The sequence below is a fragment of the Leucoraja erinacea genome, unplaced genomic scaffold (genome assembly GCF_028641065.1).
Source record: "Leucoraja erinacea ecotype New England unplaced genomic scaffold, Leri_hhj_1 Leri_1036S, whole genome shotgun sequence".
In the NCBI taxonomy this organism is placed as follows: Eukaryota; Metazoa; Chordata; class Chondrichthyes; order Rajiformes; family Rajidae; genus Leucoraja; species Leucoraja erinaceus.
The window spans coordinates 1-57,583 of NW_026575271.1; the positions used below are offsets into that span (position 1 = coordinate 1).

General features: G+C 47.5%; 1 protein-coding gene across 1 annotated transcript; it reads right to left on the reverse strand.

Annotated features, from left to right (window-relative positions):
- Window positions 1-10,688: 10,688 nt before the first annotated feature.
- Window positions 10,689-34,608, reverse strand: LOC129715153 (E3 ubiquitin/ISG15 ligase TRIM25-like). The gene is made up of 7 exons (XM_055665019.1): window positions 33,722-34,608; window positions 28,020-28,115; window positions 22,093-22,323; window positions 20,883-20,905; window positions 17,590-17,712; window positions 16,057-16,128; window positions 10,689-11,030 (listed from the first exon to the last, which is right to left on the reverse strand). Exons 1-7 carry the CDS (start codon window positions 34,289-34,291, stop codon window positions 10,859-10,861), a joined length of 1,287 nt encoding a protein of 428 aa, XP_055520994.1. The 5' UTR covers window positions 34,292-34,608; the 3' UTR covers window positions 10,689-10,858.
- Window positions 34,609-57,583: the final 22,975 nt, after the last annotated feature.

Consider the following 57,583-nt stretch of genomic DNA (forward strand, 5'->3'; position numbering starts at 1 on the left):
ACCCCCATTCCAAGACACCCCCTCCCCCCAACCACTAGCCTAGGACAAACCCCCATCCCCAGGACCAGACCACCCCCTCCCACCCTTCCCCCACACCAGACAACCACCCCGTCCCGACACTCAGACATCCTCTCCCCCCAGACCAGAAACCCCCCACCCCCCCCCGCCGCCAGACCCCCCTCCCCCCCACAGACCAAGGAACACCTCCCCCCACCTCCCCCCACAACCTAAACACCACCACACCCCCTCCACCCACACTGACATCCCCACCCGGGCCACCCCACCCGGCCAGACACCCCCCTCCCCCCCAGACTAGACACCCACTTTCCCCCCTCCCCCCAGACTAGACAACACACATCCCCCAGCCCCCAGACTAGACATCCCCTCCCCCCAGACTAGACATCCCCTCTCCCCCCAGACTAGACATCCCCCTCCCCCCAGACTAGACATCCCCCCCCCCCCAGACCAGACATCCCCCTCCCCCCAGACTAGACATCCCCTCCCCCCAGACTAGACATCCCCCTCCCCCCAGACAGACATCCCCTCCCCCCAGACTATCCATCCCCCTCCCCCAGACTAGACATCCCCTCCCCCCCCAGAGACTAGACATCCCCTCCCCCCAGACTAGACACCCCCTCCCCCTCCCATCCCCTCCCCCCAGACTAGACATCCCCCTCCCCCCCCAGACTAGACATCCCCCTCCCCCCAGACTAGACATCCCCTCCCCCCAGACTAGACATCCCCCCCCCCAGACTAGACATCCCCCTCCCCCCCCCAGACCACACATCCCCTCCCCCCAGACTAGACATCCCCCTCCCCCCAGAACCACACACCCCCCTCCCCCCAGACTAGACCCCTCCCCCGATACCCTCCCCCCCCCCCAGACTAGACATCCCCCTCCCCCCAGACTAGACAGCCAGCTCCCCCCAGACTAGACATCCCCCTCCCCCCAGACTAGACATCCCCCTCCCCCCCAGACCAGACACCCCCCTTCCCATCAGACCAGACACCACCCCTCCCCAGATCAGACACCCCCCTTCCCCAGACCAGACACCCCCCCCTTCCCCCATTCCAGACACCCTCCTTCCCCCCATTCCAGACACCCCCTCCCCCCATTCCAGACACCCCCCCCTTCCCCAGATTCCAGACACCCCCCCATTCCCCCATTCCAGACACCCCCCTTCCCCAGACCAGACACCCACCTCCTCCCGGACCAGACACCACCTCTCCCCCCAGACCAGACATCCCCCTCTCGCCAGACTACACATCCCCTCCCCCAGACAAGACAGCCCCTCCCCCAGACCAGACACCTCCCCAAACCAGACACCAGATCTTGGCCAAAATAGCATTGTTTTTTCTCTCTCTCATCACAACTTTCTTGTAGCCTACGACTGTAAGTTAATACCAATCATAAAAGTAATGCTTGCTAGGCAATTTTGTTCATAAGAAACAAAATTTGTAAAGTGAAACACTTTGTAGTTATAGCAGAGACAGACACATGAGAGCAGGTTGAAAAAACAAAGGCAACGAAAGCTGTGGGAGCACGAGTGCGTATGTTCGCTTGTGCACAACTGATCCAGCCCGCATGAAGTCGCATTTTGCCTAATCCGGCCCGTGACCTAAAATGCGTTTGACACCCCTGGTTTAGATGGATATGGGGCATCACAGCCAAATTGGACTAGTTTAGATGGGCTCTTGATTCTCGCACTGTAGGTAGAAGATTCTATGCATTCACCTTATCTATTCCCCCCATTAATTGATAAACCTCTCTAATACAATACAATACAATTTATTTGTTGTCATTTGAACCCAGAGGTTCAAACGAAATTTGGTTTCTGCAGTCATACACGCAAAAACCAAGACACGACACAATTTACACTAACATCCATCACAGTGAATCTCCTCCTCACTGTGATGGAAGGCAAAGTCTTATCTCTCCCCTGCATTCCTCGTTCTCCTCCCGATGTCAGAGTCAAAGCCCCCGGCGGTCGATGGTAATTAAGTCCCGCGGCAATTATAAAGCCGCGCCGGGCGATGCAAGGCCCCATTCCAGGTCATCCTCAACCCCGCAAATCGTGCGAGAGAAGTCGCCGTTGCAGAAGCCCCGAACAGCGGTCTCCCAGCATGGACACGCGGGCTCCTGGTGTCACCGTCCATCAGGCCGGCGGTTGGAGCCTCCGAATCTCCAGGGTCGGGCCGCAGCAGCTCGCCACCACAGCTCCTCCCGCTCCGAACTCGGCCAGTGGGTAAGTCTGCAGCTCCGCGACTGGAGCCCCAGGTCGTTCCGGTTGGAGGCCGCTCCACAGTGCTAGGCCCCAACGATAACGGAGACCCGACAGAGAAAAGGTCGGGTTCTCCGTGCAGGGGAAAGATTTTAAAAGTTTCCCCAGCCCCCGCCCCCCACACACAACCCAACAAAAAAAAAACTACATTCAAACGAGACAAAAAATTAAAAAAAGACAGACGGACTGCAGAGGCCGCTGCGACGTGAGTCGCGCCTCCCCACCCTGTAAGATCACCCCTCAGCCTCTTGCTTTATTTTAGCGAAGGGATCAAATTTAAGAAGGTTCAGCTTTGAAGTTCCTGTATTACATGCTCATTTTGGAAAAGATAGAGCTTCAATCAATATTTAACATTGCTGGCAGGGTTATATTTCATCAGCAGTGGACAGGAATGTCAGCTTACATACTCTTGCACAAACCTCCATAACTTAATGGTGGAGTCATACAGCACAGAAACAGGCCCCACAGCCCAATTAGTCCCTGCCGACCAAGGCGCCCCATCTAAAAGGGTCCCAGTTGTCCACAGCACAAAGGTTAATTAGTTAGCTAGTTTAGTTTATTGTCACGTCATAAGGTCATAAAGAAAAAGAGTAGAATTAGGCCATTCGGCCCATCAAGTGATGGCCTGGGCTGTGTCCACAATTCGCTGCAATTTATTGCGATTTTGGATGGAGCTGTTCCCAAACCAAGCTGTGATGCATCCTGATAAAATGCTTTCTATGGTGCATCTTTAGAAATTGGTGAGAGTGGTAGGGACGAGGGAACTGTATATGCTGGTGAAAGCGTTAAACATCAAATCTAATATAGTTTACAAAATGGAGTTGTTCTTCTAATTCAGAAATTTGGTCCAGTAGAACAAAAGGGTCAAGTTTGAATAATAGACAATAGGTGCAGGGGTTGGCCATTCAGCCCTTTGAGCCAGCACCACCACTCAATGTGATCATGGCTGATCATCCCCAATCAGTATCCCGTTCCTGCCTTCTCCCCACATCCCCTGACTCCGCTATCTTTAAGAGCTCTATTTAGCTCTCTCTTGAAAGTATCCAGAGAACCGATCTCCACCGCCCTCTGAGGCAGAGAATTTCAGACTCACAACTCTGAGAAAAAGTGTTTCCTCGTCTCCATTCTAAATGGCTTACCACTTATTCTTAAACTGTGGCCCATGGTTCTGGACTCCCCCAACATCGGGAACATGTTTCCTGCCGCTAGCGTGTCCAAACGCTTAACAATGTTATATGTTTATAAGATACCCTCTCATCCTTCTGAAATCCAGAGTGTACAAGCAATCTCTCAGCATGGAGCGGCTGACCTTACAGATAATATATTAGAATTACTCTGTGCAAGTCTGAATGACTTTGCAAATTATATGGAACACAATATGGAGGACAGGTCTTTTAAAAAAAATAATTAAGATGGAATCCTGCAGAACTAACGTGCTTCTTTCTAGGCCATAAAAAAGCCAAGATTGAAAAAGTATAGCTGACGCTGCAGAGATAAGCAATAACTTGTTATTGGAGGAGCCTGCTATAGAATATTGACATATTCAGACGGAGTGTTTTACTGATAAGAAAAATGTATCACTGCACTAATTCCTCTTTGTTCGAGTGAGTGGAACCTGGAGACAGACTGAGCAACGTTTGTGCTTTTTGTAATTCCCGCCACTCGTGACGATCGATTAAAGATTGGCTTGATATGCCTTTAACCCTTTTGGTGTTGTCTGCTTTAAGATTTCGAACTTTAACACTGGTATACAGAAAAATACACAAAGTAACTCAGAGGATTTGCCCATGTTTGGTCCATATCTTTCTAAACATTTCCTATCCATGTACCTGCCCGAATGACTTTAACATTTTCCAAAATGAGCACCATTGCTTTTGTATCCCTTCAACCCGTCTCCAGGTGTCTTTTTGTAATGAGTCGAGTCGAACACACATCAAGATACAACACATGTTTATTAAAGTTCACTTACAGCATTGGTCTGCAGGACATTACAGTTTCTAACAGCTACTAATACTGAATGGCGTAGGTAATATGAATCGCATATTAGGCAGAGCAACTACTACCAAGCACTACATCTTTCCTTGTGGAAACAAAATAAAGCTTAGATACGTGGGAACATGGTGGCTACACAAAAACTACTGGATGGCCTGCTAACCTGTCCAGCACATGTGGGGTACAAATCCGCTTCTTCCTTCACCGGAGAAGTTACCAGTGAGGGAACTGGGGATGTGACCGGTGAGCGAAGGTGTTGAGATAGATGAGCTAGGCCCCAAACGCCGCGGGGAGGCCGGGGGGGAAACGGTCTCTGATAGTGGAACAGCAGGTCCGGTAGTGGAAGGGTATACAAACGCGAAACATCTGGATGTGGAGTCGCAGGACAAGGTTCCTTCACTGGAAAGAGATGTTGACAGTTGCTTCTGTAAATGGCTCCGTCGTGTCAACCAGGTAGGAGCGTGTTACTTGTCTCGGAGGACAGCTGGGACAACTGCCATGTGGCCCTTGACTATAATCCCGTCCTGTAACACCAATTCGTCGTGAACCAGGAAGTATGGGCGGATTACGAGCAGGGTGTTGGGTTGTTTATCACGCTGCAATTGTAAAGTCTCATCAGCAGCCGTGTGCTCTGCCAGGCTGCTTAAGCAATCAGTAGAAACATACGATATGATTGTTACACCCAAGGTACTGGAAGAGAGAAGGTGGGTGATGGTGAGAAAGGGAGGGAAGCATGGAATGCAAACATCCCCGGGTGTTGTACCTCTTGTGAACAGGTTCACCCACTTAGAAGCTGTCGGGACAGAAGACGTTAACGCACTGAGCGGCAGACTGGCTTGAGAAGCAAAAAGGGCTGTTGAGCCAAAACCAAAGAGGCCAACGTCAGGCAACCACATTGTAGTTGGAGACTCCATTGTGAGAGGTACGGACAGGGGTTTCTGTGGCAACAGGCGGGATTCGAGGATGGTGTGCTGCCTTCCCGGTGCCAGGATCCAGGATGTCACGGACAGAGTGCAGAAAATCCTCAAGGGCGAAGGTGAACAGCCGGAAGTGGTAGTGCATGTCGGCACAAACGATGTCGGAAAGAAGGGGATGAATATTCTGAAGCGTGACTTTAGAGAGCTTGGAAAACATGCTGAAAATCAGGACATCCAGGGTGGTTATCTCCGGTTTGCTTCCAGTTCCTCGTGCTGGCGAGAGCAGGAACAGGAAGATACGGGACCTGAACGTGTGGCTGAGGAACTAGTGCACGGAGCAGGGATTTAGATTCTTAGACCACTGGGATCTATTTTGGAGTAAGGAGGAACTGTACAAAAGTGATGGATTGCACCTTAACAGGTGGGGGACTGGCATTCTGGCAGGCAGGTTTGCCACTGCTACACAGGTGGTTTTAAACTGAATAAGGGGGGTGGGGTGTCAAATGGGATAGTCGAGGATGGAGTTAAAGGGGAAGATAGTAAAGGGATGGTTAATGACCCCAGAATTAGCGGGAAAGAAAGCTCACAAAGGGATAGGAGAGTATGGCCATGTGTAATAGGGATCTATGTGAAAGGTGAGATGCGTAAGGAATTAAAAGTATTGTATATAAATGCGTGAAGTATAAGAAGTAAAGTAGATGAGCTTGAGGCTTAGTTAGAGGTTGTTAGATATGACATTGTGGGGATTACTGAGACGTGGCTGCAGGAGGATCGGGCCTGGGAACTTAATATTCAGGGTTATACATCCTATAGAAAGGACAGGCAGGTGGGCAGAGCAGGGGAGGTAGCTCTGCTGATGAGAGAGGGAATTCAGACCCTTGCAAGGGGAGACAGGGACTGACGAGGTAGAGTCACTGTGAATTGAGTTGAGGAATTGCTAAGGCAAGAAGACACTAATTGGTGTTATCTACAGACCCCCAAATAGTAGCCCGGATGTAGGGTGTAAGTTGCAGCAGGAGTTAAAACTGGCATGTAACAAAGGTAATGCCACTGTGGTGATGGGGGATTTCAATATGCAGGTAGACTGGGAAAATCAGGTTGGTTCAGGACCCCAAGAAAGAAAGTTTGTAGAGCGCCTCCGATATGGATTCTTAGAGCAGCTTGTAATGGAGCCGACCAGAGAAAAGGCAATTCTGGATTTAGTGTTGTCCAATGAACCAGATATGATAAGGGAACTCGAGGTAAAGAAACCGTTTGGAGGTAGTGATCATAATATGATTAGTTTTAATCTGCAATTTGAGAAGGAGAAGGTTAAATCGGAAGTGTCAGTGATGCAGTTGAACAAAGAGGACTATGAAGGCATGAGAGAGGAGCTGGCCAAGCTAGACTGGAAAGGGGTCCTAGCAGGTATGATGGTGGAACAGCAAAGGCAGGAATTTCTGGGCATAATCCGGAAAACGCAGGATCATTTCATTCCAAATAGGAAGAAAGATTCTAAGGGGAGTAGGAGGCAACCGTGGCTGATAAGAGAAGTTAGGGATAGAGTAAAACTAAAAGAAAAGATGTATAGAGTAGCCAGAAGCCAGAGGATTGGGAAACTTTCATAGGACAACAGAAGGAAACAAAACGGGCAATGCAGGCTGAAAAGATGAAGTACGAGGGGAAGCTGGCCAGGAATATAAAGGACAGTAAAAACTTCTTTAGATATGTTAAGGGAAAAAGAATAGCAAAGTCAAATGTGGGTCCCTAGAAGGCAGACACAGGTGAAATTATTATGGGCAACCAGGAAATGGCATGAGTTGAACAGGTACTTCAGATCTGTCTTCCCTAAGGAAGACACAAACGATCTTCCAGAAGTACTGGAGGACAGAGGATCTAAGGGGGTAGAGGAACTGAAATAAATTTTCATTAAGCGAGAAATAGTATTGGGTAGGCTAACGGGACTGAAGGATGATAAATCCCCTGGGCCTGATGGTTTGCATCCCAGGGTCCTCAGGGAAGTGGCTCTAGAAATAGTGGATGCATTGGTGATCATTTTCCAATGTTCAATAGATTCAGGATCAGTTCCTGTGGATTGGAGGATAGCTAATGTTATCCCACTTTTCAAGAAAGGAGCGAGAGAGAAAACGGAATTACAGACCAGTTAGCCTGACTTCGGTGGTGGGAAGGATGCTGGAGTCAATTATTAAAGAGGTAATAATGGGGGCATTTGGATAGCAGTAAAAGGATTAGTCCAAGTCAACATGGATTTATGAAAAACACTTTTCAGAATGGCAGGCAGTGGCGAGTGGAGTGCTGCAAGGCTCGGTGTTGGGGCCGCAACTGTTTACCATATATATTAATGATTTGGAAGAGGGAATTAGGAGCAACTCTAGCAAGTTTGCAGATGACAAAGTTGGGTGGCAGTGTGAACCGTGAAGAGGATGTTAGGAGGTTGTAGGGTGACCTGGACAGGTTGAGTGAGCGGGCAGATGTGTGGCAGATGCAGTATAATATAGATAAATGTGAGGTTATCCACTTTGGCTGCAAAAACAAGGGGGCAGATTATTATCTCAATGGGGTTGGGTTAGGTAAGGGGGAGGTACAGCTAGACCTGGGTGTCCTTGTACACCGGTCACTGAAAGTTGGCGTGCAGGTACAGCAGGCAGCGAAGAAAGCTAATGGAATGTTGGCCTTCATAACAAGAGGATTTCAGTATAGGAGTAAAGAGGTTCTTTGCAGTTGTATAGGGCTCTGGTGAGACCACATCTAGAGTATCGTGTACAGTTTTGATCTCCTAATTTGAGGAAGGACATCTTGTGATTGAGGCAGTGCAGCGTAGGTTCACGAGATTGATCCCTGGGATGGCGGGACTGTCATATGAGGAAAGATTGAAAAGACTAGGCTTATATTCACTGGAGTTTAGAAGGACGAGGAAGGATCTTAACCATATAACCATATAACAATTACAGCACGGAAACAGGCCATCTCGGCCCTACAAGTCCATGCCGAACAAATTTTTTTCCCCTTAGTCCCACCTGCCTGCACTCGTACCATAACCCTCCATTCCCTTCTCATCCATATGCCTATCCAATTTATTTTTAAATGATACTAATGAACCTGCCTCCACCACTTCCACTGGGAGCTCATTCCACACCGCCACCACTCTCTGCGTAAAGAAGTTCCCCCTCATATTACCCCTAAACTTCTGTCCCTTAATTCTGAAGTCATGTCCTCTTGTTTGAATCTTCCTTATTCTCAAAGGGAAAAGCTTGTCCACATCAACTCTGTCTATCCCTCTCATCATTTTAAAGACCTCTATCAGGTCCCCCCTTAACCTTCTGCGCTCCAGAGAATAAAGACCTAACTTATTCAACCTATCTCTGTAGGTTGAATAAGTTAGGTCTTTATTCTCTGGAGCGCAGAAGGTTAAGGGGGGACCTGATAGAGGTCTTTAAAATGATGAGAGGGATAGACAGAGTTAAACTAGATGGAGGAAAAATGTTCCCAATGTTGGGTGAGTCCAGACACAGTCTTAGAATAAAGGGGAGGCCATTTAAGACCGAGGTGAGAAAAAACTTTTTCATCCAGAGAGTTGTGAATTTGTGGAACTCCCTGCCACAGAGGGCAGTGGAGGCCAAGTCATTGGATGGATTTAAGAGAGTTCGATAGAGCTCTCGGGGCTAGTGGAGTCGAGGGATATGGGGAGAAGGCAGGCACGGGTTATTGATTGGGGACGATCAACCATGATCACAATGAATGGCGGTGCTGGATCGAAGGGCCAAATGGCCTCCACCTGCATCTATTTCTATGTTTCTATGAGCGGAGCCATTGGGTAAACTGGAAAAAGAAGAGGAAAAAATGAATTAAAATCTCTAAAAGATTGCACCAAACATATTTTTGACATAGTACAGATGTTCATCTTTGTGAAACAACATGTTTCTGTGTTTTGTTTATATAAACCGTGTTGTAGACATCTCTCGCAGCATTTGGCGTAAATCAATTGTGACAGATATATGACCTTTGTAACTCTGTATCATACCCTAGCTGTAAGAGATAAGGGGGCCCAAGAAAGGAGAAGTCATGTGGTTTAAATAAGGATTACGGAATGCAAAATAACTGGGGAAGGAGGGGAAAAACTGGATGCAAGTGATTGGTTATAGATAAGTTCAAGTTCAAGTTTAGTGTCATGTGTCCCTGATAGGACAATGAAATTCTTGCTTTGCTTCAGCACAACGGAACATAATAGGCATTGACTACAAAACACATGAATAAATAAACTGATAAAGTGCAAATAACAAATAATGGGTTATTAATGTTCAGAGTTTTGGCCGAACCAGGTTTAATAGCCTGATGGCTGTGGGGAAGTAGCTATTCCTGAACCTGGTTGTTGCAGTCTTCAGGCTCCTGTACCTTCTACCTGAAGGTAGCAGGGAAATAAGTGTGTGGCCAGGATGGTGTGGGTCTTTGATGATACTGCCAGCCTTTTTGAGGCAGCGACTTTGATAAATCCCCTCGATGGAAGGGAGATCAGAGCCGATGATGGACTGGGCAGTGTTTACTACTTTTTGTAGTCTTTTCCTCGCCAGGGCGCTCAAGTTGCCGAACCAAGCCACGATGCAACCGGTCAGCATGCTCTCTACTGTGCACCTGTAGAAGTTAGAGAGAGTCTTCCCTGACAAACCGACTCTCCGCAATCTTCTCAGGAAGTAGAGGCGCTGATGGGCTTTCTTGATAATTGCATCAGTGTTCTCGGACCAGGAAAGATCTTCAGAGATAAGGGAATGTCTGCAAGTGATTGGGTATGGAAATGCACCAGAAGGGGGTGGAACATGCCATAAGAAGGGGCAGCTCTTTGTCTAAGTGGGCTCTCAAGTGATGTACTCTTTGAGTGTCCCAGCCTTGATTTGCAAATAAAGGTAGACAAAAATGCTGGAGAAACTCAGTAGGTGCAGCAGCATCTATGGAGCGAAGGAGATAGGCAACGTTTCGGGCCGAAACCCTTCTTCAGAAACCCTTTGCAAATAAAGTTTTGAACTTCTTGAATAATTCTCCGCGTCGCTTGATTTAATTTTGAGTATCGGCAGCCACGACAAAACATACATGTTGTGTGCGTGTGTGACTGTGCCTGTGTGTGTGTGTTTGAGTGTGTACACGTGTGTGTGTGTTTTTGAGTTTGTGAGTGTGTACACGTGTGTGTGTGTGTGTGTGTGTGTGTGTGTGTGTTTGAGTTTTTGAGTGTGTTTGTTTGTGTGTTATCCATGTTCTCCAGAGGGTCCAATGAAGTCACCTGACCATGTTACTCCAGCAGACTGCCGATGTTTTCTCTCTTCACCTCGCCGAGTTAGAAAAGCACTTCACACAGAGAGTTTTGAATCTCTGGAACTCGTCACAGGGTGGTTGGGGCAGTTTTCATTGGCTATATTTAAGAGGGAGTTGGATGTGGCCCTTGTGGCTAAAGGGATCAGGGGGTATTGAGAGAAGGCAGGTACGGATACTGAGTTGGATGATCAGCCATGATCATACTGAATGGCGGTGCAGGCTCGGAGGGCCGAATGGCCTATTCCTGCACCTATTTTCTATGTTTCTATGTATCTATGGTAAGATTTGTACAGCAAACCTGAACTACACCCTGACAAAAGTTGCAATATTCCACACGCAAAGGCAGACGAGGCACCATTAGTTGCATTAATCCCGTGCAGAGGCATGGATCAGCACTTGTAACTCGTGTACCTGAGGAGATTCTCCATTGATGGTATCCAGGATGCTTCTTTGGTACTTTTGATATTCGTTCATCTTCATTTCGATAGAAGCCGTGATGGTGGACCAGTCCACGCGGACATCCTGAGTTGTCGTGTTTCTATAATGAAAACGTGAACAGTGGTTTTATTCATTTCCATCCAGAAGCTTCAAATAATTACAATTTCGGGAGGCGCGGTGGAGTTGCTGCCTTACAGCGCCAGAGGTGCGGGGTCGATCCCGACTACGGGTGCTGTCTGTACGGAGTTTGTACGTTCTCCCCGTGACCGCATGGGTTTTCTTTGTGTGCTCCAGTTTCCTCCCACACTCCAAAGACGTGCAGGTTTGCAGGTTAATTGGATTGGTATAATTGTAAATTGTCGCTAGTGTGTGCAGCATAGCATTAATGTGCGGGGATCACTGGTCGGCGTGGGCTGAAGGGCCTGTCCCCACACTGCATCTCTAAACTAAACTAAATTACAAATGATTAATGCCACACTGTTACCATCTGTAAAATCTATATTGTTTTTCTGGTGACTGGAGATTTCCTGGGGCCAATCTTCATGTTCATTAGTACTAGGAGCAGAATTAGGTCATTCGGCCCATTAAGTCTACTACACCATTCAATTATGACTGATCTATCTCTCCCTCCTAACACCATTCTCCTGCCTTCTCCACATAACCTCCGAAACTCCTTAAGAATACGGACTAAGCCATTTAGAACGGAGACGAGGAAACACTTTTTCTCACAGAGTTGTGAGTCTGTGGAATTCTCTGCCTCAGAGGGCAGTGGAAGCCAGTTCTCTGGATGTTTTCAAGAGAGAGCTAGATAGGGCTCTTAAAAATAGCAGTCAGGGGATATGGGGAGAAGGTAGGAACGGGGTACTGATTGGGGATGATCAGCCATGATCACATTGAATGGCGGTGCTGGCTCAAAGGGCCAAATGGACTACTCCTGCACCTATTGTCTATTGAAACCCGCGCTAATCAAGAATCTATCTATCTCAGCCTTAAAAATATCCATTGACGGCCTCCACAGTCTTCTGTGGCAATGAATTCCATAGATTCACCACCCTCTAACTAAAGAAATTCCTCCTCATCTCCTTCTTAAAGGAACATCCTTTAATTCTGAGGCTATGACCTCTGGTCCTAGACTATCCTACTGGCGGAAAGGTCCCCCTCATCCTTCTAAATTCCAGCAAGTACAGGCCCAGTGCCAACTAACGCTCATCGTTTGTTAAGCCACTCATTCCTTGGATCATTCGTGGGGGCTGAGGTGGATAACTTGGGACCCGGCGTGGGGAAGCCGTGGAGAGACCAAAGAGGGACACGCGTTGTGGACGGAGAATGGGATGAGCACTTTTTTGTAACTTTGTCAGCACCTACAGTGCACTCAGAAAGTATTCAGACCCCTTCACGTTTTCCACATTTTGTTACGTTACAGCCTTATTCTAAAATGGATTAAATTCTTTTTTTAATCGTCAATCTACACATAATACCCTATAATAAAAAAGCGAAAACAGGTGTTTAGAAATTTTTGCAAAGTAATTAAAAATATCACATTACATAAGTATTCAGACCCTTGTAGCAGATGCGGAGTTGTCCGTTAAAGAATGAGGCAGACAAGAAGTATGTCCGAAATACTGTTTTTTAATTCTACACTAATTCTCCTCACTCACCAACAATTGTGCGAGTGCGATTAACCCTTAATATAATGCCTAGAGGCACCCATGACCCCTACCTCTCATCACCGGGACATGTGACCCCCCCCCCCCCCCATGTACATGCGTGGCCCATCACACAGTGCCGCCACACCCTTTGCTCAGTACTTTGTTGAGGCACCTTTGGCAGCGATTACAGCCTCAAGTCTTCTTGGGTATGACGCTACAAGCTTGCACAGCTATTTTCTGGTCCCTCCAGAGATGTTCGATCGGATTCAAGTCCGGGCTGGGCTCTGGCTGGGCCACTCAAGGATATTCACAGACTTACCCAAAGCCTCTCCTGCGTTGTCTTGGCTGTGTACTTAGGGTCGTTGTCCTGTTGGAAGGTGAACAGGTCCAGAACGCTCTGGAGCAGGTTTTCATCAAGGATCTCTCTGTACTTAGCTCCGTTCATCTTTCCCTCGATCCTGAACAGTTTCCCAGTTCCTGCCACTGAAAAACATCCCCACAGCATGATGCTGCCACCACCATGCTTCACCGTAGGTATGGTATTGGCCAGGTGATGAGCGGTGCCTGGTTTCCTCCAGACGTGACGCTTGGCATTCAGGCCAAAGAGAATCTTGGTTTCATCAGACCAGAGAATCATGTTTCTCATGCCTTTTGGCAAACTCCAAGTGGGCTGTCAATGTGCCTTTTACTGAGGAGTGGCTTCTGTCCGGCCACTCTACCATAAAGGCCTCATTGGTGGAGTGCTGCAGATATAGTTGTCCTTCCGGAAGGTTCTCCCATTTCCACAGAGGAACTCTGGAGATCTGTCAGAGTGACAATAGACAATAGGTGCAGGAGTAGGCCATTCGGCCATTTGAGCCAGCACCACAATTCAGTGGTGATCAAAGAAAGGATATATCCGGAAGTGGCGGCGCTGTTGAACGGCTGCGGCTGGTCTGCAGTCCATCTGTCTTTACTTTTTTGGGGGTTTTTTTGTCTTGTTTTAGTCAAATTTTAGTTATTAGGTTGTGTTATGTGTGAGGGGGGGGTGCTGAAACATGGTTTTCTGTCTCTCCCTTCGGGGGAATGCGACTGTTTCTGTCGTATCCCCCCTTCTCTGCCTCCGTCTGTGCTGAGGCCTAATGGCGGAGCTGTTGGCCTCCAACTTCAACCAACCTCGAGGCTCCGGAAGCAGAACCAGAATTCGTAGCTGTTCCGGCGTTCCAGTGGCAGCGGCACGACTCTAGGCTGAGACGGCGCTCTGGTGAGGGGGGCCCGGCTCGGGGCTGAGACGGTGCTCCAGTGAGGGCGGCCCGACGCGGGGCTGAGACGGTGCTCTGGTGAGGGCGGCCCGCCTCGGGGCTAAGACGGCGCTCCCGTGAGGGCGGCCCGACTCGGGGCTAAAACGGCGCTCCCGTGAGGGCGACCCGACTCGGGGCTGAGACGGTGCTCCAGTGGCTGAGCCGGCGTTCCGGTGGCGGCGACCTGAATCCGGGGCTCGGCCGCAGGCCAGTGGACGACATAGTCGGGAGCTCGCAGGTCACAGGCTGATGCCTGTTTTCCAGAGCTCATGTGTCCGCTGGACTGGAGGGCGGCAGCTTCAAGATACAAGATAGATACAAGATACAAGATACATTTAATTGTCATTTGGACCCCTTGAGGTCCAAACGAAATGCCGTTTCTGCAGCCATACATTACAAACAAATAGACCCAAGACATAACATAATTTACATAAACATCCATCACATTGCTGTGATGGAAGGCCAAATAAACTTATCTCTCCACTGCACTCTCCCCCCACCCCCGATGTCAGAGTCAAAGTCAAAGCCCCCAGCTGGCGATGGCGATTGTCCCGCGGCCATTAAAGCCACGCCAGGTGGTGTGAGGTCGCACACCGGGTCTTGGTGTTAAGAGCCCCTGGCGTGCGCTCGCAGAGTCCCGCGGCCATTCCAAGCCGCGCGGGGCGGTGATGTCAGGCCCCGCTCCAGGAGCTCTTCGACCCCACAACTCGGGCGGGGGAAGTCGCCGTTGCGAGAGCCCTGAAAAAGCAGTCTCCCTCCAGGGACCCGCGGGCTCCCGGTGCCGCCGTCCACAGACCTGCAGTTGAAGCCTCCGACTCTCCGGTCGGGCCGCAGCAGCAGCAGCAGCAGCAGCAGCGCTCCTCCACCGCTCCACCCGCTCCGGACTCGGCCAGCTCCGCGACGGTGTGGTGAGTCGTCGGCACCAGAGTCCCCGGTCTCTTCCTGTTGGAGGCCGCTCCTCATTGCAGCCCCAACGAGAACGGAGACCCGACGAGAAAAGGTCGGGTCTCCCGTGCAGGGAGAGATTTAAAAAGTTTCCCCCCCTCCCTCCCACCCCACCCCCACCCCCCCACACACACACCCCACAAAAAAAATAACAAAAACTACATAAAAACATAGACAGAAAATAATAAAACGCGGATGGGCTGCAGAGGCCGCTGCTGACGAAAGTCGCGCCGCCCGCCGAAAGCTTCTATCACCCCGGGCCACGGAGCTTGAACCGGCCCGATCGCGGAGCTCCGTTGAGCCGCGGGACTGATTATCATCGCCCGGTGGGGTAACAACATATTGCCTCAGCGCAGAGGGAGAATGAGGAGGGAAGAGACAGTAACTTTAAGACTTTTGCCTCCATCACAGTGAGGAGGTGCCTGGTGAACTCACTGTGGTGGATGTTAATTTGTGTTTATTGTGTGTTTTGTTGTTTATTATTATGGCTGCAGGCAACAACATTTCGTTCGGACTGAAAGGTCTGAATGACAAATAAAGGATCTAATCTAATCTAATAAAACAATGTGATCTTGGTCACCTCCCTGACCAAGGCCCTTCTTCCCCAATTGGTCAGTTTAGCCGGGCGGCCAGCTCTAAGAAGAGTCCTGGTGGTTCCAAAGCTCTTCCATTTAAGGATGTCGGAGGCCACTGTGCTCTTCGTGACCTGCAATGCTGCAGAAATTGTTTTATACCCATCCCCAGATCTGTGTCTCGACACAATCCTGTCTCAGAGATCTACAGACAATTCCTTCTTCTTCATGGCTTGGTATTTTGCTCTGACATGCATTGTCAACTGTGGGACCTTATATAGACAGGTATGTGCCTTTCCAAATCATGTCCAATCAATTTAATTTACCACTGGTGGACTCCAATCAAGTTGTAGAAACATCTCAAAGATAATCAATGGAAACAGGATGAATTTGAGCTCAATTGTGAGTGTCATAGCAAAGAGTCTGAATACTTATGTAAATATGATATTTCAATTATTTCTTTTTAATTTGTAAATATTTACTAAACACCTGTTTTCGCTTCTTCATTCTGGGGTATTGTGTGTAGATTGATGATAAAAAAAATTTTTTAATCCATTCTAAAATAAGGCCGTAACATAACAAAATGTGGAAAAAGTGAAGGGGTCTGAATACTTTATGAATGCACTGCATGTGACAATTCTATTGTGCACTTTGTACACAAAACAAAGCATTCACATTACCTAGCAACAGGTTGAAAGGATTGACTTTGATTCAAAGAGCCTATTTGACCTAAATTGTAGAGCCAATCGTGCCTGAAATACAAAAGAATGAAAAGAGTTAGTTAGAATGAATATGAAAATTTTCCCAGACAGTGGTTTACAGAAATCAAAGTTTTTAACTCGCTGTAAACCCTTCATCATATTAATTTTAAATTTCCGACTCTCAACCTTTTTGCTAAAATTCAATGAGAGAGCAGAAAAGATTTACGAGAATATTGCCAGGACTTGAGGGCCTGAGCTATAGGGGGAGATTGAGCAGGCTAGGACTTTATTCATAGGTTCATAAGTTATAGTGTTTCCCCTAATCAGCTGCTTCCCTGGTGTACATCACCCCATCACCTCTATACTGACCATCTCCCCCTGGGGGTGGGAGCTTGCAACCTTCACGTGGTCCACCCTGTTTCGACTGATGCAATCAACCTGGCGTGCACGAACATTACAAACAGGTCTACCCATGACCTACAACTTTAGGCTGTGCAAATAGAAGAAGATCTCCCCTCGACACTCTTGCTCCTGTGTTTGCCTCTACAGATGCTGCTCGACTCAATGAGTTCCTGAGTCATAGGACAAGTCATGGAGTCATACAGCCCTTTGGCCCAACTTACCCATGCCGACCAAGATGCCCCATCCCCACTGGTACCACCTGCCTGCGTTTAGCCCTCTAAACCTGACCTATCCATGTACACGTCCAAGTGTCCTTTATTGTTATTATAACTGCCTCAACTAACTCCCTTGCCCACTCGTTCCATACATCACCCACCCACTGAGTGAAAAGTTGCCTCACAGTTTCCTATTATATATTTTACCGTAACCTCTGGTTCTCGATTCCCCTCCTCTGGGCAAGAGATTTTGTGCGTCCACCTGATCTATGCCATTCATGATTTTTTACAAGATTTCTATAAGATCATCCCTCATCCTCCTGCGCTCCAAAAAATAACGTCCCAGCCTACTCAACCCCAGACCCTCGAGTCCCAACAACATCCATGTAAATCCTTTATTTCCTAGTTAATGACAGCAGTTTTCACAGCGTTTCGTACTTTCTACGATACGATACGATAGAACTTTATTTAAAGAGGCAGACTGATCTGCCAAGTCAATAAAACACAAAATACATGAAACATGAAATTAAAGTGACGAGTGGAAAAGATTGGGGATGTGCAAAAATTGGGATGGTGGTGGGGGGAAATGGGGGGGGGAGGGGAGTCAGTCTACTCCACACAGAAGGGGGAAGGAATTGGACAGTTTGATAACCAGAGGGAAGAAGGATCTCCTGTGGCGTTCTGTGCTGCATCTTGGTGGAACCAGTCTGTTGCTGAAGGTGCTCCTCGGGTTGACCGGTGTGTCACGGAGGGGGTGAGCTGTATTGTCCAGGATGCTTCGCAGTTTGAGGAGTGGATATCCGCCCCTCCAAGACCAACCTCCCATTTTTCCAACTCCACCCCCCCCAGTCTTGACATCCTTAAGGACCATGGAATGATTTGTGATAATACTCACATCGCCCCCTCACTCGTGTTAGTCTGGTTGTAGTATGGATCGAATACCTCATTGTATGAATCCATGTAGTTCAGAAACGCAGCGGCGTTTGGGTACGGTGTGATATTGCCAGGCTGTGAGCATCTAAAACCATAGATAGAAACCAAATTAACTCTTCCAGGCAGTGACTTTCAGAAAACAGTTGATTAGTATGGGTATCAGGGGTTATGGGGAGAATGCAGGAGATGGGTTGAGAGGGAAAGATAGATCAGCCATGATCGAATCGTGGAGGAGACTAATTCCCGGGATGGCGGCACTGTCATATGCTGAGATAGTGGAACAGCTGGGCTTGTACACTCTGGAGTTTAGAAGGATGAGAGGATTCTCATTGAAACATATAAGATTTTTAAGGGCTTGGACACGCTAGAGGCAGGAAACATGTTCCCGATGTTGGGGGAGTACAGAACCAGGGGCCACAGTTTAAGAATAAGGAGTAAGCCATTTAGAATGGAGATGAGTCAACACTTTTTCTCACAGAGAGTGGTGAGTCTGTGGAATTCTCTGCCTCAGAGGGCGGTGGAGGCAGGTTCTCTGATTGTTTTCAAGAGAGCTAGATAGGACTTAAAAATAGCAGAGTCGGGGATATGGGGAGAAGGCAGGAACGGGGTACTGATTGGGGATGATCAGCCATGATCACATTGAATGGCGGTGCTGGCTCGAAGGGCCAAATGGCCTACTACTGCACCTATTGTCTATAACTTACAAACATATTTAGATATGTATAAATTGTATGAATATTGACTTCTCTAACTTCAAATAACCCTTGCTCTCCTTCTCTCTCCGTCCTTCCCAGTCTCTGACCAGTCTGAGTGTCTCCCTGATTATATTTTGTCTGTTATGTTGTCAACTTCCCCTAGCTAACAATGTTCTACATTTTCCTTGATGCTTATCTCTTTTGATCTCTCATTTTGACACCTTTCCATTCCTTATCCCAGTGTCTCCCTCTCCCCTGACTCTCAGTCTGAAGGGTCTCGACTCGAAACTCACTGATTCCTTCTATCCAGAGATGTTGCCTGTCCCGTTGAGTTACTCCAGCATTTTGTGTAACATATTTTTCAACTTTCCTTTTAATCCTTTAACTAATTATTAACCTTGTTATAAACCCTTTAGATTAGGGAAATGGGTTTCAGCCTGTTTGGGGAGCATAGTAATAATAATAATACATTTTATTTATGGGCGCCTTTCAAGAGTCTCAAGGACACCTTACAAAAATTTAGCATGTAGAGGAAAAACATATAAGGGGAATTAAATAAATAGTAGAGACATGACTAGTACACAAAGTAAAGACAGAATTCAATACAAAACACAATATGAGGCAATTAATGCACAGATGAAAAGGGAGGGGGACGTGGGGCTAAGGATAGGCAGAGGTGAAGAGATGGGTCTTGAGGCGGGACTGGAAGATGGTGAGGGACACGGAATTGCGGATCAGTTGGGGGAGGGAGTTTCAGAGCCTGGGAGCTGCCCTGGAGAAGGCTGTCCCCAAAACTGCGGAGGTTGGACTTGAGGATGGAGAAGAGACCGGCTGATGTGGATCTGAGGGACCGTGAGGGTTGGTAGGGGGAGAGGTGGTCAGTGAGATATGGGGGGGTCAGATGGTGGTGGAGGGCTTTGTAGGTGAGGATCAGGATTTTGTAGTTGATCCGGTGGGAGATGGGAAGCCAGTGAAGTTGTTTGAGGACTGGAGTGATGGGATGCCAGGATTTGGTGTGGGTGATGAGTCGGGCGGCTGCGTTCTGGACCAGTTGGAGTCGGTTGATGTAGGTGGAGCTGATGCCAAGGAGACGTGAGTTGCAGTAGTCCAGTCGGGAGGAGATGAAGGCATGGATGAGTCTTTCAGCAGCGGGAGGGTCTGAGTTTGGCGATGTTGTGGAGATGAAAGAAGGAGGTTTTAATGACATGGCGGATGTGAGGCTCAAGGGAGAGGGTGGAATCAAAGATCACGCCAAGTTTGCAGAGTTGTAGAGCTGCTGCCTCACAGCATCAGAGACCCAGGTTCGATCCTGATCTTGGGTCGTGAGACTGTTTGGAGTTTTCACATTCTCCTCACGCATCCCAATAATGTGTGAGTTTAGAGGTTATTTGGCTTCTGTAATTTGAGAAGTGTGTTGGGAGTGGATGAGAAAGTGGGATAACATAGCACTAGTGTGAATGGGTCACAAAATCCATGCTGACTATTGATCATCCCGTTCATGGTAATTCTATGTTATCCCATGTTCTCATCCACTCCCTGCACTCTAGGGACAACTTAGTGGGCCAATTATCCCACAAACCCGCACGTCGGCGGGCTGGTGCAGACCCGGTGAGCCAAAGGCCCTGTTTCATCGCTGTATCTATGAAGTAAAGTAAAGCTGATCTTAAAGTCTCAGCGTCACACAAAGTCTTTTTCACCCAGAGAGTTGTGAGTCTGTGGAATTCTCTGCTTCAGAGGGCGGTGGAGGCCGGTTCTCTGGATAGTTTCAAGAGAGAGCTAGATAGGGCTCTGAAAAATAGCGGAGTCAGGGGATATGGGGAGAAGGCAGGAACGGGGTACTGATTGGGGATGATCAGCCATGATCACATTGAATGGCGGTGCTGGGTCGAATGGCCGAATGGCCTACTCCTGCACCTATTGTCTATTATGGTAGAGTTAGCAGCATCGAAACTGGCTCTTCGGCCCACCATGTCCATGCCGACCAAGTTGACACTCTGTGCTTATCCAGTTTACCCAAGTTTGACCCATTTCCCTCTAAACCCTTCCTATCACTGTATCTGCCCAAATCAGGAATAAATCTTGTTCAATTTAGATAGGTGATTTGAAGTGATATGATGAGTTTGAGTTTAGTTAGCTGAGAGATACAGTGCAGAAACCGGCCCTTTGGCCCACCGTGTCCATGCTGACCCGCAATCCCCGCACATTATCACTATTCCACCCACATTAGGGACATTTTACATTTACACCACGCCATTTAACCTACAAACCTGGACATCTTTGGAGTTTCGGAGGAAACCGAAGTTCACAGAAAATACCCATGCAGGTCACGGGGAGAACGTACAAACTCCGTACAGACAGCACCATTAGGCGTTCAAATCCGGGTCTCTGGAGCTGCGAGGCAGCAGCAACTACCGCTGAGCCACCATGCCACCCCTTCCGTCAAGGTGGTTAGTGATGTTACCAACAGGATTCCATGCTTCAACCAGTCTCCTTCCCTGAATTCCTTTCCCGTTTAATGTATATTCCCAATGGGACCAAGTCTTGTTCACTTCGGACTTACCTCGCAAGGAGTTGCTTCACGTCCTGTTAATAAAAGTAAAAAAAGCGGTCAATACATATTTAAATTAAAATAGTTTATAGATTACAGGGGCAGAATTAAGCCAATTGGCCCATCACGTCTACTCTGCCATTCAATCATTCCCTCTCAACCCCATTCTCCTGCCTTCGCCCCATAACCCCTGACACCCGTACAAATCAATAAACCATAGAATAAATAGAAATATAAACCTTCTGAATAATGAACGGCCTGGATAGAGTGGATGTAGAGAAATGTTTCCAGTAGTGGGAGAGTCGAAGACCAGAGAGCACAGCCTCAGAATAAAAGGAGTTTTGTTGGACAGAGGGTGGAGAATCTGTAGAATTAATTGCCACAGACGGCTGTGGAGGCCAAGTCATTGGGTATTTTTAAAGCAGAGATTGATAAGATTCTTGGGCATCAAACGTCGCGGGGAAAAGGCAGGAGAATGGAGGTGAGAAGGAAAAATGGATCAGGCATGATTAAATAACGGTACGGTCATAATGAACCGAATGGCCATATTCTACTTCTATGTCTTATGATCTTATCAAGAGTGCACCAAAAGTGCTTTTGCTTCAGTGAAGAATCACAAATATGCAGGTCCTTCAGCCCATTGACTGTCAAGCACTCATTTACACTAAATACATTTTATTCTCCACATATTTTCATCAACTCCCCACAGCTTCCACCACTTATAGCAACACACGACGGTTCGGTTGAGGTTTATTATTGTCACGTGTGACGAGGTACAGTGAAAAGCTTTGTACTGCATGCTATCTGAACAGCTCAGATATACCATCCATAGATAAAATCAAGTCAAACTCAAATACAATAGGTAGAGCAAAGGGGAAGATACAGAGTGCAGAATTTAGTTCTCGGCATTGTAGTGCATCAGTTCCAGAGACAAAGTCTAATTTCCTCAGTAGGGCAATTTTTCCAGTAATCATTGAACCCCTTATGGCCTTTATATAAGAACTGATACAAATTTTAAAATAGAGACTTTAGAGATAAAGCGTGAAAACAGACCCTTCGGCCCACCAAGTCCGTGCTGACCAGCGCTCACCCCATACACTAGCACTATCCTACACACACTAGAGACAATGTACATTTATACCAAGCCAATTAACCTACAAACCTGTACGCGTTTGTAATGTGGGGGGAATATACTGCAGTAACTGTGTGCTTGAACCAGTACCTGAATAAAAGAGAGAGCATCCTTCTGATCATGGTCTTGGGATTCCTTTTCCATTAGTTGAAGTTTTTTCATCTTTCCTACCAACGAGTTGGATTCGCTCTTGATGCGGGAGAGCACTCGGTGTTCCTCATCATCGATCATCTTCAGTACAGTCTTCTCATCTTCTTCCAATTGCTTCCTCCATCCGGAGAACTCAGTCGACAGTTTTTTCTTCATCTCCTTGATGTCTCTCTGAAAATTCAACCAACACAAACAATTGTTTTTTCTTTGCAAGTTTTGATGCAGCTAACACCACACCCAAGGGGAGAGCCAGCCCCTGCTCACAAACTGACCAGCCAGTCCTGATCATAGACTCAATGGACACATGGAGAACCCTGTCCAAGGTCAACCCGTGGAAAGCAGTTGGACCCGACAACATCCCAGGATGGGTGCTCAAGGAATGTGCAGATGAGTTAGCAGATGTACTAACAAACATCTTCAACATCTCACTTAGTCAAGCCATTGTCCCCACATGCCTCAAAACTTCCACAATAATCCCAATAGCAAAGAAATCAGTTGTGGCCTGCCTAAATGATTACCGCCCTGTCGCCCTATCCCCCATAATAATGAAGTGCTTTGAATGCCTGGTTAAACCTCACATTACTGCCAGCCTCCCCTCGCCATTAGACCCCCTTCAGTTCGCCTATCACCCCAAACGTTCTAGATACAGGGCTCGAAATTAACGGATGCCCGGGTGCCACAGACCACTCAAAGCGCCGCCGGGCAACCTAAACACCGAGCCATTTTGCCCAGCTTGGCAACCAATTACTGGTTTGTACCGAAGATAGACATAAAAAACTGGAGTAACTCCGCGGGTCAGGCAGCATCTCTGGAGAAAAGGAACGCGACGTTTTGTGTCGGTGGTGACGGCTGTATTGCGTGGGAAAGATACTAGGTGCGGGGTGAGGAAGGGGCGCAGCGAATGACGGGCCCAGAACAGCGGCAGCAGCGGCCCCATCTCCTCCTCCTCCCACCCCCGCCCGCCCTGATAAGGCTTGCAAACCCGCTAACGGCGCTATAAAAAAAAAACCCGCACGCCGAGACCGGGAGGAGGGAGGGAGGGGGAGGACTTGGCGTGCGGGAGGGTTATTTTTTAAAGCGGTTATCGCCGTTAACAGGTTTGCAAGCAGGAGGAGGAGGAGATGGAGTGGCTGTGCGGGACCCATCATTCGCTCCCACACTTCTGAAGCAGCAGCATCAAAGACACTATAGGTATTCAAAATAAATAATAAAATAAATAGCTATCGGATCTTTGAGCTGCCCTGCTCGGCCCCGCACCTTGAATGGCGGAGGAGGGAGGCGGTGGCGAGGAGTTCCTAACGGCCAAGGCAGCGGGGCGATGTTGTCCGAGGAGCGCTGACCCTCCTTCCTCCCCACCTCGCCCCCCTTCTCACTCTCTCTCTCTCTCTCTCTTGTACGCCCCCTCCGCCCCCCCCCTCCCCTTATCCTGGCACGTCTCCTCTCCCTCCCGCACTGATCCCCATTCCCGCCTCTATTCAGTCCTCACTGAGATCCCCTGTGCTCCCCTCCCCCAATCTATTCATCCTGCGCTGATCACCCTATCCACCTCGCATTAATTCTCCTGCTACCCCCCCCCCCCCCCCCCCCCCATCCATCCTACACTGGTTTCCCAATTCACCCTGTACTTACCCTTTTCCCATCATCCATCGCTCTTCTCCTCCATCCATCCAGCACTTCTCCTCCATCCATCCCGTACTGACCCACCCTCCATTTACCTTGCACCTTCTCCTCATTCATCCTGTAGTGATCTCCCATTCATCCTGCAGACCCTCTGATCCACAGTACTGACCCCCCCCCCCCCCATCCATCCTGCGCTGATCTCCTCCCCCCCCCCCCCATCCATCCTGTACTGATCCTCCCATTCAAGAAGAATGGGGGGAACAGTCTGAAGAAGTGTCTCGACCCGAAACGTTGCCTATTTCCTTCGCTCCATAGATGCTGCCTCACCCGCTGTTTCTCCAGCACTTTTGTCTACCGCCATCCATCCCGTACTGAACCCCCCCGTTCAACACCACTGACATCCCCTGTGCTCTCCCCTCACAATTTTACCTACTCCAACCAACACGTACTAGTTCACCTGCCTCAATCCATCCATTCTGCACCAATTGCCTTCTAATTCCCCCCCCCCCCCCCCCCCGCCATCTACCCACCCCGCACTGATTCACACACACCCCCCTCCCTGATCCTATTGTCCTCGAAATGTCTTCAGAACGAACATTGACTATGTTTGATAACGGAATGCAATCAAATGCGTTTTAATTCCCAATGTTATTATTTGTTTTAATCCATAAAATCCATGGATTCATTAAATTGTGAACACGTGAAGCATTAAACCGCAGTGTTCGATTGTCACTGCTACCGTTGACATGTTATTACAGAATTCATTTTAACAGCAAATCAATGCTCTTAATATGGAGTATCAGTACTGTAGTTATTTAATGAGCAACATTCACAACTATACGGACGCATATATGTTACCATTGTCCAGGATTTATTGACACAGGTTGATCATACGCTAAATAATCCAACCACTTTTTTGTTTGTAAGTGGAAAGAACTAATAGAAATTGCATTAATTGCAAGTGTAAAAAGAGTTGAGATACTGTCTTATAATTTCACTGCATGTCATTGTGGGATATATCATGTCTTGATTGGTGAATGTTTAGTTTGTGACTTTATTTGAAGCAGAAATAATATGTGAATGCTTCATTGAGTATAATTCCGACTGGTAACTACGCACTTCGTCCGAGCACATTATCGCACGTGTCATGCAAGCCATCTTAATTGACCACCTAAACTGTCATTTGGCAACCTAAAAAGCTGCCAAGGTTGCCCGGCTGGCAATAGGGAAAAAAAGTTAAGCGATAGCCCTGAGATGCCATCTCTACTACGCTGCACACAGTACTCACTCATCTGGAAAACAAACACCTACGCCAGAATCCTGTACATTTACTTCAGCTCAGCCTTTAACACCATCATCCCACAGAGACTTGTGGAGAAACTATCCCTTCTGGGCCTCAACACCACCCTGTGTCACTGGATCCTGGACTTTCTGACAGAGAGACCGCAGTCAGTCCGTGTTGGCAAGAACACCTCAGGCTCGATCACGCTGAGCACCGGCTCCCCTCAAGGCTGTGTGCTCAGCCCGCTGTTGTTCAAACTGCCCACACATGACTGTGCTGCTAGATTCAGGGACAACAGGATTATTAAATTTGCAGATGACACCACAGTGGTGGGACTCATAGTGGAGAGGATGAAACAATATACAGGGAGGAAGTGAAACAACTAGTGGACTGGTGCAGCAACAACAATTTAGAATTGAATGTGGACAAAATAAAGGAGATGATTGTCGACTTCAGGAGGTCGCAGCCCAAACACACACCCCTCAACATCAGTGGCACCACAGTGGAGAGAGTGGAGAGCATAAAGTTCCTCGGAGTGCAAATCACAGACAGTCTCACCTGGTCCAGGAACATCACTGGGATTGTCAAACGGGCCCATCAGCGACTGCACTACCTGAGGAAACTCAAACAGGTCTCACTTCCCACCAACATCCTCAGGACTTTTTATAGGGTCACGGTGGAGTCACGTACTGCATGAACACGTGGTACTCCAACTGTAACTGCTCAGACAGGAAATCTCTGCAGAGGGTAGTGAGGGGAGCAGAGAGGATCATTGGCGTCTCCCTACCCTCGGTACAAGAACTGTTCCAGAGCCGCTGCCTGAAAAAAGCACTGAGCTAAGGAAAGGACAGACTGCACCCCTTCCACACACATCTAGATCTCCTGCCATCAGGAAAGAGATACCGCAGCATCAAAGCCCGGACAACCAGACTGCTAAACAGCTTCCTTCCACAGGCTGTGCGGCTGCTAAACAGTCACCTCCTGATTCTGCTGCTTTTGCACTGACAATTTAATAACTGGCACTGAGTAATAACTCTGGCACTGGCTCAGGCCACTGGACATTTTATTACTGGTTTTTTTTACTTGTATTTTAATGTTGCTTTTTTTTACCTGCACTTTTTAAACTATTCGTACTGTTTTTATCAGGAACAGGATTGTTTTTTTATCGTTTTTATTTATGCGTGAATTGTTTAAGTTTTTATGTGCGATGCTCCGGTATTCCCTGGAAAATGTCTTCTCATTTTGCACTGTACAATTGTTGCTTTGCATGATGACAAATAAAAGGATGATGATGATTTCAGTTTAGTTTAGTTAAGTTTAGTTTAGAGCTACAGCGCAAACAGGCCCTTCAGCCCACCGAGTCCGCACCCACCACCTATACCCACACATTAACACTATCCTAGCACACACTAGGAACAATTTATGTAAATCCTGGCCAAAATAAAGCAGAGGATTCATGCATCCACAAGGCCTTTTTGTCATTTCTGCATAAGAAGCCACAGGGATTGTAAATAATGTTGCAAGACAGTTATGTTGATTGGCTAAAGTGTTAAGCCCTGGCAGATTTCTTTTGTGTTCCAGGGTAAATGTTGCATTATTCAGTTAACTAGCTTCCTTCCAGAAGCTTCTGTAAGAAACATTGTTTCAGGCTCTCTGTAATTGGGTTGGGGAACTGTCAATAATGTATTGATATAATTGATATGTATGATTGGATTGTAAGGGGAACCACCAATCTCAAGGTTCGTGGATCTTTAAAAGGTAGCCCCCATTTTAGATCGGTGTCAATCTTCTGGAAGGGCGCTTGGGACCGCGTGACCTTTTGGGCAGTGTCTGCTTGCACAAGGCTGAAAGGCTTGGCCAGGCAGAGACAAAGATTGAACTCGCCGTGATTTAGGTATCATATAGGAGAATTTGTGTTCATTCTAAATTTGATTAGTTGGTCCAGTGCTTGAGTCAGTGTTTTTACTGAACTAGACCTGGGGGGGGAAGCTTTAGGAGCGTATTTACATTTACATTTATACCAAGACAAATAACCTGCAATCCTGTATGTCTTTGGAGCGTGGGAGGAAATTGGAGCACCCGGAGATAACCACAGTCACAGGGAGAATGTACAAACTCCGTACAAACAGCACCCATTGTCAGGATTGAACCCGGGTCTCTGGTGCTGTAAGGCAGCAACGGTACCGCTGTGCCACCGTGTCCCCCATAATGACACTGCGAGCAGTTCTCTTAAGTTAAAGAACAAATAAGAGGCGGCACAGTGGCAGAGTTGCTGCCTTACAGCTTGCAGAGTTGGAGACCTTGGTTCAATCCCGACTATAGGTACTGTCTATTCGGAGTTAGTACGTTCTCACCATGACCTGTGTGGCTTTTCTCCGAGATCTTCGGTTTCATCCTACATTCCAAAGACATACACGTTTGTAGGTTAGTTGGTTTGGTGTATGTGTAAATTGTCCCTAGTGTGTGTAGGATAGTGTAAATGTGTGGAGATCGCTGGTCGGTGCAGACTCAGTGGGCTGATGGGCTAGTTTCCACGGTGTATCTCTAAACTAAACTAAAAACTAAAGATCAGGGAATTGAGGAAATGAATTGTACACCTCCATGATCATGGTTTAACTGGGATCATAGACACAAAATGCTGATGTAACTCAACGGGGTAAGCAGCACCTCTGGAGAGAAGGAATGGTCGAGACCCTTCAGAATCAGAATCAGAATCAGAATGCTTTATTGTCATTGCATGTGTCTTTTTTAAACCCTTCTTTGGGAACCAATGGGTCACCTATTCCTTTCCTGCAGAGATGCTGCCTGACCCACTGAGTAACAGCTTGATGTAAACCAGCATCTGCAGTTTTTTCCTAAATATAATATGGAGATAATTGGGAATCGGTATCTCTGTTTCAAGCGGACAGGTCCATGGTTATGAGACAGGCCCTCTCCCAGTGCACTTACATGTAATATTTCTTACCTTTATTTCACGTTCTTGTTGCTTTAGGCTCAGCTGTTTCCTTGTGCAATCATCCTGATGTTCATAAAGATTCCTGACCTCGCTCTGGAGTTTCCACTGGAACAACAGCGGAAATGTTTCAGGAAGAGACACAAGAAGCAGGAGATATATTGACTCCATTTACATTTCAGGCTGCCTCGATAAGGGCAGCAGCATAGAAACATAGAAATTAGGTGCAGGAGTAGGCCATTCGGCCCTTCGAGCCTGCACCGCCATTCAATATGATCATGGCTGATCATCCAACTCAGTATCCCGTACCTGCCTTCTCTCCATACCCTCTGATCCCCTTGGCCACAAGGGCCACATCTAACTCCCTCTTAAATATAGCCAATGAACTGGCCTCAACTACCCTCTGTGACAGAGAGTTCCAGAGATTCACCACTCTCTGTGTGAAAAAAGTTCTCCTCATCTCGGTTCTAAAGGATTTCCCCCTTATCCTTAAGCTGTGACCCCTTGTCCTGGGCTCCCCAACATCGGGAACAATCTTCCTGCATCTAGCCTGTCCAACCCCTTAAGAATTTTGTAAGTTTCTATAAGATCCCCTCTCAATCTCCTAAATTCTAGAGAGTATAAACCAAGTCTATCCAGTCTTTCTTCATAAGACAGTCCTGACATCCCAGGAATCAGTCTGGTGAACCTTCTCTGCACTCCCTCTATGGCAATAATGTCCTTCCTCAGATTTGGAGACCAAAACTGCACGCAATACTCCAGGTGTGGTCTCACCAAGACCCTGTTCAACTGCAGTAGAACCTCCCTGCTCCTATACTCAAATCCTCTTGCTATGAAAGCCAACATACCATTTGCTTTCTTTACTGCCTGCTGCACCTGCATGCCTACCTTCAATGACTGGTGTACCATGACACCCAGGTCGCGCTGTATCTCCCCCTTTCCCAATCGGCCACCATTTAGATAATAATCTGCTTTCCCGTTTTTGCCACCAAAATGGATAACCTCACATTTATCCACATTATACTGCATCTGCCAAACATTTGCCCACTCACCCAGCCTATCCAAGTCACCTTGCAGTCTCCTAGCATCCTCCTCACACCTAACACTGCCCCCCAGCTTAGTGTCATCCGCAAACTTGGAGATATTGCCTTCAATTCCCTCATCCAGATCATTAATATATATTGTAAATAGCTGGGGTCCCAGTACTGAGCCTTGCGGTACCCCACTAGTCACTGCCTGCCATTGTGAAAAGGACCCGTTTACTCCTACTCTTTGCTTCCTGTTTGCCAGCCAGTTCTCTATCCACATTAATACTGAACCCCCAATGCCATGTGCTTTAAGTTTGTATACTAATCTCTTATGTGGGACCTTGTTGAAAGCCTTCTGGAAGTCCAGATACACCACATCCACTGGTTCTCCCCTATCCACGTTACTAGTTACATCCTCGAAAAATTCTATAAGATTCGTCAGACATGATTTACCTTTCGTAAATCCATGCTGACTTTGTCCAATGATTTCACCACTTTCCAAATGTGCTGCTATCCCATCTTTAATAACTGACTCTAGCAGTTTCCCCACTACCGATGTTAGACTAACTGGTCTGTAATTCCCCGTTTTCTCTCTCCCTCCCTTCTTAAAAAGTGGGGTTACGTTTGCTACCCGCCAATCCTCTGGAACTACTCCAGAATCTAAAGAGTTTTGAAAGATTATTACTAATGCATCCACTATTTCTGGAGCTACTTCCTTAAGTACTCTGGGATGCAGCCTATCTGGCCCTGGGGATTTATCGGCCTTTAATCCATTCAATTTACCCAACACCACTTCCCGACTAACCTGGATTTCACTCAATTCCTCCACCTCCTTTGACTCGCGGGCCCCTGCTATTTCCGGCAGATCATTTATGTCTTCCTTAGTGAAGACGGAACCAAAGTAGTTATTCAATTGGTCCGCCATATCCTGGTTCCCCATGATCAACTCACCTGTTTCTGACTGCAAGGGACCTACATTTGTTTTAACTAATCTCTTTCTTTTCACATATCTATAAAAACTTTTGCAGTCAGTTTTCAGATTCAGATTCAGATTCAATTTTAATTGTCATTGTCAGTGTACAGTACAGAGACAACGAAATGCATTGTTATTATGTTCCCTGCTAGTTTTCTTTCATAATCCATTTTTCCTTTCCTAATTAAGCCCTTCGTCCTCCTCTGCTGGTCTCTGAATTTCTCCCAGTGCTCCGGTATGCTGCTTTTTTCTGGCTAGTTTGTACGCATCATCCTTTGCTTTGATACTATCCCTGATTTCCCTTGTTATCCATGGATGTACTACCTTCCCTGATTTATTCTTTTGCCAAACTGGGATGAACAATTTTTGTAGTTCATCCATGCAGTCTTTAAATGCCTTCCATTGCATATCCACCGTCAACCCTTTTAGAATTAATTGCCAGTCAATCTTGGCCAATTCACGTCTCATACCCTCAAAGTTACCTTTCTTTAAGTTCAAAACCATTGTTTCTGAATTAACAATGTCACTCTCCATCCTAATGAAGAACTCAACCATATTATGGTCACTCTTGCCCAAGGGGCCACGCACAACAAGACTACTAACTAACCCTTCCTCATTACTCAATACCCAGTCTAAAATAGCCTAATCAAGGATGAGTCGCACCCCGGCCACTCCCACTTCTCCCCTCTCCCATCAGGCACGAGCTACAGACGTGTGAAAACGTAGTTTAGTTTAGTGTATTGTCACATGCATTGAGGTACAGTGAAAAGCTACAGTGGATAACGCACACCTCCAGATTCGGGCGCAGTTTCTTCCCAGCTGTTATCAGGCAACTGAACTATCCTACCACAAGTAGAGAGCAGTCAAATCAAGTCAAGTCAACTTTATTTGTCACACACACATTCAAGTTGTACAGTGAAATGAAAGTGGCAATGCCTGCGAGATTGTGCAAAACAACAGAACAGAACAAAACCAGTATTTACATTTAAAGGAAAAAAGACACAACAGTAATTACTCCCCAATGAGATAAGAGTTTACAGTCCTAATGGCCTGTGGGAAGAAACTCCGTCTCGTCCTCTCTGTTTTCACAGCGTGACAGCGGAGGTGCTTGCATGACCGTAGCAGCTGGAACAGTCCGTTGCTGGGGTGGTAGGGGTCATTCATGATCTTGCTGGCTCTGGATCTGCACATCCTGGTGTATGTCCTGCAAAGGGGGAGGGGGGAATATAGTTCCCATAGTGCATACTACTCTCTGCAGAGCCTTCCTGTCCTGGCCAGCGCTGTTGCCAAACCAGATCGATTTCTTCTTAACTTTTAACTCACTTAACTCTTAACTTTTTTTCACTGTTGCCAGCCGGGCAACCTAAGCAGCTTTTTAGGTTGCCGAATGACAGTTTAGGTGGTCATTTAAGATCATCTTTATATGAACAGAAACATTATATTTGTGAGAAGTTGTGGAACTTTTCTGCTTGATATTTAAACCATTTCCTGAAAAGCAAAGGACAGCTATTCAAATACATGTAAAAGTCACTTGCTGCAACATCCTCCTCATCAGACTTGGTCTTCGCCTATGTCAGGGCCTCCTTGCCATCATCCCTTCTACATGTCACAAGCTGATGCCTGGCCGGGGATCAAGGTCCTTGATGTTATTGGCATGCAGCATTATGAGGAGCTGGTCCGTCACCTGGTCATCCTGGGTTCAGAATGGGAGGACCCACCACTCACCACATATTCCAATCTCCCCCCCCCCCCCCCCATCTGCTTTCCGCAAAGACCGCTCCCTCCGTAACTCCCTGGTCAATTCTTCCCTCCCTCCCGCACCACCACCTCCCCGGGCACTTTCCCTTGCAACCGCAAAAGATGCTACATTTGTCGCTTTACCTTCCCCCTCGATTCCATTCAAGGGCCCAAGCAGTCGTTCCATGAGCGACAGAGGTTCACCTGCATCTCCTCCAACCTCATCAATTGCATCCGCTGCTGTAGATGTCAGCTGATCTACATCGATGTGACCAAGCGTAGGCTTGGCAATCGTTTCGTCGAACAGCTCCGCATTAACCAACCTGATCTCCCGGTGGCTCAGCACTTCAACTCCCGCTCCCATTCCAAATCCGATCTCTCTGTCCTGGGCCTCCTCCATGGCCAGAGTAAGCACCACCGGAAATTGGAGGAGCAGCGCCTCATATTCCGCTTGGGCAGTCTGCACCCTAGCGGCATAAACATTGAATTCTCCAATTTCCGTTAGCTCTTACGGTCTCCTCCCCCTCTCAGCTCTCCTTTAGCCCTCAGGCTCCTCCTCTTCCTTTTTCCTTTCATCTCCCCACCCTACATCAGTCTGAAGAATAGTTTCAGCCCAAAACGTTGCCTATTTCCTTCGCTCCATAGATGCTGCTGCACCCGCTGAGTTTCTCCAGCACATTTGTCTACCTTTGCAAGTATTTTGTTCAGTTTTGGTTACCTAGTTTTGCGACAGGAAGGATGTTATTAAACTGCAGAGAAGATTTATGAGGGTGTTGCCAGGGCTTGAGGGCCTGAGATTGGGCAGGCTAGTACTTTATTACTGGAGCGCAGGAGGCTGAGGGTTGATCTAGATATGTATAAAATCATGAATTGATAGTGTGAGGGTGAACGTACAGTGTGGTGGAATCAAGAACTAGTAAATATATGTGTTGAAGGTGAGAGGGGAAAGGTTGAATAGGAAGCTGAGGGCAACTTTTTCACTCAGAGGATGGTGTATATATTGACAAGCTTCCAGTGGAGGACGTTGAGACAGATACTATAACAATGTTTAAAGGGCACCTGGACAGGTACATGAATAGGAAAGTTTTAGTGGGATGTGAACCAAATATGGACAAATGGAACTAGATTAAATGGGGCATTTTGGTCAGATGGTTTGTGTCTATCTTCAGTGTAAACCAGTGTTGCTTTTCACAAATAAAATCACAATAACCATTTATACTTTGACGACCACTTGGTGGCTCTGACATCCAGCATCATGAAGTGCTTCGAGACGCTGGTCATGGCACACATCATACATCAGTCACCTCGACAAACTTGATCCACTAAATTCACCAACTGGCAGAACAGAGCCATGACAGATGCCATCTCCCAGAACCTCAACTCATCCCTGGAATATCTGGATAATTATTTTAGTTAATTTTGTTTAGTTTATGTAAGTTAGTTTAGTTTATTATCACGTGCACCGATGTACAGTGCAAAGCTTTTTGTTGCATGCTACCCAGTCAGCGGAAAGACTATTTATGATTACAATCAAGCCGTCCACAGTGTAGATACAGGATAAAGGGAATAAAGTTCAGTGCAAGATAAAGTCCAATTAAAGATAGTCTGAGGGTCTCCAATGAGGTAGATGGGAAGTCAGCACCACTCTCTAGTTGGTGATAGGATGGTTCAGTTGCCTGATGACAGCTGGGAAGAAACTGTCCCTGAATCTGGAGGTGTGCGTTTTCACACTTCTGTACCTCTTGCCTTATGGGAGAGGGGAGGAGGGAGTGACCGGAGTGAGGCAAGGACATCTATGTCCGGTCTTCTTGATTGACTATAGCTTGACCTCTAACACGATAATCCCAACCAAACTCTTCTTCAAACTCAGACAACCCTTGTAATCTTTCCAAACTTTATGAAAGTCCCATCAGATCTGAGGATGAGCCCGGTGGATCATTTACTGGAGGCACCAACTCCACAAGAACTTTGCTCACCTTGATTTTGGACTTTGCCTGCTCCAGAGTCAATAGTGAGTGCGATTTGTGTTTCCCGATGACAGTGCAGGACATACACACACACTCCTGGTCCTGCTCGCAGTAGAACTCAATGATCTTCTTATGAGTTGGGCACTGCCTGGTGGTGAAGTCGGCAATGGGCTCGATCAGCCCGTGGTCCTTGTAGACCTGCTTGGTCAGATGCGGCTGCAGATGGTGGGAGCAGAAGGAGGTTTCACATTTGAGGCACGTCTTCACAGCCGGGGATGGGCTGTCGATACAGTACTCACACATCACGGGACTGGGCCGGGCAGCAGGGGCAGTGGGCTTGCTCTGGCTGTACTTCTCCACGATGTTCCGCAGAGTGTGGTTCTTCACCAGGCTGGGCCTGGGGTTGAAGTTTCTGCGACATTGAGGACAGTTGACCCCAAACCTGGTCACTGAATGGTCCCAGGCATCGCCGATACATTTGGCACAGAAACTGTGCTGGCAGGGCAGTGCCACAGGGTCCTGGTACAAGCCCAGACACACCGCACAGGTCAATTCTTCCGTCAAGCCTGCAGCCGCCATTCTGCCTCGCCCCAACAGTGCAGAGCAAAGATACAGAGCCTGGTCCGAAAGGAAGAACGTGGATTCCAGGAAATCACTTACTTTCAGTTTCAATGTTTGTCTCGAAGTTAACCCCTCGAGTTCTACGCTTGCCCAGCCAAGTTACATATTGAAGAGAGACACAGAGTGCTGGAGTATCTCAGCAGGTCAGGCAGCATCTCTGCAGAGGAGGAAAGGGTGACCGTTCAGGTCAAGACCCTTCTTCAGACAGTTACACGTAGACATCCACAAAATCAATGCTGAGTTTTGTCATTTGGGAACTTTATTTTCTCCAAGCTTCGTGAGTGCAGGTTGAGGAAGGAACTGCAGATGCTGGTTTATACTGAAGATAGACACAACGTGCTAGGGTTTGAGGCAGCCATTGTTGCAACATTTAAGAAATGTTTAGACAGGTATGTATGTGGATAGGTCAGAGAGCCAAGCGTAGGCGGGTTGGACTAGTATAGATGGGACATGTTTGTCGCTGTCGGCAAGTTGGGCCGAAGGGCCTGTTTTGTATGACTCCATGGCTCTATGAGTAACTCAATGGGTCAGGCAGCATCTGTAGAAGAAAATAACAGTTGACGTTTCGCGTTGGAATCAGTGATGGAAATGGGGGGGGGGGGGTACGGAGGAGGATGGCGTTCCCCTACTTTTCAGTTTCAAGTTTCCATCCTGTGCGTTTATCCTGCGCTACTTAATCCAAAGGCGAGCAAACACGCGGACAGACGGACAAAAACAACGATCATAGAGCGGAATAGATGACATTTCGGGTCGAGACCCTTCTTCAGTCAGGGTAAAGGGGAACAAGAGATATAGACGGTACTAAGGACAAATGAATGGAAGATATGCCTATATCTCCCGTTTCCCTTTCTTGTGCATGTGCATGGTTAGAAATGTTTAGATCAGGGGTGTTACATATTTAGATCAGGGGTGTTAAATATTTAGATCAGGGGTGTTAAATATTTAGATCAGGGGTGTTAAAGGTTTAGATCAAGGGTGTCAAACTACCGGCCCTCGAATGGGTCCAATCCGGCCCGTGGGATGATTTTTGGAAGCAAAGGTTTCTTGACGAACATTCATTATGTGTGAGATTCAAAAATCACAAATTATCTTGAGACAAATTCAGACAAAGAAGTGTTTTTATTAATTTCATATTCTGCAGAATAGGTGCCTCTCCTCTGATGTCCCCTAGAGGCACACAGAAGATGGAGATGCTTTCTATCTTTATACAGTTCATTTCATTATTATCACATTCTCATCCCTCCCCATTGAGCTTCTTCCAATCATAACATAAAGCCCTGTTTCCCACGAGAACGTCTGGGAACGCCCACCTAACGTCAAAGACACCTCCCATATCATGCATCGCATGTGCATTTAAATTAGGCATCTTGTCATAGTGGGTGTGCGTACATATTCATGTAATCTCATCAAGCATGCGTAGTTGAGCGTGACTTCGTGTCCCTTTCCCCTTCGTTCTAATTTCTTTACTATCTCCTGCTGAAGTCTTTCTACTGCTACTTTTTATCTAGAATTTCTCTCTGTTCTTATATCGTTACTTTCTAATCTACTAGCAGTCTGGTTTTCTGCCTTATTTCTTTCTAAGTTATTTTTATATCCCTAGTCTAAATCAACCATGCCTGCTAACTCTTTCCTCATTATGTATCTGTACAGAGGTGAGATTGGACATTTGACAATTAATTCAACCGTTCACTTGATGCGGCGGCGGCGTCTCGAGCGGTCCCGGGGCGGCAACCACTGCGCGTGCGCGCTCCCCGCGGGCCGGGACCACTGCGCGTGCGCGCGGCGTTGGGAGGAACGCGCTGCCGCCGTTGGGATTTGAATCTCGCTGGCGGTTGGTCGCGCGGCCCCTCCCCCCCCGCGTCACCATGGGGACGCTCCCGGCGCCCGGCTCATTCATTCATTCATCATCGCCATCGGCGGCTGCCGGCCTGTATCCTCACTGATGGCGCTGAGTGACAGCGGCCGCTCCCCACCCTCAGGGCGGAGCGCAGTGTCCCTCCGGGCCCGGACACCGCCTGTAGACAGGTGAGACATCGCCTGAGTTTGGCGACCACCCGACGCGCCGCCTTTCAGACCAAAGATACTAGAGGAGCTCGATAATCTTTGCTTCACACCAGACACCCCCTCCCCCCACACCAGACACCCCTTCCCCAGACCAGACACCCCCTTCCCCAGACCAGACACCCCCCTCCCCACACCAGACACCCCCCCCCCCCCCACACCGGACACCCCCCCTCCCCAGACCAGACACCCCCCTTCCCCACACTAGACATCCTCTCCCCCCCAGACTAGACATTCCCCTCCCCCCAGACTAGACATCGCCCTCCCCCCAGACCAGACATCCCCTCCCCCCAGACTAGACATCCCCCTTCCCCCAGACCAGACATCCCCCTCCCCCCAGACTAGACATCGCCCTCCCCCAGACTAGACATCGCCCTCCCCCCAGACTAGACATCGCCCTCCCCCCAGACTAGACATCGCCCTCCCCCCAGACTAGACATCCCTCTACCCCCAGACTAGATATTCCCAGACTAGACATCCCCCTCACCACAGACTAGACATACCCCTCCCCCAGACCAGACATCCCCCTCTCCCCAGACTAGACATCCCTCTCCCCCAGACTAGATATTCCCAGACTAGACATCCCCCTCCCCCCCAGACCAGACATCCCCCTCTCGCCAGATTACACATCCCCTCCCCCAGACCAGACAGCCCCTCCCCCAGACCAGACACCTCCCCAAACCAGACGCCAAAATAGCATTGTTTTTTCTCTCTCTCATCACAACTTTCTTGTAGCCTATGACTGTAAGTTAGTACCAATCATAAAAGTAATGCTTGCTAGGCAATTTTGTTCATAAGAAACAAAATTTGTAAAGTGAAACACTTTGTAGTTATAGCAGAGACAGACACATGAGAGCAGGTTGAAAACAAGAAAGGCAACGAAAGCTGTGGGAGCACGAGCGCGTATGTTCGTTTGTGCACAACTGATCCAGCCCGTATGAAGTCGCATTTTGCCTAATCCGGCCCGTGACCTAAAATGCGTTTGATATCCCTGGTTTAGATGGATATGGGGCATCACAGCCAAATGGGACTAGTTTAGGTGGGCTCTTGATTCTCGCACTGTAGGTAGGAGATTCTATGCATTCACCTTATCTATTCCCCCCATTAATTTATAAACCTCTGTAATACAATACAATACAATACAATTTATTTGTTGTCATTTGAACCCAGAGGTTCAAAAGAAATTTGGTTTCTGCAGTCATACACACAAGAAGAACCAAGACACGACACAATTTACACGAACATCCATCACAGTGAATCTCCTCCTCACTGTGATGGAAGGCAATGTCTTATCTCTCCCCTGCACTCCTCGTTCTCCCGATGTCAGATTCAAAGCCCCCGGCGGGCGACAGTAAATAAGTCCCGCGGCAATTATAAAGCTGCGCTGGGTGATGCAAGGCCCTGCTCCGGGTCTTGGTGTTGGAGCACCCGGCGTGCGCTAACAAATCCCGCGGCCATTTAAAGCCGCGCCAGGCGTTGTAAGGCCCCACTCCAGGTCATCCTCAACCCCGCAACTCGGGCGGGAGAAGTCGCCATTGCGGAAGCCCCGAACAGCGGTCTCCCAGCATGGACCCGCAGGCTCCTGGTGTCACCGTCCATCAGGCCGGCGGTTGGAGCCTCCGAATCTCCAGGGTCGGGCCGCAGCAGCTCGCCACCACAGCTCCCCCCGCTCCGAACTCGGCCAGCTCCGCGATGGTGGGTAAGTTCGCAGCTCCGCGACTGGAGCCCCAGGTCGTTCCGGTTGGAGGCCGCTCCACAGTGCTAGGCCCCAACGATAACGGAGACCCGACAGAGAAAAGGTCGGGTTCTCCGTGCAGGGTATTTTAAAAGTTTCCCCCGCCCCCGCCCCCGCCCCCCACACACACATACCCAGTTTAAAAAAAATAAAAAACTACATTCAAACGAGACAAAAAATTAAAAAAAGACAGACGGACTGCAGAGGCCGCTGTGACGTGAGTCGCGCCCCCCCACCCTGTAAGATCACCCCTCAGCCTCAAGGAATAAAGTTCTAGCTTGCCCAACCTCTTGGGCAGTATTGTCCAGTTGAGCCAAAGGCCTGGTTCCGTGCTTTTTATTTTAGCGAAGGGAACAATCTTAAGAAGGTTCAGCTTTGAAGTTCCTGTATTACATGCTCATTTTGGAAAAGATAGAGCTTCAATCAATATTTAACATTGCTGGCAGGATTGTATTTCATCAGCAGTGGACAGGAATGTCAGCTTACATACTCTTGCACAAACCTCCATAACTTAATGGTGGAATCATACATCACAGAAACAGGCCCCACAGCCCAATTAGTCCTTGCCGACCAAGGCGCCCCATCTAAAAGGGTCCCAGTTGTCCACAGCACGAAGATTAATTAGTTAGCTAGTTTAGTTTATTGTCACGTCATAAGGTCATAAAGAAAAAGACACAGCCATTCGGCCCATCAAGTGATGGCCTGGGCTGTGTCCACAATTCGCTGCAATTTATTGCGATTTTGGATGGAACTGTTCCCAAACCAAGCTGTGATGCATCCTGATAAAATGCGTTCTATGGTGCATCTTTAGAAATTGGTGAGAGTGGTAGGGACGAGGGAACTGTATATGCTGGTGAAAACGTTAAACATCAAATCTAATATAGTTTACAAAATGGAGTTGTTCTTCTAATTCAGAAACTTGGTCCAGTAGAACAAAAGGGTCAAGTTTGAATAATAGACAATAGGTGCAGGGGTTGGCCATTTGGCCCTTTGAGCCAGCACCACCACTCAATGTAATCATGGCTGATCGTCCCCAATCAGTATCCCGTTCCTGCCTTCTCCCCACATCCCCTGACTCCGCTATCTTTAAGAGCTCTATTTAGCTCTCTCTTGAACGTATCCAGAGAACCGATCTCCACCGCCCTCTGAGGCAGAGAATTTCAGACTCACAACTGAGAAAAAGTGTTTCCTCGTCTCCATTGTAAATGGCTTACCACTTATTCTTAAACTGTGGCCCTTGGTTCTGGACTCCCCCAACATCGGGAACATGTTTCCTGTCGCTAGTGAGTCCAAACGCTTAACAATGTTATATGTTTCAAAAAGATACCCTCTCATCCTTCTGAACTCCAGAGTGTCAAGCATTCTCTCAGCATGGAGCGGCTAACCTTACAGATAATATATTAGAATTACTCTGTGCCAAGTCTGAATGACTGCAAATTATATGGAACACAATATGGAGGACAGGTCTTTTTTAAAAAAAAATTAAGATGGAATCCTGCAGAACTAACGTGCTTCTTTCTAGGCCATAAAAAAGCCAAGATTGAAAAAGTATAGCTGACGCTGCAGAGATAAGCAATAACTTGTTATTGGAGGAGCCTGGTTTGGACCCAGCTTTTCCTATATTCTAAAAGGCTATAGAATATTTCAATCGTGCCATATTCAGACAGAGTGTTTTACTGATAAGAAAAATGTATAACTGCACTAATTCCTCTTTGTTCGAGTGAGTGGAACCCGGGGACAGACTGAGCAACGTTTGTGCTTTTTGTAATTCCCACCACTCGTGACGATCGATTAAAGATTGGCTTGATATGCCTTTAACCCTTTTGGTGTTGTCTGCTTTAAGATTTCGAACTTTAACACTGGTATACAGAAAAAGACACAAAGTAACTCAGAGGATTTGCCCATGTTTGGTCCATATCTTTCTAAACATTTCCTATCCATGTACCTGCCCGAATGACTTTTACATTTTCCAAAATGAGCACCATTGCTTTTGTATCCCTTCAACCCGTCTCCAGGTGTCTTTTTGTAATGAGTCGAGTCAAACACACATCAAGATACAACACATGTTTATTAAAGTTAACTTACAGCATCGGTCTGCAGGACATTACAGTTCCTAACAGCTACTAATACTGAATGGCGTAGGTAATATGAATCGCATATTAGGCAGAGCAACTACCAAGAACTATATCTTTCCTTGTAGAAACAAAATAAAGCGTAGAACATGGTGGGAACATGGTGGCTAAACAATATAGGAGCTGGAACGTTAATAACGCATATGGGTGTTGATTCACGTTTCTCTCTCACATCGGTTGTTTCGACAATAATCGACCAGGCACCAGGGTTGCTTTAAACGTACGTTTAATTGAGCAGGAGTCTCCACACAGGTTACAACCTGGCAAAGAGTCAAGCTGCCTGCCCTTAATTGCAAGGCTCTTTATATGTTAATGCCACCGTTTAGCACCTCCCACATTCCCCCGATCAAAGAACCGACACGTACGAAGAATACAGGAAACCAAGTATGGACATATAAGGGGATGAAAGAGGAACCACACATACTCTCAGACCAGTACATTCCTCAGTCTTCCTGGCTAGGGGGGGGAGGTTGTGTATTCCTCAATCTTGTCAGACTGGGCCTGTGATCCTTTATTCATGACTACACAGTAACTGCAAGACATTGTATATTCCTTAATTGCAGCCGGTTCCAGCAAGTCTGGTCAGCAGCCATCTTATGTCCTTTGTTTCAGTCTACCTGGCCAACCATTTTGTCTTTCAGAACAATCTTATAACATTGATTCAGAATTTCTATTCATCATGGGGAAATATAGATAGTTACACAAAATCACCGTATCTACTGGATGGCCTGCTAACCTGTCCAGCACATGTGGGGTACAAATCCGCTTCTTCCTTCACCGGAGAAATTACCAGTGAGGGAACTGGGGATGTGACCGGTGAGCGGAGGTGTTGAGATAGATGAGCTAGGCCCCAAACGCCGCGGGGAGGCCGGGGGGGAAACGGTCTCTGATAGTGGAACAGCAGGTCCGGTAGTGGAAGGGTATACAAACGCGAAACATCTGGATATGGAGTCGCAGTACGAGGTTCCTTCACTGGAAAGAGATGTTGACAGTTGCTTCTGTAAATGGCTCCGTCCGTGTCAACCAGGTAGGAGCGTGTTTCTTTGGCAGGGCTGTGGATGTGACAGAGACGGCCATAGCCCTTGTTGGTCTGGAGGCGAACCACCTGTCTATTGGTGAGAGGTTTAAGTGGCTTACTGGATTTACTGAAAAAACATTTTTGTGTATCGCTTTGGAATTATAGTTGTTGCTGGACCGCAGAGGGAGAATGAACTTGTGGGCGGCAAAATCTGCTGGGACACAGGCAGGGGAGCACGGGTTTGGCGAGACATCAGTCACTGGGCTGGGGAACCCAGTATGGGATCCCTTGCAATGTTCCTTAAATTGAGCAGGTCTAGGTAGACGTCCAAATTTGCAAGATATGAACGCTCCATTAGTTGTTTTGCGCTTTGGATGGCTTCTTCGTCGAGTCCGTTGGACTGCGGAAACTGAGGGCAGTTGGTGATATGTCAAAAGTCTCATTGAATAAGAGCCGACAAGAACCAGATAAGGTTTCCATTCGAATGTATCGGTGGATCACGATAGAGGAGGACCTGGATGCGGCGGTAAGGGCTGCTTCTGCTGATGCGGCGTCAGACTTTTGCAGACGGTGCAGACTTCAGTTATGTCATGTTTGTACTTGGTCATACCAGGCCAGTAAAACATGCTTTGTGCCCGTTGTATGTACTTCAACGCCTGGGTGGCCCCTGTGGATAGCGTCGAAGTACTTGTCCCGGAGGACAGCTGGGACAACTGCCTTGTGGCCCTTGACTATAATCCCGTCCTGTAACACCAGTTTGTCGTGAACCAGGAAGTATGGGTGGATTGCGAGCGGGGTGTTGTGTTATTTATCCGGCCAACCACGCTGCAATTGTAAAGTCTCATCAGCAGCCGTGTGCTCTGCCAGGCTGCTAGAGCAATCAGTAGGAACATACGATATCTTCATTACTGAGAACTGGTCCTGTTCGGAGAGCTGGTTTTGAGCGGGGCCCTTGATAGCGTATCAGCTATGTGCATGTCCTTGCCTTTTTTATAGACAATGTTGAAATCAAACCGCTGCAGCTGCATCATCATCCGTTGTAAACGGGCCGAAGCAGCGTGAATGGGTTTATTCAAAATACTGATCAGCGGCTGGTGGTCTGTTTCTATAGTCTCAGACTTTCTAAAAATAAATTCCTTGAATTTTGTGCAGGCAAAAACCATTGCTCGTATTTTTGTTTTTCAATCTGGGCGTAACGTTGTTCAGTGTCAGTGTGCGAGAGGCATAAGAAACAGGCTTGCACTCGCCATCGGTAGTGGTCTGCAGACAAGCAGCGCCAAGTCCGTACTGAGACGCATTGTGAGCGTTACAGGTAACTCCAAAGCAAAGTATACCAGTGTAGGTGCGCTAGCCAGCTGCAACTTGAGGGTATCAAAAGCTCTTTGGTGTTGCGGATACCAGGACCATGCAGCCTCTTTGTGTGTCAGTTCCTGCAGGGGGGCAGATATGTCGCTGAGGTTGGGAATAAATTACCCCAGGGAGTTGACCATTCCAAGGAACCTTTGTAGACTTGCACGTCAGTAGGAACTGGCATCTTGTTGATAGCTGCAGTTTTTGATGGGTCTGGTCTGAGACCATCACTTGTGAAGACATGTCCGACGTAGGTAACTTCCAGGACTCGAAACTTGCACTTCAGGGGATTGAGTTTGAGCTGAATGCCTTTGGCATGATCCAGTACTTTCTTCAGATTAGCATCATGTTCGGCCAAGTCGCGCCCGTAGACGAGAATGTCATCAGCAATGATGGCGCATGGATACTCAGCAAACAATTGTTCCATCGCGCGCTGGAAAACTTCGCTGGCAGAGTTGATGCCAAAGGGCATTCTCAGGAATTTGTAGCGGCCGAAGGGGGTGCCGAACGTAGTAAGGCTGGACAAGTCTGGGTCCAGCGGAATCGAGAACACTGATGCGTTGCCTATTTGAGCAGCAACTTCCTCTACTTTTCGCATAGGGTAGGGCGGGCGTTTGATAGCAGCGTTGAGATCTCTGGGATTTATGCAGATACGGATCTCCTTGTTTTTCTTCATTACGACCAACATGGTGGAAACCCAGTCAGATGGGTCAGTAACTTCAACAATGACACCCATGGAGACCATCCGCTTGAATTCAGATTCAGATTCAGATTCAGACTCAGACTCAGATTCAATTTTAATTGTCATTGTCAGTGTACAGTACAGAGACAACGAAATGCATTTAGCATCTCCCTTGAAGAGCGACATAGCAAACGATTTGAATAAAAAATAATAAGTGTCCGGGGGGGGGGGGGGGATGGTGGCAGTCACCGAGGTACGTTGTTGAGTAGAGTGACAGCCGCCGGAAAGAAGCTGTTCCTCGACCTGCTGGTTCGGCAACGGAGAGACCTGTAGCGCCTCCCGGATGGTAGGAGGGTAAACAGTCCATGGTTGGGGTGAGAGCAGTCCTTGGCGATGCTGAGCGCCCTCCGCAGACAGCGCTTGCTTTGGACAGACTCAATGGAGGGGAGCGTGGAACCGGTGATGCGTTGGGCAATTTTCACCACCCTCTGCAATGCCTTCCGGTCGGAGACAGAGCAGTTGCCATACCATACCGTGATGCAGTTGGTAAGGATGCTCTCGATGGTGCAGCGGTAGAAGTTCACCAGGATCTGAGGAGACAGATGGACCTTCTTCAGTCTCCTCAGGAAGAAGAGACGCTGATGAGCCTTCTTGATCAGAGTAGAAGTATTGTGGGTCCAAGAGAGGTCATCGGAGATGTTGACTCCCAGGAACCTGAAGCTAGAAACACGTTCCACCTCCATCCCGTTAATGTGGATGGGGGTGTGCATGCCGCCTCTGGACTTCCTGAAGTCTACAATGAGCTCCTTGGTCTTCTTGGAGTTAAGGGCCAGGTTGTTGTCAGCGCACCATGCTGCTAAGTGCTGGACCTCCTCCCTGTAGGCCAGCTCATCGTTGTTGCTGATGAGGCGAATCACCGTTGTATCATCTCCATACTTGATGATGGTGTTAGTACCATGTACAGGTGTGCAGTCATAGGTGAAGAGGGAGTAGAGGAGGGGGCTCAGCACACAGCCCTGAGGAACGTCGGTGTTCAGGGTGAGGGTTGAAGAGGTGTGCTTGTCTAACCTCACAGACTGGGGTCTGTTGGTTAGAAAGTCCAGTATCCAGTTGCAGAGGGAGGGGTCGATGCCCAGGTTACCGAGTTTGGTGATCAGTTTTGATGGAATAATGGTGTTGAATGCTGAGCTGTAATCGATGAACAGCATTCTTACGTAAGTGTCTCTGTTGTCGAGGTGGGAGAGGGCGGAGTGAAGTGCCGTTGAGATGGCATCCTCCGTACTCCTGTTCTTGCGGTAGGCAAACTGATAGGGATCCAGTGTGGGGGGTAGGCAGCTTTTGAGGTGTGCCAGGACCAGCCTCTCGAAGCACTTGGTGATGACGGGGGTAAGTGCAACTGGGCGGAAGTCGTTGAGGCTTGCCGCAGTGGAGTGTTTTGGCACTGGCACGATGGAGGTGGCTTTAAGGCAAGTGGGGACAGCTGCTTAGGCAAGTGACAGGTTGAAGATGTCAGTCCAGACGTCCGTCAGCTGCGCAGCACAGGCTCTGAGCACGCGCCCGGGGGATGCCGTCAGGGCCAGCAGCCTCATTTTCTATTCTGCCATGCATGGCATGTGGAACACTATGTGGTACTCGAACCAGAAGAGTGATGTTGGGATCAACGGCAATGTGGTACTTGAGGGGCAATTTGCCAAGCTTGTCATTAAATAGTTCTCTGTATTGAGAGAGTATTTGCTGAGTGGGGTCCTCAGCGAGAAAGAGTTGATGGACAGCGTGGCCAAAGTATATTCAGCCTAGATCGTGGCATGCATTGATACCGAGCAGTCTCAGAATCCCCCTTGACGATATAAAACTTTAGGGAGTGAGGCTGCGAGTCTATAGTGCATTTTAAATTAGTCTGTCCAAGCGGGTGTAGAAAATATCCCCCGTAGGCCCGAAGCCATTTCAATATGTTCAGCATTACGAATTTTTTTAAACTCAGATAACGAGATGACGTTGCATTTCGCGCCCGTATCAACCTTCGCAATCACAGGCCTGTTATTCACAAACATAGTTAACTTAGGCTCAAGTTGCTCGTTAAAGGAAGAGAGGAGAGAGTGGATGGCTGGTATCTGTACTTTCAGAAAGCGGAGCGGAGGATGGCAAGTCAGGCTCTTGGTATTCGATACCAGCAAGCTCGTGTTGTAATATGTTCAATCTCGGCCTTGAGACGGATTGAGTCGCACGGGAACGGCAACATCTTGCAAAGTGGTTGGATTTCTTGCAAAAATTACAGATCTTACCATAAGCAATACAGAATTCTCGACCCGTAACATGAAAATTGTTGCAATTAGGACATCGAGCAGCAGACCTTCTCTGCTGCCAGGCCGGGGAATGCTGGGAACGGCTGTTACGACAAGAGGTGTCTCTATAAGATTGACACTATATGTGAACGCTGGCTAGAGATCACAGACTTAGAGTGAGAAGGTGTGGTCACAGCAATCCGACAGGCATGCTCAGCTTGATTAAGGTCAGGTCAGTGTTACGGAGCAGTTCATCTCGTAACTTGTTATTAAGCATACCTCCAACAATCTTGTCACGGATGAGTTCATAGCACAAGTCACAAAATTGGCAGAGTGTAGCCATGTGTTTCAAGTCGCGATAAAACATTCTATCGGCTCATCATTCTGTTGCATATGAGGATAAAACTTGGTACGTTCGATAATGTAGTATGAGGGGAGGGCACACAACTGTCTGAACGTTGCAAGTAAGACAGCAGGGTCATCAACCGTCTCTGCAGGCACTTGGATCTGTCCATTCGCATCGAAAACAGCAGGCTCAAATGTGAAACTGTCCACACATTTCATTGCCTCTGGGCCAGCTAGGTTTAGCAACACGAAGCACGTACATCTGGAGGATCGTTGCGATGAACGATGCAAACATAGTGAGTAGTGGCACTCGGAAATGGAGCAAGCGTTCAGCAATGTCAGAGTCAAAGATCAAAGGACTAGGACGGTGAGATGAGTTTGGCATGATAGAGATAGCTGGCACATAAAACAAATATTAAAAAAACAAAACCCGATAAACGTGAACGGAGTAGGTAAGACTCACTCTCTGACACCATGTAATGAGTTGAGTCGAACACATATCAAGATACAACACATGTTTATTAAAGTTCACTTACAGCATTGGTCTGCAGTACATTACAGTTCCTAGCAGCTATTCATACTGAATGGCGTAGGCAAGCCCTTGGAAATATGAATCGCATATTAGGTGGAGCAACTACTACCAAGCACAATTGGTTAGTAGGAAATAACCAATCTACACTTTAATCTGTTGTGGTACTTGCTTCAACAACCTCCTCTGGCAGCCTCATTGACACCATCCCCTGTAGCTCCCTCACCAATGATACACAAACCCTTCACCTGAAACCAATATCAAAAACCTTTTATATCCAAGACTATTAGACCCACACTATGAATGATTAATCCCTCTGATTGGACTGTGTTTACCCTCAATTTGACTAAATTGATATATCAGAAAATAATGGTCAAACAAAATATGTAGGAAGGAACTGCAGATGCTGGTTGATACCAAAGATAGACACGAAGTACTGGAGTAACTCAGCGGGTCAGGCAGCGTCTCTGGGAAAAGCAATAGGTGACCTTTCAGGTTGTAACACTTCTTCAATCTGAGTCTGTATCGCTAAACTAAACTAGCGGTATGAAAGAAGGGTCCTGACCCGAAATGTCACCTATTCCTTGTCTCCAGAGACACTGCCTGGCCCACTGAGTTACTCCAACAGTTTGTGTCCATCAATGCTCAAACACATTGGAATGGGTAAATGCAGAAACAAGGAACTGCAGATGCTGGTTTATGCCAAAGATAGAGGCGGAGTGCTGGAGGAACTCAGCGGGTCATGCAGTATCTCTGGAGAGAAAGGATAATCTTTTCTCACCCCCAGCTCTTCATCCCCCCCCCCCCCCTCGCCTCCCACCCCCAACTTTCAGTTTGAAGAAGGGCCCGGACTCGAAATTTCACCCATCATTTTTCTCCAGAGATGCTGCCTGACCCGCTGAGTTCCACCAGCACTTTGTTCTGTCTTCAGAATTAGTAAACCCCCCGAACTTCATGCTTCCCATTGATGAAGAAAAACAATTGACACAAATATGAGGCTTGTTGTTCAGTGCCTTGAATGCAAAGTGTTTTTAGTGAGTTTCAACGCTGATACAGTTTCTCCATGACCATCTTTTGTGGGAAGTCGCCTTAGTCTGAGATCGGGTTATTCAGCAGGATCGTCCTGAAAAACAAAAACACAAAATAAATTTATCTCCACTCTGTCATCAGTGAGTTGGTACAAAATACAAACTGAAAATAACACATGGCTATCGGGGGTAGCACGGTGGCACAGCGCGTAGAGCCGCTACCTCACAGCGCCAGAGACCCGGGTTCAATCTTGACTTTGGGTGCTGTTTGTATGGAGTATGTACGTTCTCCCCGTGACCTGCGTGAGTTTTCTCTGAGATCTCCGGTTTCCTCCCTCATCCCAAAGACGTACAGATTTGTAGGTTAATTGCCCCTCTGTAAAATTTCCCCTAGTGTGCAGGGAGTGGATGAGAGAGTGGGATAACATGGAACTGGTGTTCTTGAAGGTAACATGGAACTAGAAGGGGGTGGCACGGTGGTGCAGCGGTAGAATTGCTGCCTTACGGCACCAGGGACCCGGGTTCGATCCTGACTACGGGTGCTGCTGTACAAAGTTTGTACGTTCTCCCTGTGACCCGTGTGGGATTTCCTCTCGGAGCTCCGGTTTCCTCCCACAGGTTTGTATGTTAATTGGCTTTGGTATAATTGTAAATTGTCCCTAGTGTGTGTGGGATAGTGTTAGTGTGCGGGGAGATCGCTGGTCAGTGAGTACTTACCTTGTTTTCTCTAAACTAAACCAAACCATTAATTTTAAGGCTTTGGTAAATAAATGTAGTTATTTGCAGGTGCAACACATCACAGACATGTACATTCACAGCTGGAGAGTGTGAGTGGTTCAGGTTAAGAATTGCCTTACTTAGCATGTCCATTATAGTTGTCTGGTACTTCAGATATTCGTTGAAGTTCTTCTGGACAATGGAGGCAATATTGGACAGATTCATGGTGTGACACTTTTGCTGTGAGGTGCTGTAATAAAAAGGTGAACCGTAGTATTATTCATGAAAACATTGAGATTAAGAAACCCCAAATACCATGAAACATTATGCTCCCGACTAATTAACTGCATGCGCAGGAAAGAGCTGCAGATGCTGGTTTATACTGAAAATAGACACAAAATGCTGGAGTATATCAGCGGGACAGGTAGCATCTCTGGAGAGAAGGAACAGGTGACGTTTTGACCCTTCTTCAGACGACAAATGTGAAAGTCCAGGACATTTCAGTTCTTTGTGCATTCACACCTTCAAGGGATTTGGATGATATTTTCAATGCGAGAATATATATGATCTCTCGGTAGCTCAACCTGATCTCCCGGTCGCTCAGCACTTCAACTCCCCTCCCATTCTGAATCCGACCTTACTGTCCTGGGCCTCCTCCATGGTCAGAGTGAGGACCACCGGAAATTGGAGGAGCAGCACCTCATATTTCGCTTGGGCAGTTTGTACCCCAGCAGTATGAACATTGACTTCTCTAATTTCAGGTGGTCCTTACTGTCTCCTCCCCTTCTCAGCTATCCCTCTAGCCCTCTGGCTCCTCCTCTTCCTTTCTTCTTCCCGCCCCCCCCCCCCCCCACCCACACATCAGTCTGAAGAAGGGTTTCGGCCCGAAACGTTACCTATTTCCTTCGCTCCATAGATGCTGCTGCACAACAAACTCTGAGTTTCTCCAGCATTTTTGTGTACCTTCGATTTTCCAGTATCTGCAGTTCCTTCTTGAACCCTTCCTCTACCGAGTCTGTGCCGACCAGCCATCCCCACACTATAACTGTCCTACACATACTAGGGACAATTTGCAATTTTACCAAAGCCAATTAACTCACAAACCTGTACGCCTCTGGAGCTTTGGGTGGAAACTGGAGCACCCGGAGAAACGTACACTCCACACAAACAGTGGTATTCCCCAGACATCTCCCTCACCTTAAAGCTGTGCTCACTTGTATTTGACATAAGGTTATGTCCCCCAGTATATGAGAAAACTATGCCCTCTGAACAACACTGTTGTGTTATTCAGCGATCCCCACACATTAACACTACCCTACACATACTAGGGACAGTTTTTACATATGTATACATATCATACCTGGCCAATTAACCTACAAATCTGTATGTCTTTGAAGGGTGGGAGGAAACCGGAGCACCCAGAGAAAACCCTGTACGTTCTCCCTCCCGATCGCAGGGAGAAATTACAAACTCCGTACAGGCAGCACCCGTAGTGAGGATCAAACCTGGGTCACTGGTGCTGTGAGGCAGCAACTCTACCGCTGTGCTACCTACCCTGTCTTTGTTGTGCTGTCGTGGGATAATATCGAACTGGGGGATACAGTTATGAGATAAGAATGCAGGCATCTAAAGCTGAAGTAACTGAGCCAAGCAAAGCAAGGGCCATAGATACATGGAGCACGGAAGCAGGCCTTTCAAACCCAACTTGTCCATGACATCCAAGATGCCCTATCTACGCTAATCCCGTTGCCCATGTTTGGCCCATTTCCCTCCACCACATTCAAATGTAAGATAGGTCTCAACCCCAAACGTCATCTATCCATGTTCTCTTGAGATGTTTCCTGTTCCGCTGAATTATTCCAGCATTTTGCGTATTCATTTGTCAAAAGTCCTCCTCGCTTGTATCCACCTATCACTCGCCGTGCATTGTCCTGCCCCTCCTCTCTTCCAGTTTTCTCCCCCTCCATCTCAATAAGCCTGAAGAAGGGTCCCGATCCAAAACGGCATCTATCTGTTTTCTCCACAGATGTTACCTGACCCACTGAGTTACTCCAGAACTGCGTGTCATTTTTTGATTAAAGTACCTGTTGATTTGCGGTCCTTGAGTGCGTTGTTCTGACTTCACAATGGTATTAAGAAAGTTGTCACCAAAATGAAATGATTCAGCATTACTCGTCGATGCTCCAAATACTGGCTGACTAAAATAATACAAGCCGTAAATTAGCATAAACAAGATTATAGAAAATTAGAATCAATATTTCAAGCAATATTTAGAAGTAGAGAACTTCATATTCCGTGGAGTCAATATCAACAACAACTTCTCCTGGATCACCCTTATTGAAGCAACGTCCAAGATAGCACACCATCGCCTCTACTTCCTTAGAAGGCTTAGGAGGTTCGGCATGTCCCCAACAACTCTCACCAACTTCTACAGATGCGTTGTGGAAAACATTTCTTCAGGATGCATTGGTTTGGGGACAGCTCCATCCACAAGAAATTGTAGCGAATTGTGGACGCAGCCCAGACCATCACACTAAACAACCTCCCTTCTATTGATTCCATTTATATCTCACGCTGCCTCGGCAAGGCCAGCAGCATAATCAAGGACGAGTCGCACCCTGGCCACTCCCTCGTCTCTCCTCTCCCATCAGGTAGAAAAGTGTGAAAACGCACATCTCCAGATTCAGGGACAATTTCTTCCCAGCTGTTATTAAGCAACTGAACCATCCTACCACAACTAGAGAGCTGTCCTGAACTACTATCTATCTCTTTTGTGACCCTCGGACTAGCCCTGATTGGACTTTACTGGCTTTACATTGCAATAAACATTATTCCCTTATCATGTATCTATACACTGTAAATGGATCGGTTGTAATCATGTATTGTCTTTCTGCTGCTGACTGCACAGCACGCAACAAAAGCTTTTCACTGTATCTCGGTACACGTGACAATAAACTAAGTTGAACTGTAACTGAACTGTAATATTTTCACAAAAAGAATTAGTGATATATAATAATTGGATACGGTAACTAAAATGCTGGTATTTAGGAATTTAACGTCTGAAAATAGTTGAACCGTGAAAATATTTAAATGAATACTAGACTAAGTGGGTCCCAGCATCACACGGGAGGGCTGGTCCCCCAATGCAATATTCCATCTCTACACCAATACACCAGGGGGTGAGCTTTCTGGGGCGCTAGTATGGGTGTTGTGGGCTGAAGGGATTGGTTTCCAGAGGGCTAGTATGGACATTGTGGGCCGAATGGATTATTGGGCTGGTGGCTCAGTCACTCAACTCACCGCTACAGCCTGTCTGTCTTTTTTTTATTTTTTGTCTAGTTAAATGTAGTTAAATGTATTTTTTAATAGTGTTTTTGACTGTGTATATGTGGGGGGGAGGATGGGGAAACTTTGTAAAAATCCCTTTCCTGTACGGGAGACTTGACCTTTTTCCTGTCGGGTCTTCGTTGTCGTTGGGGCCTAGCACCGGGGAGCGGCCTCCAGCCTGAACGACCTGGAGGCTCCAGTCACGGAGCTTTTGGAGCTGCGGACTTACCATCGTGGGGCTGGCCGGTATCGGAGCGTGGGGAGCGGTGGTGACTCGCTGCTGCGGCTCGACCACGTAGCCCAGAGGTTCCAGCTGCAGCCGCAGGTCCTGTGGACTGACGGGACATCGGGAGCGCGTGGGTCCGGGTGGAGAGACCGCTTTCCGGAGCTCCCGCAACGCGTCTTCTCTAGCCCGAGTCGCGGGGTTGGAACGACCCGGAGCGGGGCCGTACATCGCCCGGCGCGGCTTCATGGCCGTGGGACATTCCAACGCCCGCCGGGGGTTCCAACTTCGTGACATTTAGACCGGGAGCGGGGCCGTGCCTAAAAATGGCCGTGGGACTTATCATCGCCCGCCTGGGGCTTGGACATCGGGAGAGAAATGGAAAACAGGGAGAGAAAAGACTTTGCCTTCCATCACAGTGGGTTCACTGTGATGGATGTTTTTGTAAATTGAATTGTGTGCATGTCTGTATGATATTGTCTTTGTTTGTATGGCTGTGGAAACGCAGTTTCGTTTGAGCCTCAATGAGGTTCAAATGACATGTAATAAATATTGATTGATTGTGCTGGCAGCTCACTCACTCGCGGCTGGTGGGCTGGCAGGGTGCAAGGCCACCAAATTCAAATGCAGTTTCATACCACTTCAAGCAGGGTGCAAGGCCACCAAATTCAAGTGCAGTTTCATACCATTTCAAGCAGGGAGCAATGCTGCTAAAGACAGCAAGTCGTGACTTCTTCCTCCTCCATCTTGCAGAGACAAAGCCATGCCCGCACTTCTGGGTTTTATAGTCCCTCCCCCCTTCGCACCAGAAGGGGCATGGCCTTCATGGCATGATTGACAGGAGAGAGAATCTCAACATTTTTAAAACACTAATAACTCTTTTATTTTTCATCGATGGGAAAAATCCTCGACACCTGATTAGCGGAAGGGGACTGAGTAAGATGGCCAAAAATCACAGCCATACGTGGTAGCGTATTTCCTAAAATCAATATAAAGTGCAAACAGGAAGTGGTCAAGATTAGACTTTTAATTATATAGAAGGCAAGGCAACTTTAATTAGTCAAGGCAACTTTAATTAGGCAAGGCAACTTTAATTAGGCAAGGCAACTTTAGCATTTCCAAACCAAAGACAACACAGATTTAGCATTTCCAAACCAAAGGCAACACAGCTTTAGCATTTCCAAACCAAAGGCAACACAGCTTTAGCATTTCCAAACTATATTTTCAAACCACATTAAGGACACCGACAGGTCAGTAAAACCACTCACAGTTTAGTAGACATGTGTTCAGTGTTATTCACAGCACAGACTGAGAGACGTGACCCTCTCGCTCACCCATCTTGCAGAGACTGACTGAGGCACTCAACACTTCCGGGTTTTATAGCCCCTGTGGAAGGGGTGTGGCCTTCAGAAGAGAGAACCTCAACATTTTTTAAACACTAATAACTCTTATTTTACATTGATGCGCAGCGGAGGGGGACTCTGATAAAGATGGCCAAAAATCACAGCCGTAAAGTGGCAGCGTTGTTTCTAAAATCGTTATACAGAACAACAGAAGTGGTCAAGTTCAGACTTTTAGTAATATAGATGTGCTAAGGCAATAACTTGCATTGGTTTGTCCACATCCGGTATCTACTTTAGAAGTTTATTCCCAAAATTGATAATGTTTGTGTCGTCTATATATCCTGGTTTGTGTCTTCAGTTTGAGGTTCAGGTTTATTATTGTCACGTGTACCGAGGTACAGTGAAACACTTTGTTTTGCATGCTGTCTAAACAGATCGGCAACACTCAACAGAAATACAATCGTCAAACTCAAGTACAATAGGTAGAGCAAAAGGGAAGATACAGAGTGCAGAATATAGATCTGATCATTGTAGCGCATCAGTTCCACAGACAAAGTCCAATGTCCGCAATGGGGTAGAGAACACCTCTCCAAGTGTTCTAATAGTCTTACCAGACAAAGTCAATATAAATCATTTGGATTTAAGATTTCTTGCTTTAAACTTCTACCGATTCGAAGTGGTGCTGATGGTAAGAAGGGCTGCAGGGTAAATGCTGGGAACTATAGGCCAATGAGCTTAACATCTGTAGTTACTAGATAGTATTCTGAGGGGTAGTATATGCATTTAGATGGACAAGGGCTGATTAGGGATAGTCAGAATAGTTTTGTATGTGGGAGGTCGTGATTGAGTTTTTTGATGTGACCAAAAAAACGTGACCAAAAAGGTCGATGAGGGCAGGGCTGCTGATGTTGTATATATGGACTTCAGAAAAGCATTTGGCAAAGTTCTGCATGGTAGATTGCTATGGAAGGTTAGATCGCATGGGATCCAAGGAGATATAGCGGAATGGATAGAAAATTGGCTTCATGGAAGGAAGCTGAGGGTGATGGTGGAAAGTTGCTTCTCGGACTGGAGGGCTGTGACTATTGGTGTGCATCAGGATTCAGTTACTATTTGTCATCTATATCAATGATCTGGATGAGTACATACTGGGCAAGATTAGCAAAGTTGCTGATGATACAAAAGTGGGTGGTTTTGCAGATACAGGTGCACAACCTTTAATCCGAAAGCCTTGGGACCAGACACTTGTCGGATTTCGGACATTTTCGGATTTCAGAATGGAAGATTTTTAGCGTAGATTAGGTAGGTAGCGCGGGCGGCTTGAAAAGTCTGGAGCTGCTGCCTCCTCCCGGGTGACCGGGAGACTCATTGCATAAATGTTAGTCAGTTAGTTTGGAGGGATTTTATGTGGTGGTGGTGGAGTCGGGGTGAAGGGGGAAACTTTAATTCTTAGTCCCCTACCTGGTCGGCGACTCCCAACCTCGCGGAGCTGGGGGCTCCGTCCGGCCGCGGGCGGCGCCGGTTGGAGCTCCGACCCCGGCAACTCTACCCCTGGCTGCGCGGCTCCAAATCCAGCGCCGCCCGCGGTCGGACGTCCCAGCTCCGGGAATGTCGGGAGTCGGCGGCGTCGCAGCGCTGGGATTGCGGCAAGCTCCGGAGCGCTGTGGCCGCCGACACACAACATCGCGGAGCGTCGCTGGATTTGGAGCCGCGGAGCTGGGGGCTCCGTCCGGCCGCGGGCGGCGCCGGTTGGAGCTCCAACCCCGGCAACTCTACCCCTGGCTGCGCGGCTCCAAATCCAGCGACGCTCCGCGATGTTGTGTGTCGGCGGCCACAGCGCTCCGGAGCTTGCCGCACGGCGACCCGGTAAGGCATTGCCCGCTCCCCGCTGGTTTCCCAGCGCTGCGACGCTGCCGACTCCTGACATTTGCGGAGCTGGGGCGTCCGGCCGCGGGCGGCGCTGGATTTGGAGCGCCTCGCAGCCAGGGGTAGAGTTGCCGGGGTCGGAGCTACAACTGGCGCCGCCCGCAGCCCCAACGGCCACAGCGCTGCGGAGCTTACTGCACAGCGACCCGGTAAGACATTGACCGCTCCCCGCCTCTCCGACCAGGTAGGGGACTAAGAATTAAAGTTTACCCCTTCACATAAAAGCCCTCCAAACTAACTGACTAACATTTAAGCAATGATTTACAGATGTTTATGCGTCTCCCGGTCTCCAGGGAGGAGGCAGTCGCTACAGTAGTACAGACCTGGGTTGACCGTGGGTCGTTTTGGGTCAAGTTTGGCGCCAAACGCGAGCTTTGGTGCGCAGACGACATCTGGAAAAAATGGCCGGTTTTCGGAGCTTTTCGGTTTCTGGAACACCGGATAAAAGGTTGTGCACCTGTAGTGAAAATGGTTGTGAAAACTGGCAGCAGGATCTTGATTGGTTGGCTGGGTGGACTGAGGAATGGTTGATGGAATTTAATATACAGAAATATGAAGTGTTGCAATTTGGGAAGTCCAACATGGGCAGGACCTACACAATGAATGGTGGGGTTCCGGGGTGTGTTGTGGAGCAAAGGGATCTATGAGTGCAGGTGCATGGTTCCTTGAAGTTGAAGTTGCAGGTAGATTGGGTGGTTTAAAAGGTTTTTGGCACATTGGCCTTCATCAGTCAGAGTATTGAATATAGAGGTTGAGAAGTCATGTTGCAGTTCTATATGATGATGATGAGGACACATTTAGTGTTGTAGAAACATAGAAAATAGGTGCAGGAGGAGGCCATTTGGCCCACTGAGGCTGAACCGTCGATCATGGCTAATCATCCATAATCAGTAACCGTGCCTGCCTTCTCCCCATATCCCTTGATTCTACCAGCCGCTAGATCTCTATCTAACTCTCTTTTAAATTTATCCAGTGAATTGGCCTCGACTGCCTTCTGTGGCAGAGAATTCCACAAATTCACATCTCTCGGGTGAATTTTATTTTTCTCATCTCAGTTTTAAAGGGCCTCCCCTGTATTCTAAGTCTGTGGCCCCTGGTTCTGGACTCCCCCAACATTGGGAAAACATTTTCTGCATCAGTTGTGTTCAGTTCTGGGCACCGTGTTATAGGAAAGATGATGTCAAGTTGGAAAGGGAACAGAGAAGATTTATGAGCATGTTGCCAGGACTAGAGGTTGTGAGGCGTAGGGAGAGGTTGAGTGGGCTGGGATTCTATTCCTAGGAGCGCTGGAGCATGAGGAGTGATTTGATAGAGGTGTATAAAATCATGATAGGAATAGATTGGATATATGCACAGAGTCTCTTGCTCAGAGTAGGGGAATCGAGGACATAGAATCGTAGCACGGAAGCAGGCCCTTCGGCCCAACTTGTCCATGAGAAACAAGATGCCCTATCTATGCTAATCCCAGTTGCCCATGTTTGGCCCATTTCCCTCCACCACAATCAATTGTAAGAAGGGTCCCAACCCCAAACATTAGCAATGTTACAAAATTTTGAGATTTTAAAAATCAAGTCTGCAATTTATCCCATCAGATAAAGCATAACAATAAGTTTAATTTGACACCAAATTCACTTTCATATCTCAAGTATTAAAAAAGTTATGGCCATTTTCATACTCGGAAATTAGCATCTTGTTCCCTATTGATTTTCAATGGACATTACAAAAAAGCTGTGATCTTGGATTGTCAAAAGGCCATTTCTTAAGGAAAGATTAACATTTTTAAATAGCCTAAGTGTCCAAAGATTATTCACAAATAATTCACAATATAACATGATTTTTATATCTAATTTACATTAATTTATAGGCCAAATGGAAGGAATTTAGTGTTCAATTGCTGTAAATAAATGCCCATTTAAATCGGCTTTCTAGTGGGTTCATGTGGAACGCGCTGGTTTAGAATGTTGATATCGCGCTGGATTAGTGCCCTCAAATGCCGAGAAAAATACTGCGGGATATAAAAAGCCCAAAATGAACTATTCGCTATAGATAACTTGATATTCAGGGTTATATATATGCCCCATTTAATGTAAAAATAAGGTACATACCTTTAAATGTTTGCTCTATAAAACCCTGGGGCTGCGAGAGGTTGCGGAATCAGACAGTAATTTAAAAACTATTAGAACTATATTATCGAGGCCTATAAAACTAATAATACCTTTTGCGACCGGGTCTTGCAGCGATTTTTCGTTAATGATTTACTAGGCTGAACATCTGCGATTAGTACAGCCTAGTAAAAATCGCGTTTTAAACCCGCCCCCTCCAAACAGCGCCAAAATCGCGGACCTGGCTGAGGGCAGATTCCCAATGACGATTCAGGTAGGTTTTGTAACATACCTACAAACATCACCTATACATGTTCTCCAGAGATGTTGTCTGACCTGCTGAGTCCTTTGTTAAAAGTCCCCCTCACTTGAATCCACCTATCACTCGCCAAGCATTGTCCTGCCCCTCCTCTCTTCCAGCTTTCTCCCCCTGTCCCACCTCAATTAATC

Excerpts from the sequence above, each read along its gene's own strand:
- LOC129715153 (XM_055665019.1), bottom strand. The coding sequence starts at position 34,291 with ATGGCGGCTGCAGGCTTGACGGAAGAATTGACCTGTGCGGTGTGTCTG. Across the intron at positions 22,324-28,019 it reads AACAAGAACGTGAAATAAAG|AGAGACATCAAGGAGATGAA; the intron begins GTAAGAAATATT and ends TTGAATTTTCAG. Across the intron at positions 16,129-17,589 it reads AACACGAGTGAGGGGGCGAT|GCACGATTGGCTCTACAATT; the intron begins GTGAGTATTATC and ends TTTGTATTTCAG.